The sequence below is a fragment of the Fundulus heteroclitus genome, unplaced genomic scaffold, assembly GCF_011125445.2.
Source record: "Fundulus heteroclitus isolate FHET01 unplaced genomic scaffold, MU-UCD_Fhet_4.1 scaffold_86, whole genome shotgun sequence".
In the NCBI taxonomy this organism is placed as follows: domain Eukaryota; kingdom Metazoa; phylum Chordata; class Actinopteri; order Cyprinodontiformes; family Fundulidae; genus Fundulus; species Fundulus heteroclitus.
In genome coordinates, this window is record NW_023397318.1 from 1,103,334 (window position 1) to 1,175,422 (window position 72,089).

Consider the following 72,089-nt stretch of genomic DNA (forward strand, 5'->3'; position numbering starts at 1 on the left):
AATATGATGTGTTTTCAGTTAAGTAGCTGTCTACCACCAAGCTCTAGGGAAAAAATGTTTTTGGTCCATGTGTTAAAAATGCAGGATGCATCTAGAACTGTAATGTTTTTGTTTGCTATGCAACCTTGATACTACATGACTGACAGTTTTTTCTGCTTTTAAGCAAAACAAGGAACTAAAGAGGCTGTAGGTTTAATTTGTGTTTAAATACACATGGAACCCTCAGTCTGATTTATGAACACCGGAAAGCAAGACAACTGAAAGAAAAAGAAGTTAGTAGATGATCTAGGAGCAAACTACAGCAGACTGTCCAGACTAGTAACTAAACTGCTGAAATAATTCACACAGGCCTTTGCTGATGAGCTTTGATTCTAAGATTAATGGCTGGTCTGTTTACATCATGTGATTACATCATCTTTGCTTGGAGCTTGTTTTAATGGTACCAGATGCTGATTTTCAGATGGCACTGAAGAATACAAATATTCATTATATATTTCTGACCCACAAAAAAACAGATTTGAACAACCAAAGACTGATGTGTATTAGAGGTGAGACTGTGTCCCTAAATGACTCACCACAGGAAGCGTACCATGTTTATGACACAACAATCAAAACATTATATATACAGCATCGTTTCCATGGTCTAACCTCAGCAACTGCTGTAACTAAGACATTTGAATAAATGTGTCCAGGTCACCTGTCCATTGAGCCGATTACCATGTATTTTCGTTTAGATTTTTCTTTTTTTTGCTGGAACGGCAATCTTCAGCTCCCCTTAACTAGTTCTGGAATCACTAGTCAAGTTAATTTTATTTCTGTCTGGAAAGACTCTCACAAGAGGCAATGCCTCAGGGATATCTGCCACTTCACCCAGAGAAGAGAACAGGGAACCGCTGGAGGTCAAAGCAGTGCCACCAGAGCCACCACAGTCAACGTCAACTGTAACAGGCAGGAGGTTTACAGACATGAGGTTCCTGTGCACAACTTTTTCCTGGCCCATGACACAATTCTGGATCTTAAATGTGTGAGTCTCATCATGTTTCTCCAAAACAGTATAAGGCTGACCTTCCAATCAATCTGCAAGCTTCCATTTTCCACATTCACCTTTATTTGCAAGCAGATTCCTGTCACCCACGTCCAACGGGACACCCTTAATCCCAATGTTGTAAAAGTCTGCTTGCCTCTGCTGCTGCTTCATGGTGGAAGTCTGGGCAACTCTCATAGCTTCAGCCAGATCCCTTTGGAGGCCCTGCGCATAAGTGTCATAATCAACCACCTTATTGGTGGACAGCACGAACTGGAAAAACGAGTCAACTTGAAGTCTAGGAGTCCTGCCAAACATTCAATTCAATTTTATTTTATTTATATAGCGCCAATTCATGAAACATGTCATCTCAGGGCTCTTTACAAAGTCAAATTTAATCATATTATACAGATTGGGTCAAATTTTACAGATTGGTCAAAAATGTCCTATATAAGGGAACCCAGTTGATTGCATCAAAGTCCCGACAAGCAGCATTCACTCCTGGAGAAGTGTAGAGCAACAGGGAGAGTTGTCTGCATTGTCTATGGCTTTGCAGCAATCCCTCATACTGAGCAAGCATGAAGCGACAGCGGAAAGAAAAACTCCCCATTAACAGGAAGGAAAACCTCCAGCAGAACCAGAACCGGGCTCAGTATGAACGGTCATCTGCCTCGACCGACTGGGAGTTAGAGATGATAGAGCAGAGACACAAGACAGCCAAAAAAGCACAGAAGCACACATTGATCCAGTAATCTGTTCTACATTAGATGGTAATAGCGGGTGATCTGTTTCCCTGGATGATGTCACAGCTAACAGAACGCCAGACCAGGTGTACCTACTATGAAGAAAATAGAGAGAGAGCAAAAAGTTAAAAGTTGAAATGCCAACAGTCATTTCAATGCAATGCAATGCCAAACTGTAGCACAGTAGACTGGAGAACAGTGGAACTCAGTAGAGAGGTATAAATGGGCCCTGATGTCCTCCAGCAGCCTAAGTCTATAACAGCATAACTATAGAGGTAGCTCGGGGTAACATGAGCCACTCTAACTATAAGCTTTGTCAAAAAGGAAGTGTGATGTATGTATTATTGGCCTAATCCTGCTTCACTACTAAAGGCCCATTTTTACCCCGGTTTAAGATTTGACAATAAATGAGGAATCATTGATCAGAGGTAGAACGGTTTAAATACATATTTAATTCATAGAAATTAAATATGGAGACAGAGTACATACCATTACAAGATGATGTTCTCACCGCGGTGGATAAGTCTGTCTGTCTGAAGTAAGTTTTACCAAGACATTCCTTTTATCAACTTTAAACTCCTCCTGCATGGCTCAGAGGGAGGATGACTGATCTCCTCTCCTTCTGACCACCCCCCTCAGGGCAATAAAACTCTATGTTTATCTTACGCTGGAGCAGGAAGGGACAGGCCCCACTCTGCTTTACTCAGTAACCCCAACTAAGATATATTTTTAATTCTCAACAGAAGGTTTTAAGATTCGTCTTAAAAGTAGACAGGTGTCTGCCTCATGGACCAAAACTGGGAGTTGGTTCCACAGGAGAGGAGCCTATTAGCTAAGGGATCTGCCTCCCATTCTGGTTTTAGAGACTCTAAGAACCACCAGTAGACCTGCAGTCTGAGAGTGAAGTGCTCTGTTAGGAATATATGGGGTATTCAGAGCTCTGATATACACTCACCGGCCACTTTGTTAGGTACACCTGTCCAACTGCTCGTTAACACTTAATTTCTAAGCAGCCAATCACATGGCGGCAACTCAGTGCATTTAGGCATGTAGACATGGTCAAGAGAATCTCCTGCAGTTCAAACCGAGCATCAGTATGGGGAAGAAAGGTGATTTGAGTGACTTTGAACGTGGCATGATTATTGGTGCCAGAAGGGCTGGTCTGAGTATTTCAGAAACTGCTAATCTACTGGGATTTTCACGCACAACCATCTCTAGGGTTTACAGAGAATGGTCCGAAAAAGAAAAAAACATCCAGTGAGCGGCAGTTCTGTGGGCGGAAATGCCTTGTTGATGCCAGAGGTCAGAGGAGAATGGCCAGACTGGTTCGAGCTGATAGAAGGGCAACAGTGACTCAAATAACCACCCGTTACAACCAAGGTGGGCAGAAGAGCATCTCTGAATGCACAGTACGTCGAACTTTGAGGCAGATGGGCTACAGCAGCAGAAGACCACATCGGGTGCCACTCCTTTCAGCTAAGAACAGGAAACTGAGGCTACAATTTGCACAAGCTCATCGAAATTGGACAATAGAAGATTGGAAAAACGTTGCCTGGTCTGATGAGTCTCGATTTCTGCTGCGGCAGTCGGATGGTAGGGTCAGAATTTGGCGTCTACAACATGAAAGCATGGATCCATCCTGCCTTGTATCAACGGTTCAGGCTGGTGGTGGTGGTGTCATGGTGTGGGGAATATTTTCTTGGCACTCTTTGGGCCCCTTGGTACCAATTGAGCATCGTTGCAACGCCACAGCCTACCTGAGTATTGTTGCTGACCATGTCCATCCCTTTATGACCACAATGTACCCAACTTCTGATGGCTACTTTCAGCAGGATAATGCGCCATGTCATAAAGCTGGAATCATCTCAGACTGGTTTCTTGAACATGACAATAAGGTTCGCTGTACTCAAATGGCCTCCACAGTCACCAGATCTCAATCCAATAGAGCATCTTTGGGATGTGGTGGAACGGGAGATTCGCATCATGGATGTGCAGCCGACAAATCTGCGGCAACTGTGTGATGCCATCATGTCAATATGGACCAAACTTCCTGAGGAATGCTTCCAGCACCTTGTTGAATCTATGCCACGAAGAATTGAGGCAGTTCTGAAGGCAAAAGGGGGTCCAACCCGTTACTAGCATGGGGTACCTAATAAAGTGGCCAGTGAGTGTATGATGGAGCTTCATTATTAAGGGCTTTATACGTTAGAAGAAGAATTTTAAATTCTACTCTTGATTAAACAGGAAGCCAATGAAGGGAAGCTAAAATTGGAGAAATATGATCCCTCTTGTTGATTTTCATCAGAACTCTTGCTGCAGCATTTAGGATCAGCTGAAGACTTTGAACTGCATTTTGTGGACTTCCTGATAGTAAAAAATTACAATAGTCCAGCCTTGAAGTAACAAATGCATGCACTAGTTTTTCAGCATCACCCCTGGACAGAATGTTTCTGTCATGGATGAGTTTTGGTTTGGCTTCGTTTTTCTGTTACTTTAAAAAAAAAATTAATCTCATTTGGGTTAGGTTTGACTATTTATTGTTAGCTTTCATTGTCATCAGTTATTTTCTGTCAATCTTCACTTCACCTCCTCGGCAGTCAGTCACATCTGATACAATTTACTAGTTAATTAACCAGACCCTTGTTTCACCTGTTAGTGCTCTATTTAAACCTCCCTCTGTCTTCAGTTCAGCACTGGAAAAAGCTGCAGTATTCCTTCGCTTTGGGTGGACGCAAGTTGACAGAGGGAAGGTTGGCAGTTGGGAGCGAGCGAAACAGTTGTTGGTTAAAGTTAAAGTGACGGAGGTGTAATTTGGAGTTAATTGTAGATAACTTTAAACAAGGAAGTACAATGGAAGAATGCAAAGAATTAGATGACTCAGATAATTGTAGTATGAGTAGTGACTATTGTAATAAAAGTGGAAAAACAGGAGACTGGCAAACAGTGAGTCGAGGAAATAAGAAAAGCAAAGGATTTGAATCTGATGAAGAAAAAAGAGAGGAAAATAAAAGAAATGAAATTAAAGTGATTCTTAGATTCCAGAACCCAATGTGCTATGAATCCTTCAAAGATAAGTGAGGCAATATATAAAATGAAGTGAAGTGAAAACAGTCAAAACGCTAAGAGATGGTCATCTATTGGTGTTATGCAGAGATAGAGATCAGGTGCGGGGACTAATGAGATGCAAGACGTTGTTGGGAAAAACAATCAAGCCACAAATATGGCAGGAAAGAGGAAATATATGGAGTATCAACTGATCTGACGGAGGAAGATATTAAAGGTAATGTAAAAGGAGCTCGAGTGATTAAAGTGAAACGTTTGTTTGTTACAAGAGAAGGAGTTAAAAGTCCTAATAAGTCAGTTATGTTAGTACCAGAAGAGGATAGATTACCTGAAAAAATGATGATTGGGTATGTCAGCTATACAGTTAGGCAATACATTCCTCCACCAACCAGATGTTACAAATGTCAGAGGTTCGGACATATTGCAGCTGCTTGCAGAGCTAAGGCCAGGTGTGCCAAGTGTGGAGGAGAGCACGAGTATGGGAAATGTTCTCAAGGAACTAAGTTAATGTGTTGTAATTGTGGTGGGGAACATAGGGCTGCATTTAAAGGATGTGAAGCTCATAAAAGAGCAGTGCAGGTACAAAATATACATGTCAAAGAAAAGGTACCCTTTTCTTTGACACTGCAATTAAAAGGGTAAGTAATTTAAATGTTAATGCTAAAAGTGTTTCTGTGCCTCACACTCCATCTCACACTCCATCTCAAACAACAGAGCAAATGCAGAGCCAGAGTACCATAGGAAATACAATGATTGTGGAGAAAAAGAAATTTGTTGCATTTATTGTGGAAGTAATAAATTGTTCAGCACAGACAGATAGTAGAACAGAGCGAATTAAAATAATAATCAAAGCAGCAGAAAAATACCTTGAGATGGAAGACTTGTCTTTTGAGTCAATCAGGGCAGTTTTAACAACAGGGATAAATGAAAGTCAACAGTCCAGTAATGGTGAAATTTGATGTTTTTATCCATATTACAGTGGAATGCAAGAAGCTTAATTGCTAACGGCCAAGAGTTAAAATATTTTATTGAAAGACAGAATATAAAACCAAATATAGTAGGTATTCAAGAAACCTGGTTAAAACCATCACTTGATTTTATTCTTAATGGATATTTAGCAATACGTAAAGATAGAAATCCAAATGTAGGAGGAGGTGTTGCTATATTTGTTCAGCAGGAAATTAGTTATAAAGTTTTGGATATAAATGAAGAAATAGAAGTCATAGGGATTGAGGTATGGATTAGTAAATCAAAATTTAATATGATAAATTATTATAACCCTTGTAAAAAATAAGTAGAGAAATACTTGATAGCATTTATGTGAAGGAAAATGTAAGGAATATTTTATGTGGAGATTTAAATGCTCATACTTTATGGGGAAGTAAAAGGAATGATGAAAATGGAAACATAATTGAGGAATTTATGGATGGTGATAATTTAAATTGTCTAAATGATGGAAGAGGTACTAGATTTGATGTAGGGCATGGAACAGAATCTGCAATTGATCTTACTATAGTGTCAGATCAGATAGCAGGAATTAGTCAATGGGAAGTAATTAATGATAACCCCCTTGGAAGTGATCATTATCCTATTCTGGTTAAATTTATTAATTTTAACGTAGTAGTTGAAGAAAATTGGTATCCTAAATGGAGAATGAAGGAAGCTAATTGGGCAATTATTAGAAGATACCAAGTGACAAATTTATGTAACAATATTGAAGAATTAAATTCAATGATTACAAATGTGAATCTGCAGAAAAGGCCATTGGCAAATCTACTGGATTAAAGAAAAAGAAAATGGTTCATTGGTGGAACAATGAATGTAAATAAGCTATTAAAGTTAGAAATAAAGCATTTAAAAGGTTAAAATTAAATCATTCATTTGATAATTTAATATTATACAAAAAAGCACAGTCTAAAGTTAAGAGAGTAGTTAAATTATCAAACAAGAATTATTGGAGAAGTTTTTGTAGTACAATCGGAACAGACGTTAAAGTAAATGAGATCTGGGGAATGATTTGAAAGATGGGAGGAATTAGAAGGGATTTTTCTTTACCTATAATTAAAGATAATCAGTGTGAAGCTATAACAAACAAGGAAAAAGCAGAGATGTTTGCAAGGTCCTTTGTAAAAAATGTATCAAATGAAGAATTATCATGGAGATTGGGAATTATTGAAGATAGATACATTTTAAATAGGAAAGAGATTGATGAAAGTGTTTTAGATAAAGATTTTACATTATTTGAAATGAATAGAGCGTTGACTGGAGTCAAAAATAAATCTCCAGGTAAAGATGGCATATGCTATAGTATGATAGAACAGTTATCAGATGCTGCTAAAGGAATAGTTTTAAAGTTATACAATAAAGTATGGGAACAAGGTAAATTGCCCTCAAGCTGGAAGCATTCAATAGTTGTACCAATAGTAAAGCCAGGTAAGGATAAAGGAGAGGTAAAAAGTTATAGGCCTATAGCTCTTACTTCTAATTTATGTAAATTGATGAAGAGAATGATAACTAGTAGATTAATGTATGAAATGGAAAAAAGAGGTGTTTTATCTCCTTATCAGAGTGGTTTTAGAAGTGGACGGACAACGGTAGATCCAATTGTTTGTTTAGAAAAGGAAATAAGAAAGGCTCAGGTAAATAAAGAAATGCTCTTAGCTACATTTTTGATATTGAAAATGCGTTTGATATGCTTTGGAAGGAGGGTTTAATAATTAAGGTGGATAAAATGGGAATTAAAGGAAAAATGTTTAATTGGATTAAGGATTGTTTAAAGAACAAATCAATAGAAGTAAGAGTTGGGGTGAATTATTCGAATATCTATGCTGTACAAAATGGAACTCCACAAGGTAGTGTATGTAGTCCATTGCTTTTTAATATAATGATGAATGATATTTTTGATAATATAGATTTCAGAATTAGTAAAGCATTATATGCAGATGATGGGGCATTATGTGTGAGAGGAGGAAATATTAGTCATTTAAAGGAGAAGTCCGGTCAAAATCAGAATTCAAACTGCTGAAAGTACTTTAAATATAAAACTACTACATACTGTGCAAAAAAATATACGTTTTTTTAATTATGAATAATTTTCATTTAATCATGTTTATGTGGAGGAATCCATCTTGGTCAAGAATAGTACTGTCACCTCCCATTTTTTGACGTTACTCGGCGGACCCAAGTACATATCGCTGCAGCGCCTGTTGGATATCCAACTCCGCCCATCCAAGTCGGCCATTTTGATGACGTCACCCCAACTCAACTCCGCCCATCCAAGTCGGCCATTTTGATGACGTCAACCCTGGGAAGTGTAAAATAACAAACTGCAGTCACGTTGCAAAGCGAGGTTTCTGATTTGAAAATTTAGATTTATGTATATGATATTTGGCAACGAATAAAATTAGATTGATAATATAAAAATGTTTAGTTTTATTAGTGGGATAAGAGAAGAATCCAAACAACACATTTATATAGTTAAGAGAAAAGCCATCAAGAATTGTTTGGGAAATAAATGTACAAATATCTTGCCAGAAAATATATGAGAAATTACATGACCAGAATAAATGACAGAGATCTTCTTCATGGAGTTGGCAGAATGAACAGTTTATGTCAATGTCTTTTTTGTATCGTTGCAGAAAAAATTTACAGGGATAAAAACGATGGATAATCTTAAAAGATACTTCTTTGATCTTATTAATAATCAAATATTTAGATGGAAGACACCAGATTTTTCCCCAGTCCAGGTTGGAGGTAAAGTTATTCCAATACGAAATAGCATTTGGAGCAGAGACAATGTCCTTCTGGAATAAGGCACGTATATCACGGTTGTTCTTTTGTTTTATAGTAGAAAAACAGATTTGACCAACATTAGTGTTAGCAGGGTCCAGATCCGGTGGAGTCAGAACAGAAGTTCTAGAAGATTTAAAAAGCATTATGACACCAGACGGGATGGCATCAAAAACAAGTGCATATTCTTTAGGAGGTATGGGGAGACCAAACTTTTCTAGAAGTTCAGAATATGACATTAAGACTCCATCAGGACTGAAAAGCTGCTGAACTAAAATGATTCCATGTTCAAACCAATTTTCCAAGAACAAAGATTCCTTTAGAGAGGAATTCAAACAATATATTAGATCTCTCGAATATTCAAAAAATAGAAAGACCATTAAGACAATGGATTTGTGCTCTTACTTTAATATCTTTCTGAGTTAATTTTTCATTTATTTATTGGCTTTTCGATTTGTTTGTGCTTGTTATGTAACACCCTGGCATTACTGTCTTGTCTGTTTTATTACTCATTTGCATTGTTAATTTTGCTTGTTTGTAAACCCCTTTATTATCAATAAAAAAAATAAAAATAAAAAAAAAACAAAAAATAAAAATAAAAAAAAAACTGCAGTCACGTTAGCCGATAAATATAAAAATGTAGACAATAATTTAAAAATAGTTAAATTATTCTTGGAAATACTGAATTAAACTCAATACATAATATTGTGTTAAAATAGTATGTGTTAACAGGCTTATTTCATGTAAACAGGATTAGATCGCAGCGGAGGAGATAGGGAAGTCTGTGTCTAGCCAGCGCACTTGGTCCACCTAGTGGTAGAGGAAGGGACAGGGACAGGGAATAATATTGCAAAACGTGTTTGTGACTAGGGAAAACACCCACACAATATAGCTATTAAATAAAGTCTTTATTAATTAATTAAAATTGTATTGTGTGCCACTTTTCTAAAGGTTTATTCAATATTAGTTAATTGTTTGGTTTAACCTGTTTTTGTGACTGTTTTGCATTAATTTACATAGTACAGGTCAAAATCACCTGCAACATAATCAATATAATTTTTTTTAACATAGTATAAGGGTTAAATAGGTTTGTACAAGTCCAAACAAGTTTATCCAAAAATTTATTTATTTTTCACAAATAAAAGTCAACACAACAACAACAATTAAAGATAACAACATCAATAATAATAATAATAATAATAATAATAATAATAATAATAATAATAATAATAATAATAATATAATAATAATAATAATAATAACAACAATAATAATAGAATATATATATATATATATATATATATATATATATATATATATATATATATATATATATACAGATTTTGTGGTGGTAGGTGGGCCAGGGGTGGTGCCTGTCCTCTGGCTACAACATCAACAACAATAATAATAATAATAATAATAATAATAATAATAATAATAATAATAATAACAGTAATAATAGAATATATATATATATATATATATATATATATATATATATATATACAGATTTTGAGGTGGTAGGTGGGCCAGGGGTGGACAGGGGTGGTGCCCGTCCTCTGGCTAAGGGGAAAGGGCAGGGGTGTTGAACATTGCCGACACAGCTGGACAAGAATAAAAAAAAAATGGTGTAATCTTCTTGACATTCAAAAACAAAAAGGAGGCATTCTCTTGGGTCATGGATGTCATCATCATTGGCAATGTTCTGAAAGAACTGCTGTCGATCCACTGCTGTCATGGACAATATGCTGGGCAGTTCAACATGTCCACGGAAAAGAGACATGTTGTCCCGTATCCAGCATACTGCTCCATTGATTCTTGTCATGGTTCTCTGAGAGAAAGACAAAAGTAAATTTGATATCACCAGAGGTTCTCTCTAAACCCACTGAGGTCCAAATAATGCTGTGTGTTTGGATGGCCTGAGGAAAACAATTGTTTCAACAAGATGTTTCAACAAGATGCTGAAAGTGCAGTATCAACCACTAAAACCTTCTTAACCCCCTACACCTGAATACCTGTTCAAGGGATTCCTCGGGATGTATGTCCCCCATACGTTGAATTTTGCTAAGAAAGAAAGAAGAGACCTTGTGAGGAGTATAGTACAATTACAGAATATTTGGTTTTTAGATTGGATTTACAGTTGTTGTTTTTTTTATTCCATCATACCTTGCCGGTTCTTCGGCTAGCAAGACATTACATGCCAAAGCAGTGTCATTAGCGCTGTCAAATAAAACCAGCAGAGAATTAGGAATAGGTTTGCTCCTCATGGAATCATTACTTTGAAGAAAATAAGTAGTAATTGCATACTTTGCAGCGAGAGTCATATTTGCAAGCATCGTATGGCACCACCACCTTCGTAACCATGGCATGTCATCCTAAAAGAAACAAAGTGCAAACAGGCTCACAATACATGTTTAAACTAAAGGATGCTTTGTCAGTATGATGAAGGTTGTGTGCAAATATCAGTTCATGAGTGTTGGAATACTCAAACGGGAATAATCAACTTGTTTAGAATATTTAACTGACAGACAAAATATTAATTTAGGACCATCAACGTTTGTGTGTGTGCGCATTAGTGTCAGGGTCACAAACTTTCACAAGAGGAGTCCCCACAAAGTCATACCTGACTGAAGTCAAATCTCCACCCCAAGGCCATATAAAGAGCGTACTGTAAAGTAGAGATGCAAATCAGAAGGATGGCACGAACATTTTGTATAGGTCTACTGAGACATCTACATGAATATTCCAGTGCCAGTCAAGAGACTCAGACTGGACTACTCTGTATGTCATGGGGAAAACAACAATGTAAAAAGTGCCTCTGCACTCAAAACTGACCATAACCATGAACACTCCACAGTCATTTGAATTGGCCTGGCCTGGAGGCTCCTGCAAAATGTAACAAAATTTTGTAACATACACATACACTCCCCTCACACTAATACAATTATTACCACCACAGCTTAATTATGCAAATCCTAAATACTACTGTACCATGTTTCTGATGACTTTCCAGTGGCCAGTAGCCAAACGTGTGGCAATTGAGCTACAGATAGTAAACAGAACATTAGTTGAGCAGGCAAAGAGTTGTAGCACAAAACCCTCACCACCAAAACCCTTCACGTTTTGCAGAACGAGCAGTGAAGCTAGGTGCAACTAAAATGTGCAATTTAAAGTAGAGATGATCTCTTCTGATTGACTTTTGGTATTGATAACTTAAATAATGCTTCACTGCCCCACTACACATGCACACAAACACATATATTCCTAAAGCCATAGACAACAGTTAAAGCTTGATGTAGTAATCGAGTGAATGAAGTAGTTTAGTGGCAAATTTGCCCATTGGTGTATGAATGAACAGTCTATGTACTAACTAATGTCCCCATGTCAATTTTCTAATACTTATTTCATAACTGCTGTCTATGAGTTTCAGAACATGGAAAACAACAAAACAGCACAAACCTTCGGAACATGAAGGATGTTGTTTTCTTTCAAACAGCATTGCATAGGGAACGGGGAACAGTTCCAATTAAAGAGACGTTAAACCTGAATACGCCTAAATATTGCTCGTCACCAAAGCGCAAGGGATCAGCTGAGTCCAGCTGATATATTCGGAAAGCTTTGGGCATCAGGAGCTGTCAAGTGAAGTGTCAATAACAACAAACTATCAATCAATGCATAGCACATTTTCAATATAAGTATAAGCAGGTGTTCCTAGAACTGTGGAAGCTGGATCTGTGGTTGGGAGTTTCCTGCTGTCCCCATATTCCTACACAGCTACAATTACAGACACTGTTCATAGTCTTATTGCAATCATTACTGCCATCATTATCATTATTATCAATATCATATAACTGTTTCTGTGATGTGGCGCTATATAAATAAAATTGAATTGAACAAGTTAAATGTCAATGTATATATGTAGTACCTGCAAGGTCATTACTGTAATTGGTTTTAATAATTAAACAACAATCAACAATTTGAAGCTACACTGGAGCAAGTAAAGACTTACACAGAGGAACCAGTGTCCTGGTTTCCACACAGGAAAAATCAGGAGATCCTTTGATGCTGCATCAGCCTGTAGGTGATCATAAAGCCAATAAGTGTCCCCTTTCCCAACTTATGAAAATGGAAGACATTACAGGGGGGAAAAGGGAGTAGAAAAAAGTAAATAAGCTTACCGGTAAATTAAGAAAAGGGTCCTGGAAACTTGGTGCATGCCAAGTGGCAACGACATAGGCATCCGCTGCATATACATCCTTCTTCTGCCAACACATAAGTAAGGGACAGAAAAAGCTGTCATGTGAGGAATCACATGTTTGACAGACTTCATGATCAACTTAAAGGTTAACAAATAACTATGCACACCTTCCACCAGGCCATGTCACAAATCAGCTCCATGCAGCTGTTGGCAATCTATAAAGAGAAATGCACAGGTTAATTTCAAATGTGAGGTAGAAAATCCACACACATATAACTGCTATATCCTACTTACTGTTGCTTCAAAGTTGTGCTGCAATCCAAGTGACCGGAAGTCTTGCCGTGATAAGATGGTAGTGCCAATTGTCCCAATAATCTCGGTTTCTGGTCTTTTGGCATGGAGCACATAGTCAACCTTGAACAAGAGGAATTATACATAAATATATACACACACATATACATATATACATACATACATATATATATATATAATAAACTAAGAGCATTAATGATCATGTTATTGTAACTACAGCATATACAGTAAAGCCAACAATCATGTTATGAGCATACATTTACAAGTTTCCATTAAACTGAACTTGGGATCATTTTTAAAACGCACCTGTGACTCTGTGATGCCTGATCTGGCAAGCAGATGTCTTAAATGGGGTAGGCCCCAACAGTCTGGTCTGCACACTGATTGAACTGGCACAAAAAACAAACAAACAAATAAAATAAACAAAGTTTGTAAGGCAGACTGTCATTTAGTAGATAGTCCATAGTGGAATATATCTAAGAACATATGCAACCACGCATGTCTGCAAAGTGTCTGTAAAAATGTTTTTTGTTGAAATACCAAGTACTGAAGCCTCTGTCGTTCCAGTGTTTGGTACATGATCTGTGGCCATGGCAGGATCTTGGGCCTCATCTGCGGTTGTGCTGGGGTCTTGGGCCTCATCTGCGGTTGTGCTGGGATCTTGGGCCTCATTAATTCCGGCTGACAGGGAAAAATTAAAAACGGTGAACCAACACACAAGACCTACCAAATTCAACAAATCAATGCCACATACATCAAACAATAATGTTCAGCATCATGAAAATGTAAGTATATCAATGTACTACATACCCAGCACTGTTTGACCATAAGAATTAAATCCGATGTCGATCCCCACACCAAGCATCTTTTTCATATTTGCTATGGTGGCTGAATTCTTTGCTGTGTTGTAGTGATGTAATATATTCCTCATCAAAAACACGTGAGAGGAAGGAGTCATCATATTTAAAAAATAGTTATTCTTCCTCATCCCCGAGAACAGCTGTTCGGCACATTGACTGTTCAGCCAGCCACATAATTCTGGGGCGAGATCAACCCTTCGCAGAACATCTCTGGCATCTTTAGTGTTGGCTTCATGAAATCGGTCATACAGAGCATAACGCTCTGATGACCCGGTGATAGGGTGGCCATTAAAATCAGGAACCTCCTTTTTCTGGGATAGCCACGACAAATTGGCTTTGACTTGCCCTGAACTGGCAAGAGAAATATTTGACAGGGTAGGCTCCAGCAGTCGTCCATCGTGTGGTCTGAATGTTTCTGGCAGCCTGGTATTGGCATGTGTTGCCAACCCTCGTGCAAAGTCATAAAGTGTGATGTTGGGGAAGTGCATTATCAAGTTCATTGATAATAAGAGGTCAATGAAGTCCCTTGGGCTTTCAGCTCTAAGGTTAAATTTCACGGCATACACCACAGCACATGGGCATGTGACTACTGCCCAGCCACCTGTCAGAGAAAACAGGACATACAATAACTGAACTCCTCCAAGCAAAGCTCTTCAACATATTCAAACTTTCAAATCACAGCATTTTAGCAACCTTACCAGAAGCACCCCAGACATGTGAAAACACCTTGTCGTATGATGCACGGTTTTTCATCTCCGTCTGGAGTTTTATTATCAAGTCCAGACGTGACCCCTTAGGATCAATCCCACACTGCCTGCACAAGGAACGCACAGCTTCCATCTACAATGAACATTAGCAATTTGTTTAATGCAGTAAACCAATACTACTTCACTTTTGGCCACAATGTGGTATCCTTGTTAACAGACACACAAAAGAATTTGTGATCCATACCTTTAACTTCAGTAGCTCATCTTTAAGACGGTCCTCTGTCACAGTCAATTCCATCTCCTCATTTGCACTGTGTGGTGAATGTATCTTACTGTGTTCCGTGTTTAGGACCACACTTCCCCTCCTTGTGTGAGGCCCTATCCATGGAGCCCAGAAGTTGTAACTTGGCCTGACAATGAAAGGATTGGCCTTGTTGCCTTTAAATAAACGGAAATATAATTCGGTTGCTAACATTATTGTTAGATAAACATTGCCTAATTACAAAACCAACACCCCATATGCAACTAATTGAATCAATTAGAAAATGTAATCAATTGTCTACATACTCACTTGGCACTAACCCACGGGAAATCATTTCCATGGAAACTTTATCCCAAAAGTCCTCGACATTTACATTGCCATCAAAACCCTCTGGTGGGTTATCAATGTTGCTCACTTACAACAAACAAACAAAAAAATTAAATGGAATACATCTAAATATGTACAGGCTGAACAGGTGGTAGCAAAGGGCAGCAAATCCCAGTTACAATGGAATGATGAATAGACAGGCAGATACTAAGTTAGACAGACATGAGCTTACCAGGCATACTGAAGACACCCTTCTTATGAAGGTCCATCACAACAGATACTGGGTTATGTCCACATGACACACATGCATATGTGTAGTCATGATCACAAAGCGCTTCGAATGCCAGGTAGGCGTGCAGAATTCTGTTTTTTGAGGGATAGGTCTGGCCAGAGGTTCTCTCTAAAACCTCAATGGTTCTACTTACAGCCTGGTGGGTCTGTAAAATCAGGATAAACACAGTCAAACCAGTTAGCTTCATACAAGACACATTCAGCCAGTCTACACCAATACAGGCCAGAATGAAACGAAATGAAGTAAATTAAAGTAATGCAAATAAAGACAAGAACTGTCAGAAATGTCATCTGCGTTGGAATGGCAGACATCTCACGTCCCATATCAAAACTATGGTGGGCCACCACAGTCTCATCAATATATGGAAAACACTGTGTGTGTATATACACACCCATCCTACACTCCCAAGTTAATTAGAGGATATCAAAGAGATTATACATCCTACCTGAAGACTGTTCCGAAGAAAGAGACAGAGGTGCAAGGACAGGAGTGTATGGTCATCGAAATTGTAGACACCATCTGACCACTCCTGATATCGGTACATCATCCCACATGTGTAGCACTGCTTTCTGAACAATGAAATTCCTGATGAAGGCAAATACAGGATGTTTCACAGGCGTAACCAGGCAGTTTATGCCAAATACAAATAATTAGTGTATAAAAATGCAATGAACCCTAAGATCAATCTATAGATGGATAGATAGATACTTTATCAATCCTGACGATAAGAAATTGACAAACCTTCAATAACACCTGTCACAGTGAGGATTCTGCCCTTGGTTGTTATTAGCTCCGGTTCCCCAAGTAGAGCGGCCTCAGAACATTCAGTGCAGAATGTTTCTGCTGGGGTATACAATCTTGGGAAATTATCTGTAATTACCATATTAGCGTCTGGTACAGAGGGCATTCTCTTGTGGTGGTATATGTACTGCACCATTTTTTCTAAAACATCTCCCTCTGGTGGGTAGTGGCCTCCTTCCTCTTCCTCTTCACCTTCCACTTCTGTAGGGAAATGGTTTGGAACAAGTTCTTCCTCCACACTTCGTGTCCTCTGAAAAAGTTCTCGCTCAAACTGAAACAGGTGCCACTTTGCAATACATTTGTGCAGGCAAGACTGCCTTGGCCTTGCACAAGGACAGTGCCAGGAATTCTGTTTTGAGTCAAAGGTGACCATAAGTCGTCCAAACCTACTGTAATACGATACAGTAGGCTCATAAATGGAAATAAACCTCTTTGTTGAGGGATTGCAAATTGAGAGTTTACAGGACAGAGGTGTTCCTGCATCTGTAGCCTCCCTTTGGCGTTTCAGACAACTCTCTTTCTTGTCCTCTCCAAACCATTTCTCATTCACCATCTCCTGCAGAACATCTTCAGTGAGAGAGGGGTTTTCACCTCTGAATGGTGGACAGTAAACAAGTGACTGGATGTGGTGACACTCAAAAGGTCTACAATTTGAGCGTTCAGCAAATTCTGCATTGATTTTGCAGATATCCAGCTCACATTTGGTCGACTGTTCCTTCCCTTTTGACCACATGGATGGGAGTGTTGGGTCCTAAAAATGACTTCACCACAGCAAATATTCCATTTTTATAATCTGTTGCCTGGGATTTCAAATGCTTACTTGCTGTAATGTCTACTCCTTTGGGCTTATGTTTCCTCTGAATGTGCAGTCTCACGTTTCTCCTGTTTATAGTCATAGCACAATGTGGACACATGACAGATTCTTTTTTCCTCCTCTTGTGTGGTGGTGCACTGGAGGGCACAAGGGAGGCGGCAGGAGATGGTGGAGCACTGGTCGCTGCAATGCTGGAGGCCAAATGATGGGGGGAGGCAGAAGAAGAAAGGGGCGTGTTGGAGGGGCAGTCATTTAGGTGTGTTGTTACCTGGTCTTTCCTGATTATTGTCTGAGTACAATACAGACAGTGGAAGTGTGCAGTTGACCTGCACTGCAGGTTGCATTTGCAAATGTCATACTCTGTAAAAGAGAAACAAAACCACTTATCAATAACTCATAGAATTGTAGTAGTTGTACATAGTTGTGGTGTAAAACAAACTACATCCATGTCTGCAACCCTACCTGCATGATGCACAGCATGTTTAAGGTGATTATCAATATGATTAGACAATTTGTAGTTATTCTCTGTAGAGAATTTGCAGCAGGGGCATTTGAATATACCATCCTTGAGGTACTGCTGAATGGCTGGATGGTCTTTAAAGTGTGTTGGATGCTGAAAAACATGATCAAACCATGCATAATGCATTAATCATCATAGTGTTTCTTTACAGGGCTTAAACATGCCTTTAACATTTGAAGATTCATTAAGCTGGCCTGTTGACAAATCTTGACCAAAACATTTGCCTTTTTCTGTGCATGTACAGTTTTAAAAAATATTAATGATTATTATCTATGACAACAAGCTGAACTGTTTGCCAACATAGTCAAAAACTTTTGTAAATGGACATTGTTTTACAAATTAAACGGCTAGCAACTCTGCTGATATGTGTAGTTAGCAGGCTGGATACTTTGGATACTTGGACACTATACATGGATACTTTAAAGCAGAAGCGACTTCACCGACGGTGTCGATGTATACGCCCCCCCCCCCCAGCATTCATCCGCTCAAAACTTGTCAACCGCGCAAAACTTCCCCCCCCACCAGCAATCATCCGCGCAAAACTCCCCCCCCCTCACCAGCATTCATCCGCTCAAAACTTGTCAGCCGCTCAAAACTTGTCAACCGCGCAAAACTTCCCCCCCCCCCAGCATTCATCCGCGCAAAACTTGTCCCCCCCTCCCGCTCTGCCAGCAGTCAACCGCGCAAAACTTCCCCCCCCACCAGCATTCATCCGCGCAAAACTTGTCAGCCGCTCAAAACTTGTCAACCGCGCAAAACTCCCCCCCCCACCAGCAATCATCCGCGCAAAACTCCCCCCCACCAGCATTCATCCGCGCAAAACTCCCCCCCCACCAGCATTCATCCGCACGCAAAACTTGTCAGCCGCTCAAAACTTGTCAACCGCGCAAAACTTCCCCCCCCCACCAGCATTCATCCGCTCAAAACTCCCCCCCCCACCAGCATTCATCCTCGCAAAACTTGTCAGCGCTCAAAACTTGTCAACCGCGCAAAACTTCCACCCCCCCCACCAGCATTCATCCGCGCAACCCCCCCCCCCCTCACCAGCATTCATCCTCGCAAAACTTGTCAGCGCTCAAAACTTGTCAACCGCGCAAAACTTCCACCCCCCCACCAGCATTCATCCGCGCAACCCCCCCCTCACCAGCATTCATCCTCGCAAAACTTGTCAGCGCTCAAAACTTGTCAACCGCGCAAAACTCCCCCCCCACCAGCAATCATCCGCGCGAAACTCCCCCCCAGCATTCATCCGCTCAAAACTTGTCAGCCGCTCAAAACTTGTCAACCGCGCAAAACTTCCACCCCCCCCAGCATTCATCCGCGCAAAAGTTGTCCCCCCCCTCCCGCTCTGCCAGCAGTCAACCGCGCAAAACTCCCCCCCACCAGCATTCATCCGCGCAAAACTTGTCAGCCGCTCAAAACTTGTCAACCGCGCAAAACTTCCCCCCCCACCAGCAATCATCCGCGCAAAACTCCCCCCCCCCCCCACCAGCATTCATCCGCGCAAAACTCCCCCCCCCACCAGCATTCATCCGCGCGCAAAACTTGTCAGCCGCTCAAAACTTGTCAACCGCGCAAAACTCCCCCCCCCCTCACCAGCATTCATCCGCGCAAAACTCCCCCACCCTCACCAGCATTCATCCGCGCAAAACTCCCCCCCCACCAGCATTCATCCGCTCAAAACTTGTCAACCGCGCAAAACTTCCACCCCCCCCCACCAGCATTCATCCGCGAAAAACTCCCCCCCACCAGCATTCATCCGCGCAAAACTCCCCCCCCACCACCAGCATTCATCCGCGCGCAACACTTGTCAGCCGCTCAAAACTTGTCAACCGCGCAAAACTCCCCCCCCCCCACCAGCATTCATCCGCTCAAAACTTTCCCCCCCCCTCACCAGCATTCATCCTCGCAAAACTTGTCAGTGCTCAAAACTTGTCAACTGCGCAAAACTTCCACCCCCCCCAGCATTCATCCGCGCAAAACTCCCCCCCCCCACCAGCATTCATCCGCTCAAAACTTGTCAACCGCGCAAAACTTCCACCCCCCCCACCAGCATTCATCCGCGAAAAACTCCCCCCCACCAGCATTCATCCGCGCAAAACTCCCCCCCACACCAGCATTCATCCGCTCAAAACTTGTCCCCCCCCCCCCGCTCCGCCAGCAGTCAACCGCGCAAAACTTCCACCCCTCCCGCTCCGCCAGCAGTCATCCGCACAAAACGTTATATTTCTCAAGCTGAAATAATTTTCACTCTAACTGTTGGGCTCTTACTAATCTTCACACTTTCTGATAACGTTCTGTAATGTTCATTTGACATCACGGAATGGATATTACATAAACTCAAGTTCACAACAAACATCTATAACTAAAACTAAACAGGGCCTAGCGCTAGCTAACATTAAATTAATGGTAGCCTACAAAACTACTATGTTAGTATTATTAGTTATGCAGAAAACTAATGAAAACAACAAACTAGATTGTCACATCAAATATCATATATTTCAAATATATCAAATATCATATATTTGATGTGACATATATTGTGACGTATATTTCATCCAGCAGGGTCAACAAAGTAACAACATAAAATTTTTCACTTACCGACATCGTTCGTTTTCCGATTTGCTATGGGGTAGTAAGTTTTGTTTCGCGCTTAAGAAAGCTCATAGTCGCATGACGTCATCAAAATGGCCGACTTGGATGGGCGGAGTTGAGTTGGGGTGACGTCATCAAAATGGCCGACTTGGATGGGCGGAGTTGGATATCCAACAGGCGCTGCAGCGAAAGGCTTCTCGGCGGACCCGCAGTTGAGCAAGTTTCAACGCTCTGTTTGTCACGGCGCACTATTTTCCAAGATGGCGACGACTGGTGCTCTGTACGAAGCAGAGAGTGATGAAGTACTTAGTGACAGTGATGGGAGCTCCGTAGAGCTATCATCATCTGATAGCGATATGGATTTTTTTAGAAGAGTTTCTTGACAGAAACCGGACTTTTGACGGAATCCAGCGTACCTATTTCCAGTGCAAACTCAGTCGGGTCCTACAGTATATATGTATACACGCACGTGTTTGTGTGTGTGCGCTCCGCCGCAGCACGGCTTTGCCGGCGCTGCAGCGGAGCGCGCACACACACACACACACTCAGCGGAGGAGAGATCGCTGAAGTGACTTAAGTTATATATTTGCCCTCTAGTAAATAGGGCAGGTGGTCATTATTGTATAAATATTAATAAGAGCGTTCCAGCACATGCTGGGGCGGAGGGATACCACATCACATGTGGTATCCCTCCGCCCCTCTGTTCGGTGACCATCCCCGCAAATTCTAAATAAATTCTAAAATAAAAAATAACTTACCGAAAATCCTCGCTCTCATGTCATGTTCAAAACATTCTTCTTCAAAATGGTTGCTGCATATGACGTGTTTTCTCTCTGGCCAGAAGTTAGATGGCAAATCCGCTCTGTTCAAGTTGGCAATCCAGCAACGAGCCCGGTGGCTCATGAATCGGGAAGTTGAAATAAGCAATGTTTTTTCCACTTTTACCAGTTGTGTTGGAACATCCGATGGCCATGCACGTGGGCATTGTTGCTTCAGCAACAGCTCTTGGGAATGTCAGCGGTGAAGTCCTCTGGAAATCCGAAAAAATTATTGATGATCGCAGCTGTGTAGAACGGCTCCTATTGACTTTGCATGGAAAGCGGAGAGAAATGCTGTCGCCGCTTCCGCTTTTCCACGCCCCAGGATGTGATGTCAAACGCCCCTTACTGCCTAAATATGGGCAGTAATGTCAGCCCCCATACACAGTGATTCAGACGACAATTTATGTTTTTATTTTCTTATTGATTAAAGATAAGTTCATTAAATAACCACAAACGTATTAGTTTTAGTTATAGCTAATGATACCCTGATTTTTCCTTGTTGACCGGACTTCCCCTTTAAAAAATAGAATGCAACTATTAAAACGGTTGAAAGATGGTCAAATGAATGGGGGTTTCATTTGTCTGCTGAAAAACATATTACTTGTCTTCTCAAGGAAAAGGGTTAATCCAACAGTAGATCTTACATTATATGGGCATAAATTGAAACAGGTAAATATCGTAAGGTACCTCGGCATATGGTTTGATGAAAAACTTTCATTTAAGATACATATACAGAAGATTATTGATAAATGTAAAAAAGGTATTAATGTTTGGAAATGTTTGTCAGGGAATGACTGGGGGGCAACTAGCACATCTTTGAAAAGTATATATGATGTTTTAATTCGATCTGTGTTAGACTATGGATGTATTGTCTATAAATCAGCTGCAAATTCTTTGTTATTAGATTTAGATAGAATCCAAGCTAAAGCGCTTAGAATATGTTGTGGTGCTTTTAGAACATCTCCAATTCCTGCTCTTCATGTGATTACTGGAGAAATGCCACTGGACTTAAGGAGGATGAAACTGTCAATAAATTACTGGTTAAATTTACAAGGACCTAAGGAAAATCACCCTACTAAACAGATATTCAGAGAATGTTGGGAATATGGCCATCACATAAGGAGTTTTGGATGGGAAGGAAATTATTATGCAGAGTATTCTGAGATAAATAATATAGCATACTGTAAAACTGTAATCACATCTAGAATTGCTCCATGGTTATTTGAAATGCCAACAGTAAATTTAGAAACCAAAAAATACAGTCCTGTGGAGGTTTGTATCAAATTATTCAGCAGTATTTAGTTATGAAGTATAAAAATATGACACAAATATATACAGATGCATCAAAAGAAGAAAATGGTAAAACAGGAGTAGCAGTATATATTCCGAAAGAAAATATTTCTATAAAAAGAAGGACAACAGATAATTTATAAATTTTTTCAGCAGAGATGTTGGCAATTATTTTGCTATTACAATGGGTGCTGGAGGTGAAGCCTAGAAATGTTCAGATTCATTGTCTTGCCTGACTAGTTTTAAAAGTGGAAAGTCTGAAAGCCGTCAAGATCTTTTAGATGAAGTCATTTGTTTAATATATATGTAGCAAGTCTGTAAAAAAAGGTGTATATTTCACCTCAAATCCATCTTCACTATTTATGTATATTTGTTTTTCTTAGTTTCTGAATTTTATTTTGGTGGTGACGCTTTTATTTTCTTGCTTCCTGTTTGACGTCATATCCTGTGGGTTCCCGCTGTTCTCCTCAGTTCGCGCCGAGCTGCGCTGGGGAGAGGTAAGCGTATAGAGTTGTCTTCTGCTTAAGTGTTAAAAATATTTGAAATGTTCTTAAAAGTATGTTCACTAAGCTCACAACTTGTTATATTTTGTTGTTAAGTTGTTTTATGTGTAGTGCAGCACGTTATTGGGTATTTAATCCCTATATTAAAGACAATTATCGAGTTTACCATCCAAACGGTTTTATTTTTGTTCTTTTGGTTGGTTAAGGTCTGTGTGGGGAGGCCGGAGCCTGGGAACTGCTGTGCTGAATGCATTTTTATTTTGAACAGGTATGTGAGTTGCTTTAAATGTCATTTGGATGTTAAACTTATGTGTTTAGTATATTTTCATATTGTAGTGAAGGATTCTTTTTGTGGTTTATTTGACTTGAACAGTGAAAGGTGTGGCTATGGATTATTATTATTTTTATTTTTATTGTTTTGATATTTTACTTATTTGCTGACCTTAAGTTTTGGTTGGTTGTGGCACATTCCTGCGTCAGTTCGCGCCGAGCTGCGCTGGGGAGAGGTCTGTGTGGGGAGGCCGGAGCCTGGGAACTGCGGTGCTGAATGCATTTTTATTTTGAACAGAATAAACCCGCCTTCCTGCTACAAAACACCCTGGGTCCTCGACTGCTGGTTCCTTTCTTCACCTACACACACAACGCAGAGTACATACGACAGATGAGGCGGATGGTGCAGGCTACAGTGGTGCCGTGACCCGGATCCACACTGCTTCGGACAAGTTCACCGTGGTTCGAGAAGAGTGGATCAATGTCAACTGGTCACCTGAGGTTGCTTGTTACATTAACACATCTATACAGACTGAATAGTTTTACAGAGTTGAACGTGGAATAGTGTTTTGCTCCAGCAACAAAAAAAAAAAGAGAGAGAAAAAATCAAACTGAAAATGACTTATGTTAAAAATAAGGCAGATGAGGACAAATGTTCGTTGAGTGGTGTTAACTTCTCTGTGGGGAGAGGGAGAATGATTGAGGCTTTGCCTTTTACTCCAGTTCGAAATGCTAATGTTGCAGGCTCTCCAGCCTTTTGTTCTACACGTGTAGTTGAGAATGTATCTTCTACAAATGTGCGTGATGGTGCGGTCCTGGACAATTCAGTTAGTGCTGACCCACCATTAAGTGACCTTATTGCAAGCATTGCACAGCAAGTTGGACAGTCCATAATGGACCGTCTTAAGGATGAATGTGGGGAAGGAGGTGTTCGGGGTCTGCAATTTCAGGGCAGTGTGGGCCAATCGCAGAGTGAACCTACTTACCTCAACTTGACTGGGGCAAAGCTAGTACTACAGCCAGACGTCAAAGAACCCCCCACCTTCAGGGGAGATGGATCTGACAAAAACACTGTTGGCGAGTGGGAAGAGTTAATGAAAATCTACTTCAGAAAACGAGGCACACCCACTAATGAACAGTACTCTGAGATCCTCTCCAAGTTGATGGGAAAAGCTAAAGATATTGTGAGGATAACACTGCGAAGCAGCCCTTCACTAAAGCCTCAGGAAAAGCCAGACATTGTCTACAGCATCCTCAGACAACATTTCAGTGATGTGCCCTATTCATGTATGCCGATGGCTGATTTTTACAACACTGTGCCACTAGTAACAGAAACACCTCTAGATTACTGGGTACGCTTGAACAAGGCAGTTGATGCAGCAGAAGAGGGCTTGAAGAGATTAGGAAGGCATGTAGATAACCCTTGCCAAGAAGCAACTATGATGTTTGTGAAACATTGCCCAGTTCCAGCGCTTGCTGCCATTTTGAAGTTCAAAGCACCAGACAAATGGACAGCCAGTGAAATTCAGGAGCACATTGATCGTTACCAAATTGAAGCCAGAGAGCAGGTGGTTTCCAGGTCAAGATATTCTAAACTAGCTACAGTTCATGCTCAAGCTCCTGTTCCTGAACAATTATCATCACCACCCTGTCACTTAAGAGACATTCCATCACCCCAAGAAACTGGTGCAGCAGCCCTGCCACATTGTAATGACAGCTGCATGAAGACTTTAATCAGTCTCTTTGAACGTACACTCTCACAGAACAGTCAGACTGCAGGGAGACAGAACGCACCCAGCCAAGAGCATCACAAAGCATGCAGGGTTTGTCAGTCTCGGGATCATTCTACCATCTCACACTGTAAACAGAAACGACTGTGTTTAGCATGCTTTGAACCAAATCATATTAAGCGAGACTGTCCCAACCGCTCATCCATCAGAAATGAGCATGGTCTTCAGTCACAAGATCCCCAGCATTTAAACTAGCTGGCCTGCATGGGGTGGGGGGTGGTGTGGGCTCAAAAGAAAAAACCCTCAATAATAATGACATTGAACAGCAGTATGAAAAGGCATGTGCAGCAGCACCAGTTGGTGCTAGGGTGATAGCTCAAAACACACAACGAATTGAGCCATTTGATGAACTGTTTTATACACCTGTGACTCTGAATAACAAGTTTCAGCTACAGGGGATGCTTGACTCAGGTTCCATGGCCTGCACTCTGAGTGAGAAGGTGGAACAAATGATGCTGAATCAGAACTCACTTTCTGAACCTGTACCCCTCTCTCAAGAAATTGTTCTCATTGGTTGTGGAGGGACGCTCAGCAAACCCCGCTGTATGTATGAGGTGGAAATGAAACTGTATGGCGAGACCTGTGTTGTTCCTGTGTTAGTAGTGCCAGGCCAAAGAGACGATTTAATCATTGGTTCAAATGTCATAAGATTCCTCATGCATCAGCTGAAAATAACCAATGATTATTGGCGTCTAGTGTCCAGTCCCAGTCTTCTCCCGGAATGTGAGCAGTTTCTTGACATGATGGCAAGCACTTCTCGGTGGAGAGGTGAAGAACTCCCAGAGAAGGTGGGCACAGTCAAACTACAACAGTCAGTCACCCTGCTGGCAAAAACTGAACATCTGGTGTGGGGTAAGCTGCCACATAACATTCCTATGTCTCCAGGGAGTACTGTGATCACCGAACCAACCTCATCTAAGTCGATGCCTCGTAACATCATGGTTGCTCGCATTATCACTCCCTTATGGGGAGATAGGTGGGTCCCTTTAAAAGTTGCTAACCTGTCAGACAAGCCCATCACGCTGAAAAGAAACAGCAAATTGGCAGATGTGTCTCCTTGCCTAGCAGTTGAAGATTTTGAGGTTTTTCAAGGCATCAGCCAGGTTGAAACTGCTACTCCAGAGAAGGGACATGTCAAAGAGGGGCTCACAGATCTGAAACTACGATTGCAACAGGTTGGGCTCGGTGACCTTGATATCGATTCATGCCACACTGATGATGCAGGGAAAACCAAGTTGGTCGAGTTGCTTGAGAAATATAATGATGTTTTCTCTAAGCATGCTTTAGATTGTGGCAAGGCAGAAGGCTTTGTACATCGCATCCGGCTTGTTGACGATAGACCATTCCGCCTTCCATACCGCCGAATCCCACCAGCTCATTATCACAAGCTGCGCCAGGTTTTATCTGACATGGAGGAACAGGAGATAATAAAGAAATCTGTGAGTGAATACGCTTCTCCTCTTGTACTGGTCTGGAAGAAGGATGGCAGCCTGAGGATATGCACAGACTTCAGGTGGTTAAATGCAAGGACACTCAAGGATGCGCATCCACTTCCACACCAGTCCGACTGCTTAGCTGCTCTTGGAGGCAACACTTACTTCAGCACTATGGATTTGACGTCAGGATTTTACAACATTCCTATGGCGGAGGAGGAGAAGAAATACACAGCATTCACAACTCCTATGGGGTTGTACGAATATAATAGAATGCCCCAAGGTCTGTGTAACAGCCCTGCCTCCTTTATGAGGATGATGCTCAGCATATTTGGAGATCTGAACTTTAGCAGTTTGTTATGCTACCTGGACGATCTCCTTGTTTTTGCTTCGAGTGAAGAAGAGTCTCTGGAGAGGTTGGAGGTTGTGTTCCGACACCTTCGCCTGCACAATCTTAAGTTGAGTCCCAAGAAATGTCACTTTATGAAATCATCAGTGAAATTTCTGGGACACATTATAGATGGCCATGGAGTGTCTGTCGACCCTGGAAAGGTTGAAGTCATTACAAGGATGACAACAGCTGACCTGATGGAGGATGATGGATGCACTCCTTCAGTCAAGAGGATAAAGTCCTTCCTTGGTATGGTGTTTTATTACCAACATTTCATTCCGAGTTGTTCATCTGTGGCCAAGCCCCTGTTTGCTCTAACTGCTGGACAGAAGAGGAAGGGAAAAACCAAAACAACTGCTGGTTCATACAGAAAACTGAGACCATCTGACTGGACAGAGGAATGCGAAACAGCCTTTTTAAGTCTCAAAGAAAAGCTGTTGAATTGTGTTGTTCTTGCACACCCAGATTTCTCACAGCCTCTGATTTTGTCTATTGATGCTTCACTGGATGGACTTGGAGCTGTCTTATCTCAAGTTCCAGCTGGAGAAGAGAAAGCTCGCCCCATTGCATTTGCCAGCAAGACGCTGAGTAACTCTCAAAAGAAATACCCCGCTCACAGGCTAGAATTTTTGGCTTTGAAATGGAGTATATGTGAGAAGTTCAGTCATTGGTTAAGAGGTCAAACATTCACGGTGTGGACTGATAACAATCCGCTCACCTACATCATGACGAAGCCAAAACTTGATGCTTGTGAGCAGCGTTGGGTTGCGAAGCTGGCACCCTTCTCTTTTGATCTGAAACACATACCTGGGTCCAAGAACACAGTGGCTGACGCACTCAGTAGGGATCCATTTGCAACAACTGTCAGCCATAGGATCATCACTGAGGGTTACTCTCGTCTCCTTATCGAAGCTGATAGCATTAGCCAAGATGGGATCCAAGACGCTTTTCACCTAAAGGTCCAGAGCCAAAAAGTTAAGAAACCATCTTGTGGCAATCCAGAACTCCACTGTAGTTCACAACCTTACCCGTATGACGCAGCGGCAGTCAAGGCTCTTCTGGAGATGCATGACCAGTGGGATTTGGTCACTGAGACTCGTGCGGTGGCACTAATTCAGTCTGTCCAAGATTTGGGTGTACCAGGGCAAGATTCACTCCCTGTGTTCACTTTAGATGAATTACAACATGCCCAAAAACTTGACCCTGATGTTTCCAAAATTTTGCCATTCATTATCCGAGAGAGACGTCCATCCAGACGTGAAAGAGTAGGACTCGGTGTTGGAGCTATAGTGATTATTAAGCAGTGGGAGAGGCTCAAGATTAAAAATGGGATCCTCTATAGAGTCACTCGAGATCCTCTCAGCAAACAGAAAAGACATCAGTTTGTTCTTCCTGGTAGCCTCAAGGAAAGAGCCTTGCAAGGCATTCATGACATGGCTGGACATCAAGGGCAGGCACGGACACTTCACCTGGCAAGACAGAGATTCTTCTGGCCAAAGATGGATACCGATGTGAAGGAGTATGTAAAGTGTTGCCAGAGGTGCATTCTTGCCAAAACACCAGAACCTTGTGCTCGAGCCCCTCTTAAAAGCATAAGAACCTTTGCCCCAATGGAGTTGGTGTGTTTAGACTTCTGGAGTGCGGAAGACAAAAAGCAAAACTCAGTAGATGTGCTTGTCCTGACTGACCATTTCACAAAACTAGCCCACGCATTTCCATGCACCAATCAAACAGCAAAGCAGGTTGCTAAAAAGTTGTGGGACCGTGTATTTTGTGTGTATGGATTTCCTGAACGGATCCATTCGGATCAGGGAGCAAACTTTGAAAGTGAGCTCGTTGCTGAACTGCTTCGACTGGCGGGAGTATCAAAGTCTCACACCACTGCGTACCATCCTATGGGAAACGGGGGCACCGAGAGGTTCAACCGCACACTTGGCAGCATGCTCAGATCATTGCCACTGAGAGAGAAGAACAAATGGCCTGAACAAATACAAACATTGACTTTTGCATATAATGCAACAGTTCACGAGACTACAGGATTTGCTCCATTCCAACTCATGTTTGGTCGGGTCCCGAGGCTCCCTGTGGATGTGATATTCAAACAGGTGTTGTGTGATCCGGTGACTACTGATTACAAGAACTATGCCAACACACTCATGTCACATCTGTATGAGGCAGCTAAGATAGCTCAAGCACATGCTGTGGAAGAACAAGATAAGCAGGCAGAAGGGTACAACAGAAAAGTGAAAGGTACCCATCTGAACATTGGAGACAGAGTCTTGCTAGCAAACAAGGGTGAAAGGGGGAAGAAAAAGTTATCTGACAAGTGGAGTACTACAGTTTACACAGTTGTTGACAGGAATCTTCAAACTCACACATACAAGTTAAAGGACAAGCAAGGTAACAAAAAAATTGTGCACAGGAACCTGATATTGGACATCAGCTTTCTCCCTGTGGAGGCGACCCAGGATGAGGTCACTGTTGTAGGAGCAGAGGAGGCACAAGGTCTGTCAGACTCCTTTGATGCTTCGGACAAGAGAGGTTTAGATGATGGAGATAATGCATGGGAGATGAGTGAATCGACGAACTGTGGCAGCAATGTTTCTCTGGATCAAGACGTTTCAGACCCAGGCTTGTCCAGCCAGAGTCTTGTGACGCCTCACAGTGTGATGGAGCTCTCAGGTGAACATGCTCATGGTCATGTGGCAGACGGAGAGTTACAGACAGTGAGTCAAGCTCACTCTACGGACACGGAGGTTCTTCCTGTAGATTCAGATGCTAACATGGACATGTGTCACCCCCCAGAGACTGACCAAGTTGTTAGGACTCGGGTGGGCAGGGTAAGCAAAAGGGTGAACAGACTCATTGAATCCATGGTTCAGAGACCTTTTGATCTTAGGGATTTGGCAAACTCTGTGAGCCAAAAATCCCAGTCCATTCTTACTTGGTTTTGAGCGAATTCATTTGTTTGGAGTCCAGTACCTGGACAGTTCGGAGATATAACTGTAACAGAGTATTGTTTTCCTCAAATATACATTCTGTATTGTGTTTATGGGTTTAAAGTTGGCACAGAATTGTATGGTGTAAATGGCATCATATGGATCTGAGAAGGGCAGAGGCCTGATCAACCGAATGTTCCTTCGAAACCTGTTTTGTAGGTAGCTTTCAAGCTGAGTGCTGTACTTGGTTATGGCAACCCTGTGCTAAATTTTCATCAAATTTGTCAGTTTTCCATGTATTGGGATTGTAAACTTTGGACTGACTTGGATTTTGGTGAAATATAGGAGGGGTGGATGTAGCAAGTCTGTAAAAAAAGGTGTATATTTCACCTCAAATCCATCTTCACTATTTATGTATATTTGTTTTTCTTAGTTTCTGAATTTTATTTTGGTGGTGACGCTTTTATTTTCTTGCTTCCTGTTTGACGTCATATCCTGTGGGTTCCCGCTGTTCTCCTCAGTTCGCGCCGAGCTGCGCTGGGGAGAGGTAAGCGTATAGAGTTGTCTTCTGCTTAAGTGTTAAAAATATTTGAAATGTTCTTAAAAGTATGTTCACTAAGCTCACAACTTGTTATATTTTGTTGTTAAGTTGTTTTATGTGTAGTGCAGCACGTTATTGGGTATTTAATCCCTATATTAAAGACAATTATCGAGTTTACCATCCAAACGGTTTTATTTTTGTTCTTTTGGTTGGTTAAGGTCTGTGTGGGGAGGCCGGAGCCTGGGAACTGCTGTGCTGAATGCATTTTTATTTTGAACAGGTATGTGAGTTGCTTTAAATGTCATTTGGATGTTAAACTTATGTGTTTAGTATATTTTCATATTGTAGTGAAGGATTCTTTTTGTGGTTTATTTGACTTGAACAGTGAAAGGTGTGGCTATGGATTATTATTATTTTTATTTTTATTGTTTTGATATTTTACTTATTTGCTGACCTTAAGTTTTGGTTGGTTGTGGCACATTCCTGCGTCAGTTCGCGCCGAGCTGCGCTGGGGAGAGGTCTGTGTGGGGAGGCCGGAGCCTGGGAACTGCGGTGCTGAATGCATTTTTATTTTGAACAGAATAAACCCGCCTTCCTGCTACAAAACACCCTGGGTCCTCGACTGCTGGTTCCTTTCTTCACCTACACACACAACGCAGAGTACATACGACAGATGAGGCGGATGGTGCAGGCTACATATAGTATAAAGCAACAAAAAATAAATATTCAATGTACATGGGTTCCAGCGCATAAAGGAATTTTAGGTAATGAAAAAGTAGATAAATTAGCTAAAGAAGCAGTTAAGGCAAGAGAAATTGAATATGATGTCCCGCTAAGTAGAACAGAAATAAAAGTAATTATTAAAGATAAAATTAATAATATATGACAGGAGAGATGGAATTTAGAAGAAAAAGGAAAACATTTATATAAAATACAGAAAGACATTATCATAAGATATAATAGTATAATGAATAGAAGAGAGGAAATGTGGATTAACAGGTTGAGGTTATGGCATACTAGTTTAAATACTGGTTTAAAAATAATAGGGAAACATCCAACAGGTAATTGTTCTTATTGTGGAGAAATTGAAGGAGTAGAACATGTTTTGATTTATTGTATAAAATATATAAAAGAGAGGAAAGAACTGGAAAGGGTATTGGTGAGTTCAGTAAAGATGGCTGATTTATTAGGGAAGCATCAATCAGATAAAATAATTAAAGCACTTATTAAATATTTAAAAGATACAGAATTAGCTGGGAGGATTTAGTGTGTATGTGTGTGTGAGTGTGTAAGTATAGATATTGTTATGTTTATTGTGTATAATATTGTTAGTGTTTCTATTAGTTGAAATACGCCACCTTGTGTTCACTTTAAGCTATTGTTTAAGTTAACAGTAGAAGAAGAATATGGACAGGAAGTGCCGTTGCTCAGAATCAAATGGCAGCTCCACACTCTTCCTGGTTCTTTCTTGGTGTTTGTTAAAGCATTGTCTGTGAGTATTACTTGGTAAAACTACACTGAGACACCTGTAATGTCACATGATATGTTGGTATTGTGTAAAGTTGTATGTTTATAGCCCGTTATTATTATGCTAATGAGCCCGTTTTAATATGCTAATTTTCATTGCTAATCGCTAGCTAACATCCTCATTTCATTTTCACATGCTAATTTTCGTTGCTAATCGCTAGCTAACATCCTCATTTCATTGAAGTCAATGCCATGTTGGTCCTTTATTTTATTTATATCATTCTGTAAAGCCTAGATTGTAATACATTGCATTTCTGTATGTTACAGTTTTACAAAAAGGAACTATCACTGAAGTAAACTTCATTAACCAGTCATCGCTGTCCGGAGTTCTTCATGTTCAACATTGTTTAGCTGTTTGGATAGCTAGTGCGAGCATCTAGCGAGGCCATTAACAGATATAATTTAGTTTCATTAAGATATAAAGATATATAGGAAAATATATTTCTAAATTACATCTCCGTCCAGTTGATGGCGGTAATGCACACAGTATGTAAACTGCCAAAAACACAATAGAAGAAGAAGAAGGTTCAGCCAAGTACACCTTCTTGTCACTACCCGATCCGTACCGGTAGCACGATCCGTGCCATCAGCTCATATGCGCGTGTGCGAATAGAATAACTTCCAGTGGGAAATATTTAGTTTTTCTTACTTTTTAATTCTTTTTTATTTTTTCGAGGCAGGGGTTTCTTTTTGTATATCGTTGTATTTGCGGCAATAAAGCATATTCTAAAAAATAAACAACAGAAATATATAAAAAATACATTGTTTTTTTTAATAGCAAAAATGTTTCCCAGTTGTGGTTAAGGAAATAAAAATATATGAAACATTTCTTAAAGTACATAAACTCCCAGCTATAAACACATATAGGAGTACAGAAACTTATTTGATTTTTTATTTTTTTTAAAGTTTTAATTTTTTTTATCATTTATTTTATTTGCTTATGTATGTATTTTGTGCTTAATAAATGTATTTTAATAAGGTATGCCTTCGCTTTGTGTGTGTTCTTTGTTCTATTCCCTGTTCGTTTTTGTAAAAAAGAAAAACAAAAAAACAATGCGTCTGCTATAATCACGAGGTCTTCTCTAGTTTATGATGTGTACACCAGAGGGCGCTAATTTCTCAATCGATAATTTTAACTTTCTAATAAAATAAATGTTTAGAACAAGATTATTTGTATAACGAAATTCACCGTATAATTAAGGATTAAATATTTTTTTCCAGTCCTGTTTGAAGAAGCAATAAAACTAAAAGAGTTCATTCAGACAATACAGATAAACGTTATGCAATGATAACTTCCCGGACTGGAGGATGCTGGAGCATATCCGATGATGACGTCAAGCAATACAATGGAGAGAATGAAAAACGTTTCAATTTCTTTCAGAAAAGTCTTCAATATTTTATTTACGATATAGTTTAGCATTTTTTAATAATTTAAGTATAGAAATAATTATTTTCAGTACCGTAATTACATAATTTTTTTTTTGTTTGCGCTTGCGCAAATGAGCTGATGGTACGGATCGTGCTACCGGTACGGATCGGGTAGTGACACGTGCTACCGGTGCGGATCGGGGTACCGGTAGCACGATCCAATTCTTTTACAATAAGTTTCTGTACTCCTATATGTGTTTATAGCTGGGGGTTTATGTACTTTAAGAAATGTTTTATATATTTTTATTTCCCTAACCACAACTGGGAAACATTTTTGCTATTAAAAAAAACAAAAAACAATGTATTTTTTTATGTATTTCTGTTGTTGTTTTTTTAGAATATGCATTATTGCCGCAAATACAAAGATATACAAAAAGAAACCCCTGCCTCGAAAAAAAAAAGAAGAATAAAAAAGTAAGAAAAACAATATATTTCCCACCGGAAGTTATTCTATTCGCGCAGGCGCAAATGAGCTGATGGTACGGATCGTGCTACCAGTACGGATCGGGTAGTGACAGTGACCACCGAGCTATATTATACACTGGAGTGCTAATCTCCCACTGTTAGAACGAGTCGCTTTGAAGCCACCAGCCGTCATATTGGTACTCCCTATTTTCCTCCAGTAACTAGGGAATATGTGCGTTACAGCATCGAATAACGAGGATTTTGCCATGTTCAGGGGGGGGGGGGCTTAAAACTTTTAAAATGTCAAATGCCATATACTTTTATGTTATGTTCCAAACCTATCAAGTACTGAGTGTCAGGATGCAGCTTATTGGCTGCATGCTGAACCTCTCTCCCTCTCTCTCGTTCCTGCGCAGCCTGATCGGTTTCACCTGGCAGGTTTGCAATTAACCCACAACTGCTTCCACCTGTTTCCACCGCTTTATAAGACTCACCTCTTTCTGTTCCCGTCGCCGGTCCATAGCGTTCACTCCCGCTCAGTCCCTGCCAGTATTCTTGTCAGCTCCGTTTGTTACCGTCAGCCTGAAGACTCCTTTCACCAGGTCTTGTTACAGTCAGCCCAAAGACTTTCCGACAGTTTGTTTTCTTCAGAATTCGGCTCAGACGTTCAGCCCTCCACCGCTCGGCTCAGACGTTCAGCCCTCCACCGCTCGGCTCAGACGTTCAGCCCTCCACCGCACGGCTCAGACGTTCAGCCCTCCACTGCACGGCTCAGACGTTCTGTTCTCCACTGCTCGGCTCTGAGGTTCTGCTCGCCTCTGCTCGGCTCAGACGTTCTGCTCGCCACTGCTCGGCTCTGACGTTCTGCTCGCCACTGCTCGGCTCTGATGCTCTGCTCGCCACTGCTCGGCTCTGATGCTCTGCTCGCCACTGCTCGGCTCTGATGCTCTGCGCTCCACGGCTCGGCTCTGACGTTCTGCTCTCCACGGCTCGGCTCTGACGTTCTGCTCTCCACGGCTCGGCTCTGACGTTCTGCTCGCCACTGCTCGGCTCTGATGCTCTGCTCTCCTGCACCCGGCTCAGATGTTCTGCTCTCCAGTGCTCGGCTCCAGAGTTCCTCCCGGTCAGTCTCTCCACACTCCTCCTGCCGGCCAGCTTCTACACCCTTCACCTCCGTCCGTTGAAAGACTCTGGTCTCATCCTCCATCTTCCACACTATTCAATAAAACTCACTCATAAGAACTGACTCTGTGTGTGCGTGCTGTGTCCGGGTTCATCCCAGAAAAATATATCATAACATTATGGACCGGCCAAGGGATGAACCCGAGCACGCACAGAGCCTGGTGTAGAAGCTGGTAGGATCTGCCTCGCCTCCGGTTCGTCTCGCCTAGGTCGCAAAGTTGCGACGCCACGCTTCTGGATTCATCTTGCCTGGGTCGCTGAGTTGCAACGCCACGTTTCCGTCTCGTCTCGCCTGGGTCGCAAAGTTGCGACGCCACGTTTCTGTCTCGTCTCGCCTGGGTCGCAGAGTTGCGACGCCCCGCCTCTGACTCTGTTTTCCTGGTCCGCCTTCCCCGCTGCTCAGCACTAAGGACGGCGCTCCTCGCCGTCGCTGCCCAGCGCTAACTTTTGCTGCTGCCCAGCGTATTCAGACTTTGCTGCCCAGCGCCTTCTGGTTTTTGTTTGGAGTTATTTTTTGGTGTTGTGTTCTAGATCTGCTTTAGTTTCTAGTCTTTTTGTATATTTTTTATTGTTTTAGAAGAATTATTTCCGCCTTCTGTTCTTTGTTTTGGCTCAACCTTAGTTTTTGCTTTACTTAGGATTTTTTGAGATTTATGTTGCTTTTGAGTATTGTGTTTTATTTTGTTGTTTTTGTCCGGGTTTTTGTGTCCCAGGTTTATTCTAGTCATTCGGGTTTTTCTTTAGTAGTCTAGTTTTTGGTTTTCTTAGTCAGCTAGTTCGGGTTTTGTTCTCCATCTTCTTGTTTTAGCCATAGCCCTGATTTAGTGTTCTAGGTTCGCCTTAGTCTTCTGAGTTTTGTTTTTGAGTTCCAGTTTTTTTTTTTTTTTAGACTTCTTGCTTGCTTCAGTACAGATTTCTAGCTCTAGTTATCTAGTTTTTCATTAGTTTAGTCGTACTTACCCTCATCTCCCTGTTCTGTTTCGTTTCATAGTGTTGCTTTAGCGTTTGGTTCGATTCCCAGTTGCCAGTCTCGTTTTGATTTGTCAGTAGATCCGGTTTTTAGCACTGTAATTTCGTCAGCCCTGTAATTCCACTCTAGCCCTGTAGTTTTAGTCTTGTTCTGTATTTGTTTTTCTTTATTTAGTTTTGTTTGTCTTTATTTCCCCCCCCCCCCCTTAGTATTTATGTGTCTGGGTTCCTGCGCCATCTGGGTTCCTGCGCTGTATGGGTTCCTGCGTTGGATGGAGTCCAGCGCTTTTAAAGGTCCCTGCGCTCTCTAAGGTCCCTGCGCTTTCTAGGTCCCTACACCCATCTGTTTTCTTTGTTTGTTTTTGCTCTGTTTAGGTTAGTTTAGTTCCCTTCAGTAGTTGTTTGCTCTGTCTTGCCCTAGTGTCTCTGTGTTGTTCCCCTGTTTAGGCGCATGCAGGTCGCCGCCAGAGCCCTCCGGCGCACCTATGTTGCCGGCTGTGCCCTCTGGTGCGCCAGACTGTCGCTGCCCTGCGCATGCAGGTCGCTACCAGAGCCCTCCGGCGCTCCTATGTCGCCGGCTGAGCCCTCTGGTACGCCAGCCTGTCGCTACCCAGTGCACGCAGGTCGCCGCCAGAGCCCTCCGGTGCTTTAGTCGCTGTCTGTGCCCTCTGGCGCGCCTGGCCTGTTGCTGCCTAGCTCACCCTCTTATTCTTATTATTCCTTTGTTTAGGCGCTGCCAGAGCCCTCCGGCGCTCCTATGTCGCCGGCTGAGCCCTCTGGCGCGTTTGGCCTGTTGCTGCTTAGCTTACCCTCTAGATCCTGGTGTTTACGTTCATCTTGATTCCTCGATGTCTTTAGGCGCCTTTTGTTCTTGGTTTCCCGGCGTGTTTAGACGCCGTTTGTTCTTGGTTCCTCGGCGTGTTAAGACGCCCTCTGTCTCAGTTTCCTGGTGTTTAGATTCCTGGCGTTTTAGAAATTCCTTTATTCCTTGTGCCCCGGCGTTCCCCTTGCGCCCCGGCAATCTCCTTCCTCGCGCCCCGGCGTTCTCCCCACGCCCCGGCGTTCTCTTCCCCAAGCCCCGGCGTTTCCCTCACGCCCCGGCGGGTTTTCCCCTGGCGTTTCTGTACACCAGTCGTGTTCCAGCAGGAGTTGTTGAGCCTTGGTGTTTTCGTACGCCTGTTCTTCCCTCTGGCGTTGTCGTACGCTTGTTCTTCCCTCTGGCGTTGTCGTACGCCTGTTCTTCCCTCTGGCGTTGTCGTACGCTTGTTCTTCCCTCTGGCGTTGTCGTACGCTTATTCTTCCCTCTGGCGTTGTCGTACACCTGTTCTTCCCTCTGGCGTTGTCGTACGCCTGTTCTTCCCTCTGGCGTTGTCGTACACTTGTTCTTCCCTCTGGCATTGTCGTACGCTTATTCTTCCCTCTGGCGTTGTCGTACGCCTGTTCTTCCCTCTGGCGTTGTCGTACGCCCGTTCCTTCCCTCTGGCGTTGTCGTACGCCCGTTCCTTCCCTCTGGCGTTAAGTACGCCCGTTCCTTCCCCTTGGCGTTAAGTACGCCCGTTCCTTCCCCTTGGCGTTAAGTACGCCCGTTCCTTCCCTTAGGCGTTAAGTACGCCCGTTCCTTCCCCTTGGCGTTAAGTACGCCCGTTCCTTCCCTTTGGCGTTAAGTACGCCCGTTCCTTCCCTTTGGCGTTAAGTACGCCCGTTCCTTCCCTTTGGCGTTAAGTACGCCCGTTCTTTCTCCTTGGCGTTTTGTACGCCCGTTCTTTCCCTTTGGCGTTAAGTACGTCCGTTCTTTCCCTCTTGGCGTTTTCGTACGCCTATATTTTCCCCTTGGCGCTGTCATGCGTCCGTTTCGCCTCGGCGTTTCCCTCACGCCCTGGCGAACTTCTCCCTTACGCCCCGGCGGTTCCCTCACGCCCCGGCGATCTCGCCCCTTGGGCCCCAGTGCTCCTCTCACGCTTCGGCGTTGTTTCTCCTTGGCGTTTCCACACGCCCGTTCCTTGCCCTTGGCGTTTCCATACACCCGTTCCCTCCCCTTGGCGTTTCCATACGCCCGTTCCTTACCCTTTGGCGTTTCCATACGCCCGATCCTTCCCTTTTTGGCGTTTCCATACGCCCGATCCTTCCCTTTTTGGCGTTGTGTACGCCCGTTCTTTCCCTTTTGGCGCTGTGTTGCGCCCGTTCCTTCCCTTTGGCGTTAAGTACGCCCGTTCCTTCCCTTTGGCGTTAAGTACGCCCGTTCCTTCCCTTTGGCGTTAAGTACGCCCGTTCTTTCCCCTTGGCGTTTTGTACGCCCGTTCTTTCCCTTTGGCGTTAAGTACGTCCGTTCTTTCCCTCTTGGCGTTTTCGTACGCCTATATTTTCCCCTTGGCGCTGTCATGCGTCCGTTTCGCCTCGGCGTTTCCCTCACGCCCTGGCGAACTTCTCCCTTACGCCCCGGCGGTTCCCTCACGCCCCGGCGATCTCGCCCCTTGGGCCCCAGCGCTCCTCTCACGCTTCGGCGTTGTTTCTCCTTGGCGTTTCCACACGCCCGTTCCTTGCCCTTGGCGTTTCCATACACCCGTTCCCTCCCCTTGGCGTTTCCATACGCCCGTTCCTTACCCTTTGGCGTTTCCATACGCCCGATCCTTCCCTTTTTGGCGTTTCCATACGCCCGATCCTTCCCTTTTTGGCGTTGTGTACGCCCGTTCTTTCCCTTTTGGCGCTGTGTTGCGCCCGTTCCTTCCCTTTGGCGCTGTGTTGCGCCCGTTCCTTCCCTTTGGCGCTGTGTTGCGCTCGCTCTTATCCCCGGCGCTGTCAAGCGCTCGCTTTATCCCCCGGTGCAGTCAAGCGTTCGTGCCTTTCCCTGATGTGCCGCGCCCTGGTTGTGCTTTGGCACATCAGTGTTCACTAGCTCCTTGGTTCCCCGTGTTCTCTAGCTCCTTGGTTCCCCCGTGTTCTTTGGCTCCTTGATTCCCCGCTGTTCTCTAGTTCCTTGGTTCCCCAGTGTTCTCTAGTTCTTTGGTTCCCCGTGTTTTCTGGCCCCTTTTGGTTCCTCGTGTTTGCTGGCTCTTTGGTCCCTCAGTGTTCAGTTTCGACGTTCAGCCCTCCACCGCTCGGCTCAGACGTTCAGCCCTCCACCGCACGGCTCAGACGTTCAGCCCTCCACCGCACGGCTCAGACGTTCAGCCCTCCACTGCACGGCTCAGACGTTCTGTTCTCCACTGCTCGGCTCTGAGGTTCTGCTCGCCTCTGCTCGGCTCAGACGTTCTGCTCTCCACTGCTCGGCGCTGACGTTCTGCTCGCCACTGCTCGGCTCTGATGCTCTGCTCGCCACTGCTCGGCTCTGACGTTCTGCTCGCCACTGCTCGGCTCTGATGCTCTGCTCGCCACTGCTCGGCTCTGATGCTCTGCTCGCCACTGCTCGGCTCTGATGCTCTGCTCCGGCTCGGCTCTGACGTTCTGCTCTCCACGGCTCGGCTCTGACGTTCTGCTCTCCACGGCTCGGCTCTGACGTTCTGCTCGCCACTGCTCGGCTCTGATGCTCTGCTCTCCTGCACCCGGCTCAGATGTTCTGCTCTCCAGTGCTCGGCTCCAGAGTTCCTCCCGGTCAGTCTCTCCACACTCCTCCTGCCGGCCAGCTTCTACACCCTTCACCTCCGTCCGTTGAAAGACTCTGGTCTCATCCTCCATCTTCCACACTATTCAATAAAACTCACTCATAAGAACTGACTCTGTGTGTGCGTGCTGTGTCCGGGTTCATCCCAGAAAAATATATCATAACACTGAGAAAGTCATATGCTGAAATATTTAGCATTTTTTATATATATATATATATATATATATATATATATATATATATATATATATATATATGAAATATATGAAATATGAATAACATGTCAAATATTTCAGCATCTAATTTCTTAGTAGTTGATAGTGTTAGTACATCCATTGATTGTAGAATTACCTATGAAAAGTTTTCACACAGCCAGAAAACTGCTTGTTGTTGCAACCAAATCCTATGGGATTCTGTGAGAGTAGGGAGTAGTAAGATGGCGGCCAGTGACTTCAGTTTTTCGGCAAAATCAGCACTCCATATAGCTCAGTGGTAGTGACACACCTCGCTGCAGCCGGGGACGGACCACTGTCAGTCTCATACCTTATATGGAAATGGGACTATTGCACTCCGGAAATGAAGGGGGCGCTAGTGACATTATTTCCTGTACCAGCTGTATAATAATAATTTATAATAATACTGTATAATAATTATAATAATAACGGCATTTATTTGACAACAGCTTTCAAAACGCCCAAGAACACTTTTAACTTAAAAAAATACAAATTAAACTGTAAAGAAATGGCTAAAAAAAGTGCTATGTCACGTGATATGTCCTTTTTTATTTTTAAATCTTTATTAAATCTTATTTTCGGATGTTAAAATTACATTAGTAACAAACAATCTAAAATAAGCAACAATAAGGAATCATTATGGAGATGTTTTTTATCTATCCTTACACCCTATAAAAAACAAATGTCATAAAACATAAATCAAATTAATATTTTAGAGACAAATATACATTACATTTAGAACACATTAATTCATCCATTAATTATCATACACGCACGCCTATCCCTATAGTGGGATTGCTAGGGCTGCTGTGGTGGATCTTGGACAGATTCCCAGTCCATCGCAGATTAAGAAAACTTCCATCCATCCATCCATTTTCTGACCCCCGCTTAAACCTTCATGGGGTTGCGGGGGTGGCTGGTGCCTATCTCCAGCGTTGATTAAGAAAACAGATATAACAAAATACTTGCTGGTGCTAAAGTTCAAAAAACAGATTTTGATGTTGTGAATTGTACTCTCAAAATAAATAAGTTCAAATATAAAATATAATAGCCTTCGCCTTATTTATTAAGGACTAGATAGAAAAGAGGTTTGGTCGGTAATACAATTTTGGCCAATTTAGTATGTGCACTTTTGTTCTGTTTATTTGCCAAATATTTTTCTTAATATTCACATTGTGAATACATTGTAAAAACAAACCAAAGGACTTTTGAACTTATAACAAGTGGCATTCCGAAAACTATAATATACTTGGTTGCAGGTGACCTGGCTCAACTCTTATCATTGTTTAGCATAATGTCTCATTGGAAACTTTTAATAAAAGGACTCCAGCTTAACCAGTAAACTGATTGGTGTCCCACTATTCCGTTTAGAAATTCCATATCAATTCTACCAATTGCAATCGATTCATAAACTGCGTTCCAAAGACCACCTTAAATATCCAATTTTTGCAAAACCCAAGGGGATTCATTTGAAACTTTAAATGTAGCTTCAACCTCGAAAGACTCACTCAAAGAAAGAAGGTTTTTGAAAGTTTATTTGACAAGAAATAATCTTCGGCGCTTGGACCCGGCCGTACACATAACCGCCAGAGAGAATGATCTGCTCTGGACGAGTCTTTTTTTAAAATATATATATGAAAACCTTTTTGAATGAAGTCATTGGATGCATAAATGAAACTAATGTGTAAATTCTAACTATAACTGTCTTCATCTCACCTGCTCAGCCAATATCCGTCCCAGCCTAACGGCGGCGGTCTCATCTCCTCCACCTTTCATAAAGTCCGGCTTGATGCTTGATGTGTGCAACTGCTCCTCACCTGAGCTTTCTTTACCCCCCCCCCCCCCCCCCCCCACCTGGTCTCCACCTTCGCACAGCATACCTTTCATCTTATGTTTGTGTCATTACTTTGTAACCGGACAAAATGGTTCTGTATGTGTTTGCTTTATTACAAAAAATAAAAATAAAAAAGTTAATTCTGACTGTTAAAACATAAACAACTTAGCCGTTTATCAGTTTTGTAAAGAAAATTAGTATTAATTCCAGTCATTGTTCAAAAACAATAAGAAACATTGTATTTACACATAGAAAATATTGCAAGTTATTAACTTTGCTAGTATATCTAATTTTTAAAACAAGGTTATCCAATTGTTAAACAACGCTGTTACAATATATTTACAACTACTTTATTGGTTCTACTTTCTCTCTTCAAGATATTACAGTCACAACATAACACCATTTCTATGAAAACCAAATAATGTTAAGAATACATAATATTAAAATAACACATTATGAAAAAGAATGACTGCACAAGGCAAAAAGGCAAAAAAAAACAAAACAAAACGAACAACAATATGTGACAACTGAAATGTGTAAAAGAATGGAAAACAACTAATATTCTTCTTGCATTCAGTATTAACATTCAGGGCAGTGTCCGGGTATGTCATCAGAGTAGTAACGAGGGTACTCTCTTCGTCTTCCATTTCCGGTGAAGCCCACACAGTCTTTATATTGCCGGTTGCAGGAAGAACACGTTTCGACCCCAAAAGGAATCCGATTTTCTGCTTTGAATGACTCTGACAATTTACCCCAGTGGATCTCACCTGTTAATAAAAAATAGATTTCATGTAGTTCAAATCTAATTTTGCATGTTTTAAGTGAAAAAATTCAAAGGTCCTTACAATCCAGCCAAGCAAAGTGAGTCTTCTTCCCGGAAACTGGGTCAGACACAATGGCTTCAAAGCACTTGAAGGTCGATGCAAAGGTGTGTCTTGGCATGCCAGGGTGAGGTAAGCTTTGTCTCCCTGTGCTAGTACTACCTCCTGGAGTACAGCTTCAAGTCCATTCAAAGGCATCTAAAAATAAAATAAAAAAACAGGTGCATTGCAAGACAGTCATACCAGAAGAATGGCTATGACACGTTATTATGAATCAATCTTACCTGTAAGATTGCCGATATCCTTTGCACCTGCATGGTCAAGAGCATTAAACAATAGTTAATACTTTATATATCTCAAGATCTTATCCTTTCCATCTCTAATGGTATTATAAATGCTGTCCAAATAATGAATTTAATTTTTGTTTTAAATCATTTAGGGTTTTAGTGTCATTTGCACAATGTAAATTTAACTTTAACGTAAATTTAAGGACAAAACGTAATAGCTACTGACATAAAAGGAAAAGGTTAGTACTCATCAGGAAACATACAAATGATTGGTATAAAAAAGGCATGTTTGAAAATAATCACTGTAGATTCTTTAACATTATTGTTACTGTTTTGTAGGATTTAACAATTAATTTTAGAAGTCACAATGGCTTCCAGTTAACAGATATATATTCTGCAAAATTGAAATTGTAAAAGTGATATTGCTCAAACAGCCAAGGGCAGGTATTAACTAATTAGATTTACTAAATTATTCTGTAACTTTTGACAAAAAAAAATAAATAAAAAAATTACGACTATTTTTCCTTATGTTGTAATCTTAAGTACATTTTGTTGATACACAACCCAATGCGTGTAACTTAACTGAATGAAGAACACATTTTAACCTATAAAAAAATAAAACATGATACACAGATAAATGTTGTTCATGCTAGGTTTCTTCTAACAATTTGTTTTCTTGTAATAATATTTTTCATTTTTGTATATAAAAGTGTCCAAGTGTACAGTGTCCATAACTTCATTTTTATTCATGTCTGCTGAAATAAATGGACAACGTTACATAGCACAATATGATCAATAAAACAGGACTTAATAATAGCCATCTCACCAAATACTTTGTTACTCTTACATGTGTTTTTTTTTTGCACAGTTACTTATTAAAAAAACATATTGAAGCAGTGCTACTAGTTATTAGAGCATCACATCTGGGTACTACACCCACATATGATGGCAGCTGTTAGTTTATAAAAAATATTTGACTTTCCAGAAATGTAACATTCGTGTTCCAAAAACATATTTAAAAATAAAAGAAAAACACTTGAAAACTGATAAGCATGTAAAAAAAATATTTTATATTTTTCAAGTGTTATTTTACATACCGTTATGTTGAGCCATAGCAGCTTTTGCTATATGGTTCTGTACCTTGTGCGACTCATCGGCATTGTATGAGCAACGGGGACATTAATATGTTGCAAATAGATAGATACGTGGATCTGTGTGATTAAAATAACAAACAAAGTTTGAACATATAATACATTTCTCAAATATACATGTTATCTACTTTTCTATTTCCATCTAATGGTGCCCTGCAGGAAAATAATTATCTATGCTACATGTTAGTTACCTGACTCTGCCAGATAGATTTGCTCCGCATATCCATCTGGAAACCTTCTGTTAAAGTAATTGTGGGAAGGGGCGAAAATACTGGTTAGCTGATTGGCCTATGTTGGTGATAGACAGCCAAATAAACCAATCAGATTCGTCGTCTCTCTGTTACGAGCGACGACGAAAACACAACCACAAGCCAAGCTACTCTTGCTGCTGCAGGTAAAGGCTCGTTAGCTCAGCAAAGAAACACTCTGTAATTCCGATAAAACTTGCTCGATAGCCACGCTAACGCTAGTTTCATCGGCTGAAGCCGCCATGTTCTTTAGACTGAACTGTCGCTCCTCGTTGCGTCACACCTCAACCCGCCTCAAAGCCAAAGCTGATTGGACGTTCGTTTGGTGAACGGCTCCAAATTTTCTTTAACGGAGAGTAGCCAGACTGATCTGCGAGTGAAACCTTGAAAGCTCGCGAGATCAGGATGGTCTCACAAGGCTAACATGTTAGCCTTCCCTGTATAAATTACAAATTTCACTTGTCTACAGCTGTTAATTATATTTTCAACCTAATCTAAAAAATTATTTACTATGTGAAAACAAGTTTTAAGAAGGTAAAAATACCTTTTGCTGACTTCGTAGGTTTTGCATTGTGGATCGTGTGCCGAACATCAGTGGAAGAACCTCTACTTATTTCAATCGACCTCCACACTCCGCTTCTTTAAGGTACTAGTGATTATGAAAATAGCGCCCCCTTCATTTCCGGAGTGCAATAGTCCCATTTCCATATAAGGTATGGGACTGACAGTGGTCCGTCCCCGCCCCTTTCCGCAAGGCTGCAGCGAGGTCCTTCTCAGTTCAGCACTGGGCCGTCTTCAGTCATCCACCTCTAAATGCCAGTCCTTGTTTTGCCTTGGAAGTTTTGTTTCTGCTCTCTCGTTTAAGGTTAGTCCTGCCAGTCTCTCTGAAAGACTATGAACTCTGCTGTGTGTTGCTGGAGAACCGCTAACCTGATCTGACTGGAGAAACTCCAGAGCGGCTAGTCTCTGCCCTGGTGTCTCCGAAGAACTGCTAACCTGACTAGCCGCCTTGGAGAAACTGATCTGTATCCTGGTGTCTCCGAAGAACTGCTACCTTGGCTAGCCACCCTGCTGAAGCTCTGATCTGCGCTCTGATGTCTCTAAGAGATCTGCTTGCTGACTTGTCGTTCTGGAGTACTCTGACCTGTGCCCAGCTGTGACTGAAGAGCTTTGGGGCCTGCTAGCCGAGCAGAGCTGAGCATTAATAATAATATTCTTGTACTTCACTTTTACTTGTTCCCATGTTCTAGTGGGTCCCGTGGAGGCTCTAATATAAAAGAACAAAGTAAATATCAAATTATTAAAATGCAAAAATTAATACTGTAGAAAGTGATAGAAACATCTACCATGGACAGTATTTATGCATAAATTTGTCTGCTACTTATTGCCAGCCCTCTCTCCTGGCTTAAGCAGACTTTGAGGTGTTCACTGTCGTTTTAATTAATGACTCAAATTCGGCATAACCTTCCATTAAAAGCTGGTGTTCTGCTTGGGAGAAAAACTGTGGGTGTTCTTTGTTCATGCTGACCAGCCAATAGCAGCGCTGCTGATCAATGTTTCTACTATCGATACATTTCCCCTTTTAAACAAACGCATGAATGCGCAGTTGTCTCAGATAACTCAATCCAGCCATACTAATCGTAAACAGGTGTGTTCGAAGAACCCAATTAGCCGGATCATGATTAGCCGGATGAAATCATCTTGGATGTCTCATTTGATCTCGGATGTTTTAAGCAACGTACGAAGAAGGGATGAATTCGAGCACTAGCGATCTTTTAACAGCAAAACCTGCACACACATAGAATAAAGGAGTGACAGCTTCTTTTCAAGTTCAAGAATTTAATAACAGAAATAAAATGAACATCCAGAGAACATCACTATGTAATGCTGTTTACCTGAATTAACACAATATTTCGATTAATAAATCCTCTCTACTAGGCTAGTGAAACTTAACTAAACTTCTAAGCAAAATGAAGATAAAAAGAAGCTAAGCTAAGGAACTATTTACATGCAAAACAAAGAAAAGACAAACAAAAGTGGTTGATCATAATCAGAATACTTCAGTGAATCCTGGTTCACTGCAGATCTGATTAACAAAATCATGGAATGGAGTTAAAAAACATCTGCCATGTATTTCAATCCATTCACAATGCAAAGCCCAAGTCAAACAAAACATTATTTGTTGAAATATTATTCTGAGGACCGTTTTGTCCTGTAAAATCATTTAATTCAGAATTGCTTGCCTTTGTTTATGCGATTTTACCTAGGGGTCGCTACAGCGATCGTCGCTAACCTGGTTAAATCTATACATAGCTCTCAACTCTCACGCATTGACCGTGTGACACACGCATTTCACTAACTTCACACGCTCACACGCAACACATGGCATTTCACACGCAAACATGGCATTTCTCACGCATAAAAATCACAAAGCCCATCTGGGCTGCGGACGACAAAACTCCGCCTTCTGCTGAGCTGTTTCGGCTTCTTTCACAGCTTGTGGCCATCAGTAATTCCTGCTGCAGTTCGTGTTAACAGAGCAGCAGGAAGAGTGATCAGAGTTATGAATAATTTTAGTCTTAACAGTGGTGAAAGTGAGCCGGTGAGGTCCTGTACCGCGTACACAGGAGGAGGGGAGGGGGCGGGGGGAGAGCTGCTGTCCGATGACCGGTTCATTCAGAACCAGTGATGGCTGCACGCTGGATCATAAAACAGTTCTGCTAACCAGATACAGTTTAAAACGCCACTTGGTCTGTTTATACGTTTCGTTTTTATTAATTCTGCATTTTTTAACTACATGCACCGTATTTCTGTGCCTCCGCGCTTGCTCCTCTCCCTCCCCTCCTTTCCCTCGGACTCGGAGCAGGTTCTTTCTGGGCGTCAGTGCGCCCAGAGCGCACTGACGAGAGCAATAGAGATTTGTCTGGTCAGTGCGGCGACTGACTGAGAAACCTGTCGCTGTGAAAGGTGATGAGAATGTTATAAACTGTAACAGTCTAGAAGTGCATTGAGCTGAAAAGAGGGACACATCACCAGCTGGATCGTGCGTAAAGACGCAGCGGGAACCTCTGTGTGCTTCAGTGTTGCTGCTGAGGGGATCATAAAGGCTTTATGAAACTCAGCCTGAATCACCAATCAGGTTATAGATTTACAATGATAAACAACCCATAGATGAATGTGTAACAGTATAATAATTCGGTCAATAATTAAAATCTACTTAATTTTATTCAGTATCATTTGAACAATTGTGTATTATTTATGTTTTAATCCATTAACTGAACAATTAATTAAGTATTATTATTATTATTAAGTATTAATATGTCTCTTTCTCTTTTTAACACAAGTAATACATGTCTACTTCATTGTCTGGTGGGATAAAAATGAGATGGAGTTGACTCCACCGGCTCTTCCAGGGTCCGGTTAGCCCCGCCCCCAAACAAGCCCCGCCCCCAAATTAGCATAATCTCACTCCTAACTTTTGATAAAAGTTGAGAGGTCTGATCTATAGTTATCAAAATTATCTTGAAAACCGGCATTAATATACCATATTGATGCGGGAATAAGGCTCATAACACCATTGGAGGATGGCGGGGCAGAACAGTTACGGTTTATGCTTTAAAACAAACTACTTTGAAATGTCCGAGACCGGATGTTAGCAAGGCTAATATCCTGTTAGCTAGCGGACGCTCGGCGTTAACAAATGAAAGCTTTTGCTTTAATTTTAGTCGTATTGAGTGGCTGGATAACATGAACATTATTGTCCCATAAATGTATGAAACCCTTGTGGAGGTAACCTTTCTGGTAAAACTTTAAAACGCACTCGACAGTGACATGGTACCAAATGCTAGCAATGCTATATTGCTAGCCTTTGTTCAAAACGCCAGGTATACACGGTTCACAGGACATTTCCCAATAAACCTTTTTAACTTCACCCTCAGACCGCTGCCCAAACCTGTCCTTTTCAGTTCTGTTCAGTTTGGCCATTCAAGGAAGGGGCGTTGAAGGAGGAAGTTGTTGGTTTCTTCTTGGCAGGCTAGCGTTAGCCTTGCAGCAGCATGTGGCTAACGGTGTGGTCGGGTCGGAGGCCTGGTGCGAGCACGTTCTCTGAACCGACTGCAGTCCGAGTTGAGCAGGGTCTTTTCCTCAGAATTCCACAGCTTTCCTCCCTGTCTGGGTTCGCTCCCCTGTATAGGCTGAGAAGAAATACACAGAACTGTTTCGCACGCAGGACCTTTGCTCCTGCTACCGGTGATGATGTTAAGACAGTAAACTTAGCTCTGTGTTTGCATGTTGTTCATCCGGATTCAGTCAGGTTCTCTGCTAAAGCAGGCAGTCGAATCTAGCAGACCCTGGATCAAGTGTGGCTGGTCCAGGCAATCTCCCTCAGCTGCTGGCTTGTATGTCGGTGAGGGCCGACTAGGCCCTCATGGTCTGGCCTTCTTTGTCTGCTCTCAGAGAGCTGTAGTGGAGCTGAACAGGTCTGCAGAAGAATGCTGAAGTGATCTGGGAACTCTTTGTCTGTGCTGTGTCTTATCTGTTAGGAGAGCTCACAGCTGACCTCCTGCTGGGAGAAAGGGCCGTCCAAGCTTTGAGAGTCTCGTGTTACGAGCAGAGTGGAATTCCTTTCAATCTAAGATCAATTATTTTGATGATCCTGGCGGTACTATCACAACATATATATATATATATATATATATATATATATATATATATATATATATATATATATATATATATATCAGCTTTGAGCAACAGGTGAGGTCAGAACGTCAGAGCGGAGGTAACTGCGGGAAGAAAGAGGATTAAATTAGCACTAGCCGCACCAGGGGATATTCTCCAGATACTGCTCCGCTTACCGCTTGGTTGGGAGAACCTATCTGGGGAGGATGAGTGGAAAAGGAGTTCTGTGACCATATACTCTCTGATGGGAGGAGATGGCTGAGCGACAGGTGGGCTGGCAGATGTTACACAGGGAGGGAGCCCGAGCAGCACCACTCCGGAGGCAGGCAGGAGGAGCAGCTGGAAGAACCAGTGTGAATCCAGGAAGGGGAATCTCTTGTCCGGCTTGGTAATACCAAGAGGGCTTGAGGGGATGTCCAGAGCAAAATCTGAGCAGCAGGGATTCGGAAAACTAGTCCTCAGTGCACGGGATGAGACCTGTTGGTCTCATCTCCAGGTGGATGGGTTCATGGGTCATCTGGGCTGGGATGGGGGTGGAGGGTTGGGGCCGGAGTATGGATCGGGTAAGTCGGGAGACTGTTGGTTTGGGGTGGCCATATCACCTGGCTCCTCTCTGCTCCTCCCTGGGATGGGGGAGGCAGCTATCCCAGTGTTGGTCCCTCTTGGGCCCTATTGCTCTGGGGGCCCTTTAGAGTGTCTGGGGTTCTAGTTTCCCTTGTGTCTGCCTTGGCACTCTGGGTGGGTGGGTCTTTTGCTCCTCACAACCACTATTGAGCATTTTTCTTATGGATAAGCCTTACATACACAAGTGCACTCTCGCAAATATCTACAGGTGTTTGGATTCAGGTACTTACAGATTAATTTCTATACAGAACACCCTTATTATTATCTTTAGGTGTCACTTCATACATGCCATATTAATTAATCCTGTATATTCTTCAGTGATGGTATCAACTTGTTGGTTGTTTGTACCTGTAATACTGTATCGGTTGGTTTAGCTGTTCTTTTTATATATCTTTCTGCAGATATAGAAGTAGACTCAGAGGATGCTATATTGCTCTCTCCCTTTTATCTCCTCTTTCATGTTTTCTCCCTTTTAGTGTTTTGTCTCATCTCTTTCACTCCTTTTTCCCCCTCTTTTACCTCCCCAATTCATAGTCCATTGAACATGAAATAATCTCAGAAAAAAAAAAGAAAACAAGAAATGCAGTGGCCCAAAAAGTCTATCACTGGCAACCCAAATTGGCACTTTGCAGGCCATTTGCTGCTAGGCAATAGAAAACTTGATGTAGGTGGGACCAGTGGCGGCTGGTTAAAAATAAATCTTGGTGGGGCTGGCCAATAGATTTCCCTACCTAACCCAGTACATTCATTCAAATTAAAAGTCTAAAAATGACTACAATTCCACAATAAGCATTGCATTCCCTTCTCAGAATCAACAGTTTACAGATACAGTTAACCATTTACAGCTATATTGGGTCTTGTTTTGGAAAGGAACAGTATGAAATACAACACTCAAATTCACTATTTGTCACCAAACACACAAAGTAGGCATACACCATACTGTACTTTATCTTGTACTTTATCTTTATCTGTCATTATCTTCAGCCAAACAATTTCACAATCACACAATGGGTTTCACAACAGAACAGAATTATCAATTATTTTAATAATAAAATTTTTAAAAAATATAAAAAAGGCTTAAAATGGAATACCTCATCAGGCTAATGAAGTAGAACAATTTCACATAGATTTGGAGTCAGTGGGTCACATGACTTGGAAGCTATAGAAGAAAAGTCCTAACTTTTGTCTTTAAAAATATCTTAAAAAATTTAAAATAGCTTCAAATGGAATAAAAACAAGTGTGCCTTACAGATGTTATATATTGGCATGATTTGATATTAGTTTCGGCTTAGCTGGTAACGAGACTCATGTGGGGCATGGTCACCTAACGGCCCCTCTCGTTTTACCCAGTCGAGGATTTGGCACAAAGAGAAAAAGGCAGTGAATTCAGAGGCAAAAACAACAGTTAAACATATATTTATTACAATTTGGAATTCCAAAGTGGGAGACACTTACAAGAATTATCACAGCATCGAATACATTAAGTTCTCTGCCTGTGTCTGAAGCATGTCTCAAAACTTACACGTTGTTCCTCCGTTTTTAAACCTTACATAGTCCAAGCGGGGGCTGGACCAACTTGAGACATCCAGTCTGCTAAACACATATGTTTCCTAACCTTTGACCTTTAAATGTAATCTATTTCCTAGCTTGGTTCCTGAGAGTGGACTAAAACAATATACAACCTCATGCAAGCATTTTTTAACAGCGTTATCTGCTCACAAGACTGTCATATGGCCTCGGTGCATCCCGTTCCTGGTACAGGCTTACTGAAGTTTGAATGCACTCCTTTGTTTTACACACATCCATTTATTTAGGTTACTGGGTTAAAGTTAACACCTGTATTACTTTAAGCTACACTATTTTATATATATATATATATATATATATATATATATATATATATATATATATATATATATATATATATATATATATATATTTCCCCTTTGGACTCTCAAAAAAAAGAGAGTCCACAAAAAATGCAGGTACTGAATATAGAAGCATAAAGCTAAGAATATGAGACACAGAAAAAACACCCCTGTGAATCTGATAAACATACTGGGGCAAAAAATCAGAGACAAAGCTTGCAGAAATTAACCTTAGCTAGTCTAACACATCAAAGTCAAAACAGTGAAATAAATCAGAAAAAAATAAATGAGTAACTCATAATCAGCATAAAAATGTAAAAGTACTACCAAACCATACTACAGAAAGTAATAGGGCAGTATCACAAAATGAAACACATGCAAACAATATATATGCATAGAACAACAGAAAATCAAACAGGATAATACCTGAAAAATCTCATTATATCACCCCATGATACTGAACCAACTCCAATCTTACATCCTTTAGAGGAGGCTCTGTCCCCACCTGTAACATCTGATTATTGGGAGAAGACGAGGAAACTGTGCCCTTTTCAATACTAGTGACAATAAAGCGAACAGCGAGAGTTCTCAAACAGGGGACACAGCAGCAGTTGCACGTAACCAATATTGCCAAAAACACTGACAGAGAAAGCATCATAGAAATAATTAAGTTCTTCCATTTCCCCAGAGCTTGCGTCAGCCATTTATCCAAAGGATTGTCTATTCCTGATTGTTCATGCATCGTTTTACTCAGAGTCCTCAAACCTTCTAAAGCTTTAGTCACCAACCCATCCGGTGCTGTAGTATTAGGAATGAACGTACAACATATGTCTCCAAACATGGCACAAACACCCCCTTTTTCCGCCAAAAGCATATCCAGTGCCATCCTATTCTGAACAGCCATAAGAGAGGTAGGAGCTAATTGTTCAGCCAACCCTTCAACAGCATCTCTAGTCAGATTAGACAAACGTAACAAATTGTAATGTATGTAATTAATTCTATCAACATTCTTATTAGGAGTAATCTAAAGGAATATTGATTCAAAACCTGCTGCAACCTGATCTACTAACTTATATCTGTCGGGAACCCCCCTGGGCACCCCGATCGAATCTATGTATGTAGGAGAATTACGTGCCAAATCAAAATCAAAACTATGCTTAATTCTATGTAACAAGTGTTCCTGGTTTAAACCTGGTCCCATTAACAACAGTGGTGCCACCAACCTTACCATGGCACACACACCCACAGAGCCAAAAGGGATCCGGACAAACAACTGTTTTCCGCCACAATAATAATACAAACCAGCTCTTGCCCAAGTTGCTATATCTTTCACAGGAGACACCCATTGACACCACTCAGGTGGAATTACTCCTACCCTGGACGTAACTTCTACCCCCCCCCCCCCCTGTGAAATTAAAACACCCATATTGCTTAGTGTGATTACTAGGAGTAAATGGCCCCGGTACAGTATCATTGTTTATAGGAGGGAAAAGATCATGATAGTATTCACACCTCACCGAGTGGCCTTTTGTCAGTCCCAAAATGCAATTATATCCTTTAGGATCCTCAAAAGGAAACAAAGGTGCTGGTTCTGTTGTTAAGATTGGCCTAGCCGCAGCACATGCTACACAGCTCTCAGCCGTATATTGTCTGGCCGTCTGAGCCATCCAAGAAACCCACATATTGCGTCTCCTATCCCCTGTAGAACTCTCAAGAATGTCACCAGGGGTCAATTTATTATAATCTACATGAAGTCCTCCTGAAGAGGATAAGTCTCTCCCGCTTTCTGGTGAACGAATCAGTTCACCAGAAGTAGTCGCATTATGTAGAGAAATTTTAATCAAACCTACGGGACCGTCATCCCGTGAACCTGCTCCAAGGACAAGATAAAATCCTGACGGACTAATACTACAAGGTTTGGGCTTAGTAACTCCACTATTATATGCAGAATAAACCCCAGTGTATGCCCCAAAATAAGGATTAATGTTCAACCCAGCACAGATTTTAGCCAACTTATTTTTCAAGTTCAGGTTCATCCTCTCCACTTTGCCCTGCAATTGCGGGTGATACACTGTTCCAAACCTGTGTGTGAGCCCTAAACTGGACAACACTCGTTGCAGGTCCTGGTTCTTGAAGTGGGTTCCTTTGTCAGTCCTTATCTTTTCAGGGAACCCGTGCCTGGGAATGTAATGGTTAATGAGGCATTTTATCACCGTTTTGCTGTCCTCTCGTCTAGCAGGCCAGGCCTCTGGCCATCCTGTAAAAGCGTCCACACACACCAACAAATACTTAAAGCCTCCAGCAGGGGTCACCATGTCTGTATAATCAAGAATCACTTCCTTCCCAGGAACTGTGATCAAAGAAAATATGCCCTGCAAAGGTTTCAAAGTCTTCTTTGAGTTAAATTGCCCACACAGAGTACAAATTTTTACAAAATGTTTGACCATATCTGACATAAATGGATGCCACCAATGGTTTAAGTTGTCCATCATCTGTCTGACGCCGACATGTCCAACACCACGTGCCTCAGAAAAAAGCTCCTTTTTCAAACCTGGAGGAAAAACCAGTCTGCCATCTGGCCCTCTCCAGCAACCTTCCTGCTCTGAAGCTCCTCTGAGCCTCCACATATTCTTCTCCTCCAGAGCTGCTCTGCTCTGCAACTGTTTAATATTACTCATGCTCAACTCCTCTCTCAGCTCGTCTTCCACCGTCACCATCATCATCTGAGGCGCATATCCAGCGGCTGCTTTGGCAGCCTGGTCTGCAGCCTGATTCCCTAAAGCAATGTCTGAATTACTGGTATTGTGTCCTTTGCACTTTATCACAGGAATTCTGGCTGGTAATTTCAAAGCATCAGCCAGCTCTCTCATTTCCATCTCGTGTTTTATGGGTTTTCCCCCCGCTGTCAAAAATCCTGCTCTCAACCACTGACATAACTCCACATGAGCTGCACCTGTGGCATATGCTGAATCTGAATATACATTTACCTCCTGTTGTTCTGCCAACTTTAATGCCTCAATCACTGCTATTAGCTCTGCTCTCTGCGCTGACTGAGGTCCTTGTAACCTTTCTGCCTTCCTTGTTACAAATCCTGAGCCTATTCGCTCTACAACAGAATAGGCTGCTTTCAGTCCTTCACTTTCATGTCTGAAACAACAGCCATCTTTGAACAACTGTCTCACCTGTGGGCCTTCAATAGGACTAGCCTCTAGATCTGGTCTCACCTTCTCCATCCTGGAAACCAATTCTTCACATTGATCGGGTTCGCCTTCCGTCATGCCATCTGCCATGTTCACACCTTCATGTGTATATGTTGATGTTGGGTGCTTCCAAGATTTTGGACAGCCTGTGTTGTCTGAGTGCAGTCATAGTGAAGCTTTGTGAATTCACATAAGCCACAACGCTGTGAGTTGTCAAAATGGTTAGACTATGTCCCATGACTAAATGCACAGTCTTTTGAATCATTCTGGCTATTGCTGCTGCATATTGTGGGCATTGGGGGTGACGTTTTCCCATGTTATCCAACATGACAAGGCAAGGCAAGGCAAGGCAAATTTATTTATATAGCACAATTCAGTACAAGACAATACAAAGTGCTTTACATGATTAAGATATACCAAAATAATAAAATGTAGATAGAAAATAGAATAAAAGCAAGTAGGGATAGAATGTAGTAACAAAAAAGAACATTAAAAACAGTAAAACTGTTTAACTAGAACAGTCAAAGGCAATTTTAAACAGATGTGTTTTTAATCTTGATTTAAAAGAACTCAGGCTTTCCGCACTTTTACAGTTTTCTGGAAGTTTGTTCCAGATAAACGGAGCATAGGAACTAAATGCTGCTTCTCCATGTTTAGTTCTGGTTCTAGGTATGTGGAGTAGGCTGGAGCCAGAAGACCTTAGTGGTCTGGAGGGTTGATACACTGATAACAAGTCTGTGATGTATTTAGGTGCTTAGCCATTTAAGGATTTATAGACTAACAGAAGTATTTTAAAGTCTATTCTCTGAGATACAGGGAGCCAGTGTAAGGACTTTAGAACTGGGGTTATGTGCTCTACTTTCTTAGTCTTAGTGAGGACGCGGGCAGCAGCGTTCTGGATCAGCTGCAGCTGTCTGACCCACTTTTTAGGAAGTCCTGTGAAAACACCGTTGCAGTAATCAATTCTACTAAATATAAACGCATGGATTAGTTTTTCCAGATCCTGCTGAGACATCAGTCCTTTAATCCTAGAAATGTTCTTCAGGTGATAGAAAGCTGACCTTGTAATTGTCTTTAGATGCTTTTGAAGGTTCAGGTCTGAGTCCATCACTACTCCCAGATTTCGGGCCTGATTGGTGGTTTTTAGCTGAAGCGACTGAAGCTGTGTGCTAACTTTTGATCTTTCCTCTATTGGTCCAAATATTATTACTTCAGTTTTGTTTTTATTCAATTGGAGAAAATGTTGGCACATCCATGCATTGATTTCTTCTAGGCATTTACTCAGTGCCTGAATTGGTTCATAGTCACCTGGTGACATGGTGATGTAGAGCTGTGTGTCGTCTGCATAGTTATGGTAGCTGATGTTGTTATTTTTTATTATCTGAGCTAGAGGGAGCATGTAGATATTGAATAGGAGGGGACCCAGGATGGACCCTTGGGGAACCCCACATGTGATTTTTCTCATCTTTGATGTAAAGTTACCTACTGAAACAAAAGATTCCCTGTCCTTTAAGTAGGATTTAAACCAGTGGAGAGCTGTTCCAGAAAGGCCGACCCAGTTCTCCAGGCGTTCTAACAGGATGGAGTGATCAACAGTATCAAATGCTGCACTGAGGTCCAATAGAACCAGCACGGTGGTTCTTCCACAGTCTGTATTTATATGGATGTCATTAAACACCTTGATAAGGGCGGTCTCTGTACTGTGGTGAGCACGGAAACCTGACTGGAAAACATCAAAGCGGCTGGTCGTAGTTAAGAAGGTGTTTAATTGTTGAAATACAGCTTTTTCAATGATCTTACTGATAAAGGGGAGGTTTGAGATGGGCCTGTAGTTCTGGAGTAGAAGTTTGTCTAAATTGTTCTTTTTCAGCAGTGGTTTGATAATTGCTGTTTTTAGGGACTGGGGGAAAACACCTGACAGAAGGGACGCGTTTATTATCTGAGTCAAATCAGACGCTATGACAGGTAAAACTTTTTTAAAGAAAGCTGCGGGGAGAACATCAAGGCAGCTTGAGGAGGAACTTAACTGCTGAATTATCTGCTCTAAGCTTTTGGAGTTTATTTGGCTGAATTGGGACATTTGGTCAAAATCAATTCTGGTAGGAGACAACGTTGGTACTGAACTTAGTATGGATGTACAAACAGATCCTCTAATCTTTTGGATTTTTTCAGTAAAGAAGTTTGCAAATTCATTGCAGGCCCTGGTGGAGTGGAGTTCTGAAGCCACGGACACAGGAGGATTTGTTAACCTGTCGACTGTGGAAAATAAGACACGAGCATTATTAATGTTTTTCTTAATGATCTCAGAGAAGAAAGATTCTCTTGCATTTTTTAATTGTAAGTTATATCTGTTAAGTCTCTCTTTATAGATGTCATAGTGAACCAGGAGTCTATTCTTTCTCCACCTGCGTTCAGCTTTTCGACATTCCCTTTTTTCACTTCTAACTGCTGGAGCATTTCTCCAAGGAGATTTTTTCTTCCCGGAAACAACTTTCACTTTAACTGGAGCAATGCAGTCAATGATGTCTGAGACTTTAGACTGAAAGTTATCTACTAGCTCATCTACTGAGTTGCAGCCCAAGGTTGAAGTAGCAGAGTAAGCTTGAATAAAAGTTTCAGTGGCATTGTCCTTAAAGGTGCGTTTTCTTACGATGTCCCTTTGGCTAAATGAGTCACTGGTAATGATACATTCAAAGGTAACGGAGAAGTGATCGGATAAGGCAACATCAGTTACATTGACCTGTGAAATGTTTAGACCTTTAGTGATGATTAAGTCTAAAATATGCCCCTGCTTGTGTGTTGGCTGTTTAACATTCTGAGTTAAACCAAAGTTTCTAAGTGTGTCACACAGTTCTTTTGCACTTCTGTCTTCAGGGTTGTCAATGTGAAAGTTGAAGTCTCCCACAATAATTAAACAGTCATAATCAACACATATCACAGACAAGAGGTCACTAAAATCCTTAAAAAAGTTTGATGTGGACTTAGGAGGCCTGTAAACATTCAGAAACATAGTTCGTACCGGGCTCTTTACCCTGAGAGCCAAATGTTCAAAAGAGTCAAATTTTCCCAAAAACACCTTTTTACACTTTAGTGAATCATTAAACAATGTTGCTACTCCTCCACCTTTCCTTTGCTGTCTGCTCTCACAAAGGAAATTGTAGTTTGGAGGTGTTGACTCCAGCAGTATTACTTCTTCATTAGATTCATGTAACCATGTTTCTGTTAAAAATAACATCAAGATTGTTGTCAATAATAAAGTCATTAATTAAAAGGGATTTTCCTGACAGAGATCTAATGTTTAATAAACCTAGTTTATATGATTTGGTGGTTGATGATGTGTCTGTGGCAGGTTGCATCTGACAGTTAATGACTTTCAAGTATTTGTTCCTGTTTATCCTTTTGTTTTTCTTTTTTCTGCCACGAATCATCACAGATATTCCGTAATTCCCGGGAAAAGACCCAAGCTGATTCTCGAAACTGTCTTGTCTGATAAACGTGCAGCGAGGGCCCGCTGTGTATCACAGCGAAGTAATCTGAAGGTCTTGAGGACAGGCATGACTGATATATACATCAAAACATTTCTCTCACCTGTCTTCCGCTGAAACAAAATGCTATTTAAAGCAAATTTTGTCGCAGAAACGTCAAGAAAAAATGGGATATAGTAGTCTGGAAGAGTCAATTCAGCAGCAGATGCAAGTCGTTGTTTAAGCAGAACAAATGCTTCTTCCGCTTCCTGAGTCCAAATCAAAACATTATTTAGTTTTCTCATACCTTGCGCCTTCACGAGGTCCCTCAAAGGCTGCGTCAGGTCTGCATAGCCGGGAATATAGTTACGGCTGTAACCAGTCAATCCCAGAAGAGACAGCATGTCTTTCACGCGCAGCGGTTTAGGATGTGTCAAAATGCTCTGTTTATGATTGGAGGACATGCTGGTTGTTCCTGCGGAGATGACACGGCCCAGGAAAGAAACCTGTTTTCTGGCAATTTGCAGTTTATCCTTACTGACCTTGAACCCATGTTCACGGAGGTGTCTCAGAACCAGCTCTGTAGCCTAAAGGCAGATCTCAGCAGTTGGTTAAGCCAACAGCAGATCGTCCACGTACTGAATAAGGGTGGTGTTTCTCGGCAGAGGACATGTCTGCAAAACATCTTTCAAAACCTGATTAAAGATACCTGGTGATAGGGCAAATCCCTGTGGCAGTCTGGTGTAACGCAGCTGGCGACCTTTATAAGTGAATGAAAAAACGTCTCTGCATTCTTCAGCTAAAGGAAGACAGAAAAATGCATTTGCCAAGTCGATACATGTGTACCACTGCTGAGAGGGCTCCAAACTGGAAATGGCCACATATGGGTTAGGTACAGGAATTGTAGGTGTCTTCAAAACAGAATTTACAGCTCTAAGATCATGTGCCATGTGATATTTACCAGTGTGTTTCTTTTCCACTGGCAAAATAGGTGTGTTCCAGGCTGATACAGAGGGTTCTAAAACTCCAGCTGTCAAAAGGCCCGCGATGGTGTCAGCAATGCCTTCCTCTGCTTGAGGTTTATGTGGATACTGATTCACCCAAATAGGAGAGTCAGTTGCAACCTCAAAGGAAACTGGAGCACATGAAACTAATCCCACATCCGCGGGACTGGTTGCCCAGAGTTGTGATGGGAGAACATCCAACATCTCTGCTGCTTTATGATGGTCTGTACGTTCCCTGCCACAGTGTCGAGTCAAAAGCTCATGTTTCAAAAGAAGTTTGTCACTTACATCACAAACAATCTGATATGTGTTAGTGGAATTTGAAAACAGAAAACCTGGGACGTTGGTCGGTGCCCAATCAGTAGTCTGGAGGGAACGCTTAACCATCCCTCCTAATTCACAGGCCTGTCGCTCAGAATGGAGAGAAAGAGAAATATGAGGAAATGCTTCATCTGACATCATATACCATTGCTGTTGTTCAGGAGTTAACATCACCGCGGCTGCCACCCCTTCAGGGGCCACATATATGTTCTTAGATGTGACTGTCCATGCGTTACCTTCAAGTTCTGCAGCAAATGATTCCTCATACCAATCTGTGTGACTTCTGTCGTAGAACAGAGTGACGTGTGGCGGATCAGGTGGAGTCAGGTAGGAACTTAGGCTTTGAATCCAAGGCTTCCAAAGCTGGAACACCGAGAGAACACCAGTTACAGCAGGTTCTGTTAAGAGTCCTCAGTAGATGTCAGCAAACTCTTCCCCCACTGGCCGAACCAGATATTTTCCATCCTGGAAAGTGTGACCGTATGCTAGAGAAGAACCGTCTGGAAAGGTAACAGTCAAATCTTGAGGTCCACAAAGCACTGCGGCTCCCAGTTTAACCAACAAGTCTCTTCCCATCAAATTGACAGATGTAGATGGAGACTTTACGAATGAATGATGCAGCTTCTGGTTTCCAACTTTCACCGGAAGTGGTAAAGTCAACGGCCCTGAGAAACCCATTAGTGACACAGTCTTAGTCGACAGCACAGAGGCAGATGGCTGATCGATTATAGTGGAATATGTAGCTCCAGTGTTGACTAAAAAGTTCATGTGATCTTCTCCAACCTTCGCTGGCAGCATGGGGTCTGCAGTATTCATGGTGTTGGAGTTATTCTCAGGGATGTGTCAAAATCGTCCATAAAAGTTGTCCCCGTGCTGGGGGTACTGACCTTGCGGAGGCGGGGCCATATTAGGGTTCGGTGGCACAATCTCACCTCCTGGTGGGGATTGACAATCCCTTGCTCAGTGTCCAACTTGTCCACAGTTAAAGCAAATTTCGACAGGTGCTCTCCCAGGTCTGCCATATCCACCTCGTCCTCTCAGACCACGGCTCCAACCTGACCGTCCACGCTGTCCACCAAATGGCCATCTGGATCCACGTGCAGAACCCGAAGATCTGTAGTTACATGGAGGATAGAAAACAGGAGGGGGGATCCCTCCCCCTTGCATTGGATTAAACTGAGGTGTCACCATTGGGGATGGAGCCCCAGGTGATGCAACTGCTGAGACCATAACATGTTCAGTTTTTTCTTGTTTACTTTTATTCACCTGCCGTTTAGCGTCTAATAATTGCAATCTGATTAATTGATCATGATTATCCTTTTTCTTGTTTTTTCTTCTTCTCTACATCCTGAGCAACGTACAAATGGTGTACAAGATGTTTTTTCCAGCGGGCATACTCACAACCAGGCATCTCAGGATTCTGTTTCATCAGCTGTGACACCAAAGGAGGCACACCTTTCAGGACTGCTTCCCTGAATAATTCACCCAAGTTAGATCTATCTCCTTTTGGATTTACACCTGTGTGTTTAATCCAACTCTCCTCAGCTTGAGTAATGTAATCCTTTGGATGCTGTAAGGGATCCCAGTCAAACTTGGGAACCGCTGCAGGAGTTAATAATGGGAAATGTTCTCTTATTGCGATCCCCAAACGAGTGATAACTGAAGAGAATAAAGTTTTATCCCTAATGTTGGATGTTTGAGCCTCATATTCAATGTCATCTGCCGTTGAAGCAGGAACACAACGGCCTAGAACAGCTCTAAAATCACCCAAAGCCAGTTTAGTTCCTTTAGTTAGATTATCAAGTTCGGCAAGCCACAATCTGCCACCAGCTGCAATACTAGGCAATTTGTCCACCAGGGCTTGTACATCACCAAATGAATAGGGGACATAGTTTTCTGTGCCCATATTATTTTGTAATATAGGCATCTGCACTCAAGTTGGACCTTGAGAACAAGTTGTCATTGAATGCATGCTGTGAAAGCTATCCTTTAAATTTCTTCCCACACCACGAGTGCGTGGTGGCCTCTGATTCCTGGCAAATTCTGCTTCTTCAGTAGAAGAACCCATTATTATCAACCATGCCTTCTTCAGCATGCGTTTCTCCCTCTAAGGAGAAATCCAACAGTGGCACATTTAACAAATCAGTGGAGTCGTCCTCCTGGCACATCCCTTTTTCATGACATTTTTACATTAATCTCAGGTTCCAATGAACGTGGGTTATTAAACTTGACATTAGTCGATGCTGCTGGTGATCTAGCTGCTGTTTTATTAAGATCAACATGATTTTAACCTGTTGCTGGTTGTGTGTCTTCTGAAGATACAGAAGAACAGCCCCTAGAGGGCGGTCTTACTCCAGGTTCCTGGGCGTGCAACACATGCTCCTTAGGGCCTACTTTCGTCATATGAAAAATGGGATGAGCAATAGGCGGGGAGGAAGGCCTGTTAACAGACTGAGACGAGTTCTCGCGAGCAGCTCGAGCGAGAAAAGGCTCACAGGACTTCAGAGGGGTGGGGGATATGGGTGGTGCATTAAATGACGTATGCGGGTGTTGAGTATTGTCTAAACAAATATCGCCCCTTGGAGTATATACCGGGAGCGTTTCTACCACTAATTCTCCGCCTCTTACTTCCAGAACTGGATACAATCCAGAAGAAGTAGTGTTTAAATTGTATGGCGGTGGAGATTGTGCTATTTCTTCTTTTGTTTCAAACAAATGTTTAATTCCCTGCCAAATTACCAACAATTTTTCCCATGATTTAACCTCTCTGTCTGCCTTTTCCTGGTCACGCTTACCAAAATTCAACAAACCAACAGATTTTTGTCTTTGAATACAATCATTAAGGTGTTTCTTACTTTTAGCATATTGTTTCACCAGATACTTGCCCAGGGGTTCGCTGTGTTCCTGCCGTTTCTCTTCTGCTGTGATGGCTCCATGCATTTCTGTCTCCACGCCGACTGGGTCTTTTTATCTAACTTTTCATGCGTCTCAACAAAACCCATCAGCGCCTCTACCTGTTCACCCAAGGGCTTCCAAGGGGCAGATCCCCATGCGTCGTCCTGAAACTCCTGGTCAAAAGCTCCCGCCATGATCCGGGCTATTGTTACCGGCTACACACAGCTTCCTGACTCAGTACTTTTTCACCGCAAAAAGAACACGTGCAAAGCTATTCACAGCCACACATACGCATGCGTAACCACCCGTTCACACACACACACACAAGAGACTTCGAAGCCGCGCACACATACAGAGACAGACTCAGACTCTTGGTCATTCACACCATGGATTCCATTTTTACCAAAATAAAATTGTTAAACCGACCAGGACAGACAACATTTAAGACAGACAGCCTTGCGCACGCAGAGGGTCTCCTTTGAATACCTTTCCACTCGACGAAACGTCCTATTTTTAATAACTCCGCGTCTGATCGTCGTACATCAGAACCCTGTTCTGATGCTAGAGAGCAATTCCATTGTTCTCCTGGGGCCCCTTTTTTAATCTCTTATCTTCTTTTACAGCTCACTTTAAAGGTCTTGCTGTCCTAGCCTCAACTTTTAGATGGGTATGTATTCTCGGCCGTTCTCTATCGCTACGTTTCTGTGGAGTGTCTCTTTCCTCCGAGGTAACGTTCCAGCTCAGTCTTAAAATTCACCAGACTCGTCAGTCATGGGGGGGAGCGACCAACTTCCGAGACTTTGTTTTATCTTTGTATTTTTATATTTTTTATTGTCTTTTCTTTTACAGCTTCAACATTTAAGTTTTAACTGTATATTTTTATTATTTCTCTTATTTTACGGTTTTCCGACGTGGACATACAGACAAATTCCATTCAATCATTTCTCGGTTTCAACATAAATTCTATTTAAACCTATTTGTACTGTTCAGCCTCTGATATTTTGAGAAGAGATTTCCTAAACCACAGCACCACTTAAATTTTGCCTACACATCTAACGGATTGCCAATGGAGTAAAAATCTCCTTATCTGTTTTTGGTCAACCTGTGATGCTATGACAAGGTCCTCCTTCGTGTCCAATATTCAAACAGACTCTTTACTCACAGCCAAATCCGGGGTCACGGCGCCAGTTAACGAGACTCATGTGGGGCCCGTTCACCTAACGGCCCCTCTCGTTTCACCCGGTCGAGGATTTGGCACAAAGAGAAAAAGGCAGTAAATTCAGAGGCAAAAACAACAGTTAAACATATATTTATTACAATTTGGAATTCCAAAGTGGGAGACACTTACAAGAATTATCACAGCATCGAATACCTTAAGTTCTCTGCCTGTGGTAGAAGCATGTCTCAAAACTTACACGTTGTTCCTCCCTTTTTAAACCTTACATAGTCCAAGCGGGGGCTGGACCAACTTGAGACATCCAGTCTGCTAAACACATCTGTTTCCTAACCTTTGACCTTTAAATGTAATCTATCTCCTAGCTTGGTTCCTGAGAGTGGACTAAAACAATATACAACCTCATGCAAGCATTTTTTTAACAGTGTTATCTGCTCACAAGACTGTCATATGGCCTCGGTGCATCCTGTTCCTGGTACAGGCTTACTGAAGTTTGAATGCACTCCTTTGTTTTACACACATCCATTTATTCAGGTTACTGGGTTAAAGTTAACATCTGTATTACTTTAAGCTACACTATTATTTATATATATATATATATATATATATATATATATATATATATATATATATATATATATAATTATATTTCCATAACACTGGTCATAAGGTAAGGAATGTATTAATTTTTGTTTCTCAAGAGTGCCTGGTTTAAAGATTTGTTGACAGTCCCTAACTGCACCACTGTGAGTGGGAGAGGGGAGCAGCTGAGAGACGCTGGCCGAAATCGAAGTCCCTCAATCGGATCAACTGTGAGCTAGATCGCGCTCTCTCCACGGAGCTTGAATGTCAAATATCCAACTTCAAACCAACTTAACAGCGGTCTGTCAGCCATGACTTATGCTGGAACTACCTCCTGCTAAAAGTCTGGTTGTAGGATTTAGCTTTTTCCTCGGTTCGCTGAATTAAATTTATTTCTGGCTTGTCAGGTCCCAGCTCCTTTACATGGATTTTTTCCACCATCGTCCTTCTTGCGAAAGGGTAATTCGGTAAAGATCTCACTGAATTGTGTGAAACCTGCTCTTCAAGTTCAACTGTCGTCGGCACCATAATCTCTACCTCACTGCCTGACTGACTACTAGCTACATCACCTATATCACTGTAGCAGGGGAGAAAATTCCAGGAGCCCCAAAGCCAGTCATTTTGGCGATGCTGATTGGCCAAATATTTATTAATTTTCCCTAGCAACATTATACAATTGGTTATTTTGCTACACTTCATGGGCACTTTGAATGAGCGGCCAAGAAGAGAAATGATATGTTCTGTTCTGAGATTCAATTGGTAGAAGTGTTGTTTTAATAATTCATATTACATGTAGCCACATACTATTAAGTAAAACTGACATTGATAATGCTTTTAAAATCTATATATATTATGACTTTTACCCTCCACATCTAGGGAGTGCTGCACCCGAGCGCCCCCTATGGGCCAGCCGCCACTGGGCCAGCCGCCACTGGGTGGGAGGATGTATTTCAGGAACAAATTAGAATATTAGCTGCAGAAGTGAGCTTCTTGAATGATAAATTCTCAGCATTCTCAACATCAGCACCTCAGGGTGAGAAATGCTGCAGCTCTCACTCCGTTACACCTATTTTAGAAGTGGCCCCTGCAAGCCTGCCAGGGATACTCACCCCTATTCTAATTAGCATAACATTATTTGGTCATTTTTGGGGAGCAAACTTTCGACTGGGTTTGGAGAACTGCCGGCTGGATCAAAGCTAAGTCTGCAGTCCAACTTCTGCGTAACCAGATGCTGGAGTAAAGAATCTGTGTTTGCCAAAACCAGGCTTGTGTTTATTTTTCTCAGTTGTTGCAGGAAAACTGACACAAGCCGGTGCGGTGCGGCCTCCTTTCCTTACCAGGCCAAGCTGAGATGAGAGGCTGATCTGAAGGACCACTGCGGCGCTGATTTTCACATGCCGCAGACCCGACTACGACCTGGAGCCGCCTGCTCCAACAGCCATGTTTGGCTGGCCCATAGCCTACTAGCCGCATCCGGCTGATCAGAGAATCAGCCTTCACCCTGCTTCAACTGCTTCCAACTGGATACCCAAAGTGAACTAAACTGACACAGAGGCATCGACAGGTTTGGCAGAGAAATAAACAGGGAAAGTTAAATGGTTTATTTAGAATGGTTTACTTAATGCATTTTGACTGTTTTTAAAACACGTAGAACTTACATGATAGCTCCCACTAGCTTCTTCGAAACCATGCCATACTGATGTAATTCGAGTGTGTTTTCGAGGGTTATAACAAACTTGATGTTTTTGTTTTCCAGTCCGCTCATTGCGACCGAAATAAAGCTGAAGCTTTTTAAATTTAGCGCAAAATGTCTTCTAGCCTAATGCTACTAGCTTCCAGATAACATCCGCTCTTCCCGGATATACTACTACGGTTCATTCAAACATAAGGTTTATTTTGTTTCGCTCCACCATTGTTCGATAGTGCTACAAGCGTTATTACCACAATAATATGTAGTATTAATGTCTATTTAATGGTGTTTTTGTATAACCTTAGGATTAACCGATTTCAGCGACCAATCACTACAGCGACTACTAGTTTCCCGAAGCAATAATCACATTAATAAATCAAGTGTCCTAAGGTTACTGAGCAAATCACTCTTCAAAATGTTATTTTATCAAGTAATGTTTGTTTAACTCAGTATTCACATTTTGAATGGGTTGAAACACATACCAATGTTGTTCTAAATTAGTTAAGCTAATTTAACGTCATTCCACTTTCTTTAAGATGAACATTTGGTTCTTTAACTTAGATCTGCAGTGAACCAGGATACACTGAATTATTCTGATAATGATGATGATGATCAACCATTTTGTTTTGTCTTTTGTTTCTTTTGTGTGTACATAATTCCTTAGCTTCTTTTTATTTTACTTTTTTAATTTGCTAAGTAGTTTTAGTTAAGTTTCACTAACCTAGTAGAGAGGATTTGTTGATTGAAGTAGTGTTAATTCAGATAAACAGCATTTTATAGTGATGTTCTCTGGATGTTTATTTTATTATTAATAGATTCTTGAACTTGTCACTTATTTATTCCATATGTATACAGAGTTTGCTGTTAAAAGAATGCCAGTGCTCGAATCATTCCTTTTAACTATTGTCCTAATCCTTGGGTTGATATTCACTGGATAATATCTAACAGACAAAGACTTATTTATTAAACATTAAATATCTTAAAACAGTGTGTAATAGCACAACAACATCCTCCATAGATCAGTTTGGGCAACAAACAAACTGATCTTGATTCAGCAGTGCAGATAGACTAACTGTGATGTGTGGTTCAAAAAAGCCATTTATAACATTACATGATTACATTTTTCCCCATGTGCCCTGCCTCGTACAGTTTAGTGTTTATATTCAATTACATACACCTCAGTTAAGTCCTGTATAAGACAATAAATATTCAGTTTATATTGTCCTCAACTGTCTGTGTAATTTTGTAAATGGTTAGTGCTTGGATTCCCTCTCTAGATGTTGTATTACAATCCATCCTTGTTAATACCGGCTTATCTTTGCAGGGTCCCAGAGAACAGGGACCCGTTCTTCGTTTCATGTAAACAGGATTAGATCGCAGCTGTATAAGCGGAGGAGATAGGGAAGTCTGTCGTAGCCATGTCCATTTTTACGACAGCAACCTGTTGCGGAAGGTGCAAGAATAATTTGCAGAGTTTTTCGAATTAATCACGTATTGTGCAATAGACAGGATCCTTTAGCGCAGCGCGACAGTGTAATTTTAGAGAGATTTTTCTTGGTGGCTGTTATAAACAGACAAGCACATCATTTAACAGTGGCTTTTAAAGAGGAAAAAGTGGTGTTAAAGCCATAAATAGAAAATATTTAAGTTATTTGTATGATGGTTTGCTTTTTATTTTTATCATATTCAGTAAGAAGATTTGTTCAGGCTATTTTATTGTGAAGTTTAGTTTTACTTTGTAAAACCTGTCGAGCCGTATATTGTATTAGAAAAAAAAACTATGAATGGATTATCTAGACACGGAGCAATACAGTTTTATCGTGTAAACTGTGTATGACTTGGAAAAGGAAGAACTTAATTTTTTCTAGAGAAAGAATTTTTTTTGTTAAAATTCCCAGTTTGCATGTGTCCTTTACTTTCAGTGTCTAAGGAATGACACCGGAATTTGGATCTCTTGACATAACAAGTGCCTTTTTAAAATAAAGTATAATAATTAAAGGCTACCATTTTGTAGAATATTCTTGTATTTCACTTTTACTTGTCCCCATGTTCTAGTGGGTCCCGTGGAGGCTCTGATATAAAAGAACAAAGTAAATATGAAATTATTAAAAAGCAAAAATTCATACTGTAGAAAGTGATAGAAACATCTACCATGGACAGTATTTACACATTAATTTGTCTGCTGCTTTTTGCCAGCCCTCTCTCCTGGCTTTAGCAGACTTTGAGGTGTTCCCTGTCGTTTTAATTAATAACTCATATTTGGCATAACCTTCCAAGCTCTTGTTCTGCTTGGGAGAAAAACTGTGGGCATTCTTTGGTCATGCTGAACAACCAATAGCAGCGCTGCTGATCAATGTTTCTACTATCAATACATTTCCCCTTTTAAACAAACGCATGAACGCGCAGTTGTCACAGATAACTCAATCCAGCCATACTAATCATAAACAACAGGTGTGTTCGAAGAACCCAATTAGCCAGATCTTGATTAGCCGGATGAAATCATCTTGGATGTCTCATTTGATCTCGGGTGTTTTAAGCAACATACGAAGAACGGACCCCAGGTGGAGAAATGTCAAGAATACAGGCGACTAGAAGTAAAAACAGATTAGGAAGACAGCTCCAGAAAACCCGACAAATCATACAAAATGTCCAAATGCATATGCAAAGATCCGTTAACCCCTACAGTAACACGGCCATTTAAATCCTGTTAGGAGGGTATTGGTTTGACATAAAACTGAATGTACTATAGCAAATGGACAAGATGATGATGACATAACATAAATGCCTCAAAGGCATCAGCCTAATTCAAGACAAGTATGTAAACATCAAGAAACAAATGCATCAGTAAATTGCTGTAGAAAAGAACAAAAAACAAAAATAATATGCAGACAACAAAAAATAATATAAATCTGAGTTGTGATACATGGAAATAACTAATAATTGCACTAACACAAAGGAGGAGCACTAGAGACACATGTAGACCAATATGCACAAACAGAATGACTCAACCCTGCGTGATGACCTTTAAGCAGCGGTCGTTGGTAACGAAAAGAGAGATTAGAAATCTCAGCACTTCTCATAATATAATATGGATTTTTAAAAAGCATATGATTTTCAGTGGCTTACCCTGATTTTCCAAGAAAATATGTTTTTGGACAACATCCTGTGACATTTGACATGTTTGTAGGAAATCATGGGAGTGTACAGTCACCAACCATTTATATTAGAGACACATGAATCAGGAGAAAGTGAGGTCTCTTTTCAAGTAACGTCAATATGTTAATACTTCCCAACGATCTCTAGTTTGAGAATAACAGCAGTTGGCCTATTTTTGTTAAAGGCCTTTCTCTATACCCAGCTGAAAATATGAGCACATAAGACAGTTTGACAAATGAAAAATTAATGGAGGACATTGAGAAGCAGATAAAGCTCATTTCCGAGAGCACAATATTAATCATGGGCCAAATCCAACAGAGTTGACTGTGTTATCAGCGGGAGCTGATGGGAGAGGGGGAATGTGAACTGACAGAAGTAGAAGAACTGTGCTTTGAAAACAGTGAGCAAATCAACACCTCCTGCTGCTCGAGTCCATGATTTCTCATGAGGCCTCCTGGCTTTTATTCTGTGCTGGATTGTGTGCCTGAATGCTCTGAAAACCTGATGTTTATGTGTGCATTCAGATCAATCCCAACACAGCACGCTCTCAGATGTGGGATCCTACGAGTAGACTGATTCCAGTTAGATTTATGTTATTATAAAGTCATTTTGTTTGTATTTAATGTCTTTTGTTTCAATTCAATCCAGGTTTTTATACAAAACAATGCAGTCAAATTCAGTTTCTTATTACAAATCAGTAAAAGGTTTCTTGTCTAAGGAAACCTAGTCAGCTGTGTAGAGTCACCAATCCCTCCTCCTGAACAAGCATGTAGTGACTGGACAATCAATTGCATCTTGTCATTACCTCTGCAGCAATCCCTCACACTTGGGCTACAGATAGTGGAAAGTAGAACTTCTATTTAATGAAAAGCCTCCAAGCTCTAGCTGAGCGACTATCGACAATGACCGTCTGCGGTTTGAGAAGACAGAGCGGACAAATGGAACAAACACAATAGTGCTGCCCCAGGAGCCCTTTCTATGGTAAATGGTGTCTTCACAGGTCTGTGTAATAAGTCGATCAGACAGCTGCAGCTGATCCAGAATGCGGCTGCTCGTGTCCTCACTAAAACCACGAAAGTAGAGCACATCACCCCAGTTCTGAATGCTCCCTGTATCTCAGAGAATAGATTTTAAAATACTTCTGTTAGTCTATAAATCCCTGAATGGCTTAGCTCCTAAATACATCATAGACTTGTTATCAGTGTATGAACCCCCCAGACCACTCATATCACCTGGCTCAAGTGTAATCTGCATCCCCTGAACCAGAACCATGCATGGAGAAGCAGAATTTATTTAGTATGCGCCACTTATCTAGAATAAATTCACGGAAGACTGTAAAAGTGCTGAAGCCTTCAGTTCTTTTAAATCAGGATTAAAAACCTTTGTTTAGAGTTGCCTTTAAACGTTAGTGTTCAACTTAAACCATTGTAGTTAAAGGTATAGTAGATTATTTTTCTTGAAATGTAGGTAAGAAAAGCCCAAGTCCTCTTTTGACAAAACAAAAACTGCGCATGTGCAAGACCATCCTACCTGCTCTACCACTCCTAGGAGTATCCCAAATCCACACTGGTCTTATTTCTTTCTTCTGAGACCTTCCTCTTCTTCTCATTAACTTTTAAGAGAGTTTACTTACTGAGGGAGGGCTGAGATGAGCGGCTGAGATCTCGTGAGAGCTGTGAGCTGTGCGTAAGTAAAATGGCGGCATACATGTAGTTCAAAATTAAATCCACTCAGGTAAGTAATAACCAATAACTGAAAATTAAACAAAGTAAAGTTTAAACATTAACAATTGTCTCATTTTCACGAGGGAGCAAAGTGGAAGAAGAGACCTTGATGAGCCTGGAGAGCTACCTGGATGAGTGTTTTGACAACATCGTGATGGGGAAGAAAAAAATCCCGCAGCCACAAACACACCTTCACTCAAATGAACCCGGTCTAGCTCTACCGGTGCCTCAACTTCCACTCTGTCTCCCGACAGGAGCTACAGCGACGTCCTGGAATCAATCGACAAAAAGCTTACCAGCCTGGACGCTCGCCTCGCCTTGGTAGAGGTGCTCCACAAAGAGTTTCAGGCTTTGAGAGAAGCGGTCGAATTTAGCCAAGCCCAGCTGGTTTCTGTTGCCGCGGAGAACGACGCGCTGAGGGGGAAAGTCACGGAGCTAACCGAGGGGTTGATGCGGCTGACCGGCGAAAATAAGAAGATGAAAGAATCCATTCTGGACATACAGTCACGAAGTATTAAACATCTTCCAGCTTTTGTCTCCAGAGGGGCACTAGGCAAGGATGCCCACTTCACTTTTTGCCATTTTTATTGAACCTCTAGCAGCAACAATTAGACAAACAAAGGTTATTAAAGGTATAAAATGCATGAATATAGAGCATGAGATTAGTCTTTATGCTGATGATGTATTACTCTATCTTCAGCACTCAAACTCTTCCCTTTCTCAAGTAATTAGATTACTAGAATCCTTCTCAAAGGTTTCTGATTACTCTATAAACTGGTCTAAATCTACAGTACTGCCAATTAATTGCTCTTTCCAAAACCCCCTAGATTTACATTTGCGCTCAGGAAACATCACATATTTGGGTATCACTGTGTCGTCTAAACTTGCGTATTTAGTAAAATCTAATCACATCCCACTTTTAAAAAAGATAGAAGATGACCTGGATAGATGGAAATCGCTTCCAATTTCACTCATGGGTAGGGTAGCTTTGATTAAAATGATGGTCTTACCTAGAATTAATTACTTATTTTCAATGATCCCCAATAAACCATCATCTGACTGGTTTAAATCTCTAGACTCTTCAATCTCTAAATTTCTGTGGAAAGATAAACCACCCCGTATCAGCTTAAAGACGCTACAGAAAACTAAAGACAGAGGTGGACTAGATCTGCCTAACTTCCATAAATAGACTACAATATATCACTAAATGGATAAAGCATAATCCTTTAGACGAGCCCTGGATATATATAGAACAGAAAATATGCAATAATATCACAATTTCAGATTTGCCGTTTATTAGCTCAAACATAAAACGGCATACATGCTTTAAAAATATCAATATCAGCTCTACTCTGACAGCATGGTGGGAGTTTCTTAAAATGACAAAGTCATCACTTATCCCATGCAGTCGTACACCCATCTGGAACAACCCTGACATCCTACAAAATAATAATATGATAAACTTTACATACTGGAAGAATAAATGTATTGAATATCTGGAACATTTACTTGATGGAAACGAGTTCATAAATTTTTCCAAACTAAATATGCAATATGGCATTAGTAAAAATAAATTTTTGGAATATGAACAACTTAAATCTATAATTAGAAAAAAAATTAAGCATATTAAAGGTGGTTTACAAATTCCAAGTAATATATTAGTGTTCCTAGATTTACCCCCCCCCCCCCCCCCCAAACTACTGTCTAAATCATACAGGACACTGACTAAAATAGATGGT

At 41.5% G+C, this 72,089-nt stretch overlaps 1 protein-coding gene and 1 long non-coding RNA gene across 4 annotated transcripts; both read right to left on the reverse strand.

Moving 5' to 3' along the window:
• Positions 1-10,131: 10,131 nt before the first annotated feature.
• Positions 10,132-14,466, reverse strand: LOC118562317. Of its 3 annotated transcripts, none has more exons than XR_004930557.1 (14): positions 13,940-14,466; positions 13,670-13,810; positions 13,436-13,518; positions 13,112-13,231; positions 12,985-13,032; positions 12,798-12,881; positions 12,629-12,694; positions 11,611-12,251; positions 11,455-11,505; positions 11,243-11,287; positions 10,927-10,994; positions 10,786-10,839; positions 10,635-10,683; positions 10,132-10,450 (listed from the first exon to the last, which is right to left on the reverse strand). XR_004930557.1 is itself a non-coding variant. In XM_036134598.1 (12 exons), the coding sequence occupies exons 1-9, from the start codon at positions 14,115-14,117 to the stop codon at positions 11,477-11,479; spliced, it is 801 nt and encodes a 266-aa protein (XP_035990491.1). In that variant the 5' UTR covers positions 14,118-14,466; the 3' UTR covers positions 10,132-10,450; positions 10,635-10,683; positions 11,243-11,287; positions 11,455-11,476. The 3 variants fall into 3 exon arrangements, 1 of the variants encoding a protein (XP_035990491.1); XR_004930558.1 differs by lacking the exon at positions 10,132-10,450 and adding an exon at positions 10,505-10,538; XM_036134598.1 differs by lacking the exons at positions 10,786-10,839; positions 10,927-10,994 and having other exon boundaries at positions 11,611-11,662.
• A 27,499-nt stretch (positions 14,467-41,965) lies between these two features.
• Positions 41,966-43,896, reverse strand: LOC105919938. Its single transcript, XR_004930559.1, has 4 exons — positions 43,667-43,896; positions 42,567-42,593; positions 42,307-42,480; positions 41,966-42,228 (listed from the first exon to the last, which is right to left on the reverse strand). It is a non-coding gene; the product is annotated as an uncharacterized LOC105919938 (long non-coding RNA).
• Positions 43,897-72,089: the final 28,193 nt, after the last annotated feature.

Excerpts from the sequence above, each read along its gene's own strand:
- LOC118562317 (XM_036134598.1), bottom strand. The coding sequence starts at position 14,117 with ATGAGGAAGAATAACTATTTTTTAAATATGATGACTCCTTCCTCTCAC. Across the intron at positions 11,663-12,628 it reads CAGGACACTGGTTCCTCTGT|CTCAATTGCCACACGTTTGG; the intron begins GTAAGTCTTTAC and ends TACTATCTGTAG. Across the intron at positions 11,506-11,610 it reads GGAAAGTCATCAGAAACATG|GAGCCTCCAGGCCAGGCCAA; the intron begins GTACAGTAGTAT and ends TACATTTTGCAG.